This window comes from Salminus brasiliensis, chromosome 21 (genome assembly GCF_030463535.1).
Source record: "Salminus brasiliensis chromosome 21, fSalBra1.hap2, whole genome shotgun sequence".
NCBI classification, from domain to species: domain Eukaryota; kingdom Metazoa; phylum Chordata; class Actinopteri; order Characiformes; family Bryconidae; genus Salminus; species Salminus brasiliensis.
The window spans coordinates 30194325-30255272 of record NC_132898.1 but is presented as its reverse complement, the minus strand read 5'-3'; the positions used below and the strand labels follow the sequence as shown (position 1 = coordinate 30255272).

The 60948-nt window shown below is 40.9% G+C and overlaps 5 protein-coding genes across 6 annotated transcripts; 2 read left to right on the top strand and 3 right to left on the bottom strand.

Moving 5' to 3' along the window:
- The first annotated feature begins 219 nt into the window (after positions 1–219).
- Positions 220–22171, top strand: pusl1 (pseudouridine synthase like 1). Of its 2 annotated transcripts, XM_072665653.1 has the most exons (8): positions 220–397; positions 511–568; positions 2757–2944; positions 11152–11301; positions 13337–13507; positions 20379–20433; positions 21116–21278; positions 21970–22171. In XM_072665653.1, exons 1-8 carry the CDS (start codon positions 339–341, stop codon positions 22011–22013), a joined length of 888 nt encoding a protein of 295 aa, XP_072521754.1. In that variant the 5' UTR covers positions 220–338; the 3' UTR covers positions 22014–22171. The 2 variants fall into 2 exon arrangements, with proteins under 2 accessions (XP_072521754.1, XP_072521753.1); XM_072665652.1 differs by having other exon boundaries at positions 21116–22171.
- Positions 22172–22216: 45 nt separating this feature from the next.
- ddx19b (DEAD-box helicase 19b) lies at positions 22217–31659 on the bottom strand. Its single transcript, XM_072665651.1, has 12 exons — positions 31410–31659; positions 28701–28755; positions 28544–28585; positions 28268–28403; positions 28068–28160; positions 27284–27386; positions 27061–27175; positions 26679–26856; positions 26139–26376; positions 25849–26011; positions 25348–25539; positions 22217–24662 (listed from the first exon to the last, which is right to left on the bottom strand). Exons 1-12 carry the CDS (start codon positions 31464–31466, stop codon positions 24601–24603), a joined length of 1434 nt encoding a protein of 477 aa, XP_072521752.1. The 5' UTR covers positions 31467–31659; the 3' UTR covers positions 22217–24600.
- Positions 31660–40843: 9184 nt separating this feature from the next.
- camk2n1 (calcium/calmodulin dependent protein kinase II inhibitor 1) lies at positions 40844–43339 on the bottom strand. Its single transcript, XM_072666334.1, has 2 exons — positions 42586–43339; positions 40844–41974 (listed from the first exon to the last, which is right to left on the bottom strand). The coding sequence occupies exons 1-2, from the start codon at positions 42755–42757 to the stop codon at positions 41910–41912; spliced, it is 237 nt and encodes a 78-aa protein (XP_072522435.1). The 5' UTR covers positions 42758–43339; the 3' UTR covers positions 40844–41909.
- A 3615-nt stretch (positions 43340–46954) lies between these two features.
- Positions 46955–53252, bottom strand: LOC140543191 (trypsin-3). Its single transcript, XM_072666222.1, has 5 exons — positions 53177–53252; positions 50831–50990; positions 50152–50293; positions 48934–49200; positions 46955–47125 (listed from the first exon to the last, which is right to left on the bottom strand). The coding sequence occupies exons 1-5, from the start codon at positions 53250–53252 to the stop codon at positions 46955–46957; spliced, it is 816 nt and encodes a 271-aa protein (XP_072522323.1).
- Positions 53253–56376: 3124 nt separating this feature from the next.
- Positions 56377–59992, top strand: LOC140542675 (trypsin-3). The gene is made up of 5 exons (XM_072665514.1): positions 56377–56428; positions 57249–57399; positions 58238–58379; positions 59146–59403; positions 59834–59992. The coding sequence occupies exons 1-5, from the start codon at positions 56377–56379 to the stop codon at positions 59990–59992; spliced, it is 762 nt and encodes a 253-aa protein (XP_072521615.1).
- The last annotated feature ends 956 nt before the right edge of the window (positions 59993–60948 follow it).

The window sequence follows — 60948 nt, the reverse complement described above, 5'->3', positions numbered from 1 at the left end:
TGTACTGGAAAATGCCTGTAGTTTTCAACTGTATTTTCTAATGCATTTTTAAAATTAGACTGAAAGCAGTGATAAAAACATCGCAGTGTCTTTAACGCTGTGTTGACGAAATCCTATATTTACATTTAATACAGCGCCCTTTTTTCACTGTCTCTATTCTGTACAGGCAGTTGAGTGGCGGCAGTATCTCTCCACATGCGTCCTGCAGACTACATAACATTCACGCTGTCATTAAATACAGTCCTGATGAAGCTGTTTTAGTGCTTTTTTAGACAGTCATGTACTACACTAGACCTTTGCATGTGCTGTGTATTTTATCGGACTAGAATCAAGCCATCATGCAACCCAGCACTACCCGCTATCTCATCTTTTTTCAGTACCTCGGGTCCAAATACAGGTCTATCAGCATATTTCTCACCTTTAATACGAACAGCATAAATGCAGTTTCTTGTCAAGCTTATTTAACATCACATACACTGTAATCAATGCCCTGCTCCATTCTGTCTACAGTGGTGTCATGAAGACTCCAGCCCATCAGTCAGTGGAGGGTGTCCAGAATTACTTAGAGGTCAGTCTCAGTTTTCAGTGGTGTCATGAAGACTCATTCAGCTTAGCCTGCTCTTAGTGTTCCACTCGACAAGGCACAATCTGCTCTTCACATGTGTGTCATTCTGCATTGGAACATTGAACAACTGAACATTTGGGATGTGGTTGTTTTACAGCTCTTCGTTCCCTTGTTCTGCATCCAGAATGACCAAACGATTGAATGGCTTACAACATCTGCACTGTTCTCCAGCCGCTGCCATAATGCATAAATGCACAATTCCTTTGGAATGAGAAAACCTCTGATGGTTACATGCATATGCAGTGCTTTTCCTGTTGGCAGGGCACTAGACTTCTTTCATGTGGTTTCTTGGCTGGTCTTCAAGTGTGTGTGTGAGGCACAGAGATGGTGCCTAGCCAAACATGTTAAGCTGTGGGACAGAAATGTCAGAAATGTGCAGACCACCTCAAAGAGGAGACCCAAATGCATCTTCGTATGTAGAAGGGAAGGGGTTGTATTATGCCAGCACCACATTTGGTCTGCGGTGCACAACCATATGGGTGTAGAATGCTGGCATACTGAATGTAGAGGATGATTACACAAGTCTTGTTTCCCAACAATGTCTAGAGAAAGACCTAGAATTCAATCTCAGTCAAATCTATGCTCAGTTTAGGGACAGTCTCTTATAAGGAAACTATGTTCTCTTTGTGTCGGATGATCAAGCCAAGCTTCTGCTCATCTGAGAGAGATTGAATATGCAGAATTGTATCTCAATAAAACTTTAGTTCAAATGTTAGAACTTAGAATTGCAGGGCAGGTTATTTACAACAGATGGAGGGGTTAATTGTAACAGCCAGCAGAAAGTCTAACCACCTACCTAATCATGGGAATAACCACCCTTGGCTCGGATGACACTAGTGAGACGTCATGGCATGGACTGAATTAGGCTGTTGGGAGTGCCAGTCCATTCTCAGTACACCCTCGCTTCAGCAGCTCTAGAGCATCCCACAGTTGGGAAGTTGGCGGTTTCCAAGTCCTTTTGGACATCAGTCACATGGAAATCACATGCGTATGACTGTCGTTTTGCACTCTGCGACAACTGACTGGTGTGCTCGCTTATTGATACGTACAGGAAACCCTGTCATGTGGGATCTGTGACGTCCTGAGCAGAGTTACTTCCAAACGGGGTGGTCATAATGTTCTGATATGGCTGTGACAGTGGGCAAAGAGCGGTAGCATCTTGCAAACCGCTAACTTCATAGGATGTTCTATAGCAGCCGTAGTAAAGGTGTACAGAGAACGGACAGCATAACAGTGGTGCCCCATGGGCCATTGATGCCAGAGGGGAATCGACGACCCCAGCAAGTGGTACTGAGCAATCGGCACGCCACCGTAGAGCAGCTAACCCCTACAACGAACACTTTCCGTCACAGTATGTTAACATTTTGTCTACTAACCTGCCAAACTCGCACTATTGGGTTAGTATTAGTGTGTGGTACACATTTGAGACACATCCTCAGGCCTTATTTAGCTTGGCAGGGCTGAATAAGACTCATCTGTATCTACTGCCTTCTTTCTGAAGACCTCAGAGAGCTCTTTGGATCTGGCCTTGATGGTGATCTTCACCACTCTCTTCAACCATCAATATCAGACCAGACTAAACGTCTGAGGTTTACTATGTTCTCCAACCATGTTCTGATGTTCTGCACCTGATTCTGATTTGAGACCTTCGAAGTAGTTGTAAATGTGGGGATGCTCGCACTTTTTTCATGGGGTGGCCTAACTTTTCACATCACTGTATTCACAGTAACAGATATTTTGACCGTGAGTGTCCAAACCTAGGCATTCCACTGTAGGTCAGTTGGCCTACACTGGCATTTAGTATGTTCTTATTGAACAATACGCATACATGATCTAAAGGACATTAAGATGTAGTATTGCTCTGAATTACTGCTGCTAACGTGCTAATCGTCGGGTTTAGTATTCTCTTGAGCTTCCCCATTTGCATACTGTTATGTTCTACAGGCTTTCAAATGGGCTTTCAAAATCTGTTGTGTCTTTAGGGGCCACTTAAGGGACATTACACATAGATTTGTGTTAAAGTCACAGGGCCCAAGGGACCCATTAAAGATTCCATGCGTTAGTGCATTTAATAGTTTATGCTTAAGCCTGTGTCAAATTCTTCATCACTTCTGCTCTCTCTACCCTGTAGAACGCAGTGAGAAGACTGAAGCCACTAAATGAAGTATCAGTGTTCATTTCCAGTCGAACAGACACTGGTGTTCACGCTCTCTGCAACTCTGCACACCTGGACATCCAAAGGAAGGCCGACAAACCTCCTCTTACGGAAAAAATCATGGCCGATGCCTTAAACTACTTCTTAAAACCAGAGGAAATCAGGTAAGAGGGTGAGAGATGGAGCTACTGTTGATTCTGTGTGTGGCTGATCATAGAGTGATAGATAGATTGACTTCAGAAGGCCAGTCACAGTTTGATCCCTTCCCGCCTCCAGTACATCTGTCCCTACGCATGAAATACAGTACCAGTCAAAAGTTTGGACACACCTGGTTGAATGTGTGCTGATCATCATCTCAAAATCATTTGCTCCAAATGCTATGGTGACCCTATTTGGTCTGGGGACACACAGCTATCATCTGTAGTTAGGATGTCAGGGCTGGGGGCTTTGAAGGAGGCCTTGTATGTTGTAGGTTGAACTGAAAGGAGATGATTTTATCATATAAAAATAAGTAAAAAAAATAAGTATTTTTCATAAACCACAGACAACATTTCCCTTAAATTGCGAATGAAAATATTACTATTTAGAGCATTTATTTATTTGCAGAAATGACAACTGCTCAAAAACAACTGCTCAGATAATGCAAATAAATTATTATTTGCACACAGTACTAATATTTGAGCTTTGAGAGCATTCAGAAATCACTATGGTGAAATAACCTCGGCTGCCGATCACAGCTTTCATGTCTCGGCAGGCTCTCCACTAGTCTTCCACATTGCTGTTGGGACTTTTATGCCATTCATAGTCTGTAAATTCAGCTAACTCAGCTTTGTTTGATGAAATGCCTGGATCTAAAGAGCTGCCGTACACGTAGAGATGCAAATTTAAGAAAAAAAATTAAGTCGTCTCTTTTCCATTGTTTTTCCAGAGCTGTAGGCTATTGATTGGTCTTGGGCTAAATGAGTAAATGTGTGTGTATTAATGTACATTAACATGCTGTAGCTGCATAATTTGAGCAGTATATCCACCCGCACATATACACACACACATACACACACTGCCATGGTTCTACAGCCTAGGCCAATAAATTAAATTGAGCAAATTATTGTAATAATGCAACTGTGTAGACGTATGTTCACTAAACATGTTGTTTAACCAGTGAGATTAGTTTAATCAGAGTGGTCTGATATAAAACTGCAGCGACTGCTGCAGTGCCAATTACATCACTTTTTGTGATCATAATGTGATCCGTTCTGTCATCACACAGAAAATATTCTGCTCATCTGTTAATTATCAAGATGGGATTATCATACGTGCAGCACTAAACCACAGTAATGTGTCTCTCCAGAACTTGGAATGCAGGTCAGCAGACAAAAGAAGCAGAATATGTGACTAATTTGCATTATCTGCAGAGGGGTGTAAATATCCAACACAGATAACGGTGTAAGCTTGAGATTTGACCCCAGTGAATGACTTCCTTCTTGGCTTGGCAGATCTTTACAGCTGTGTAAGAAATTTCCCCAAATAATCCCTTCAGGTCGTAAGCATGCAGGGCTTCTGAATGACCTTTTCACCCATGCAGTTTATCCTGAGCATCTCCAGAACATCTGCAATAATCCTGTGACATGGTAATACATCATTGTTTGTGACCTATTTAAGCGTGGCGTTTCTTTTTAAAGGTACGCCTCAAATCAAAAAGGCCTGTTCTCCAAGGCAGTGATGTTCAAAAGATCTTCAACATTTTTAATGCTGCAAATGTGATTCCGCAGTCCTCATATGTGTCACTGATTGTTTGTTTTCCGAACAGTCCTCGCCAAAACTACAAAGTAAATAAGCTAAATTTAGACCCTTTCGTGTCAGGTTTTCTCTTTCCTGTGTTCTCTGCACTCCCTCGCTTCGTCTTTCCTCTTGGATCTGGATTTTATTGTCTTCCCATCTTCTTAAAATACGCCTCTTGTGCCGTGTTCGGGTTTTGAGAAGTTGGAGTGTGTCAACCAGCCTGATAGTTCATCTAATGAAAAGGGAATTTACATGTCAGAACAGGGTTTCGAGCTGATATTTGATGATGTATTTATAGAACTTCACAAAAAAAGCGCAATGTTGAGGTGATGCTGAAATACCTGCTTTATATTTTTATATTTACCGCATTTGTAGCGCTTCCATTTCTGCTGTAGTGGTATGGTCAAAAGCCGATCTGCACCAAAAGCCCTTTGAGCTTCAAGTACGGCTCGGCTCGACCCACCATCCCTCAAAATCCATGGAAGACGAGCGTCCAGGCTTTTTTCTGTCCTGGCACCATAGTGGTGGATTGAGCTTCCCCCCACCACATCTTCCGAGAATACTTGGGCGAATAGTAGAGTGGCCTTGTGTGTAGTAGAGTCTAAATAACTGAGGTTTTTCTTGGGTAAATAGCAAAGCACTTTTGTAGGTCGCTCTGGATAAATACCGTAGATGAAAATGTAAATGTAGTCCCAATATCTACACTGTTTTGGCGCAAGTAGATGAAAAAATCAAATATATATATATATATATATATATATATATATATATATATATATATATATATATATATATATATAAATATATAAATTAATACTTTAGTATCAAACATTAATTAATAATGTAAATAGTTCAGCAAAATATTTAGATCAGAAATCATTCACCTCAGATGCAGCCAATCAACCAGGACATATTTGAGTTTAAGGCTGAAGTTTAGAATGGGAGATGCTAGGCTAATATTACTAACAAACACTAGACTTTAACTGTCTCCAAGGTTCTTTAGGTAGGTAAATACAAAAATGCATAATATTATACAGATTAAAATCTGTAAATGTATTTAAACAAGTTTCTAACTTTCTAACTAGAGAAATCAGATGTTCTGATGGGTGAGGTGGTTCTTCTTCTCTGTGCTGGTCAGATTATGACTACACTACCAAATCCCCACTGTTGAAATAACACCTACAATGTTTATTCATGACCAGCTGGACACACAAGAATGAACGCAATTAGAATTCACCCTACACTGGGGATTGGGTTTGGTTGTGTTCAGTGATGCTCATCCCAGAGGACTATAACCCAGTTATTTCTAACCAGCACAATTCTGGCTCATACACTAAAACCCTGGTGTGTATAGCGTTCATTATACAATCTAAAGTATGTCATTCAAGTCTCAGACTCTTCTCAGACTAGTATGCTCCATTCAGATATACAGATCTATATATTTCAGAGCTCTTGGGCTCTTTGTTTTGCAGTTCAGTGAATGCGTCACAATCTTATCATAACTTCTGGTGGTGCTGCTGTGTTCTGGCTGAAGTCGCTCCTGCTGCCATGAGCACTGGGCACACATGCCAGCCCTGCTAATGTTTTATTCAGTGTTCCTGTTAGCAGCAATTACCAAGGGCTAGTGAATGATTAATACAGACTGAGGGATTCCTCCCTACCACACTCAAGCTCTGCGGCTCGCACTGCCCAGAGTGTGGTCGAGGAGTGTTGTAGGGAGTTACTGGTTGCTGGCGTTATCCTGACCTGGCCCAACAGCCTTAAAGTGGTGATGTTTGAGCCTTTAAGGAGGATTCTTTGTAAATCCCATCATGAAATATCACTCCTTATTGGGAATTCAGTTCGAAGGGCGATTAACAAGCGTTCTCCAGACATTGTGTAACTCTACAGGAGCTAAATATGGCCTATGAGTGTGACTTTCAATGACTTCATTGAAGGGCAGTGGCAAAAGTTGAAAAACCTTTATATTTAAAAAATGTTTAATATTGTTTAATATTAACATATTATTTAATTAAATTTTTAAAAGCTTCTGGTGCTTCATAATAGCGGTGCTCTGCAGCAATAATACTATGTGCCCTTGTATGCTGACCTATAGCTCTAGGAGGAAAATTTTCCCACATTTCTTAACTTAATGGTCAATATGTTAACAAATTCATCCAGAGTGGTCTGATATAAAAAAATCTGTTCTAGAGAAACCCGTCTGCTCAGAATTGTTCAGTCGACATTATAGAAACCAGACATCTAAAGAGTTTATCTCTAACAACTACACTACAGAAAGTTACTGCATAAGCTATCACAATCATACTTCCACTGTACATACAGAAGTGTCCAGTCACCATGCCGAAATTCCTCCGGCAGGTAAAAGGGTACAAAGGGGTACTGACTTCTCTGGAGTTCTGCTGAAGCTCCAGCCAATACTTCTTGGTAGGGCTTGGCAATTCATTGAAATTCAGAATCCCTAATCAACAAATCTTGCCCATGTTGGTTGTTTCATTTTTATTTTTGTTCATTCTCTTAAATCGTGTAGTCAGAGTGGTCCAACGGACTACAGCACTGCCCCATGACCCGAGGATCGCTGGTTTGAATCCGGGGTCATGCTGCCTGCCATCAGCAGCTGGAGTCTGAAAGAGCACAATTGTCCTTGCTCTCTTCAAGTAGGTAGATGTCTCTCTCCCTCCCTACATGTGATGCTGGCCAGCACAGGCGTCTGCTAGCCAATGCATTAGAGCTGGGTACCCACCGCTTTTCTCCAAGAGCATTGGTTTCCCGATGACGACGCATTGGCAGCAGTTGCTTATGTGTTGGAGGAGGCATGTGCCATGTGTCACCTTTCTAGTGTTGGGAGCACTACATGTGATTGGGAGAGTACTAACAAGTGGGTTGGGCAGTTGGCAGAGACTAAAATTGGGAAGTAAACATTGGTGTTAATACTTTCCCCACTGTTTGTGTTCATGTACTGTCCCCTTAAAAACATACTACACGTGTAAAGTCATGTGACCCCGTCCCATCCAGTCTACTACATGGAAGCAACATAGAAGACGCAACATTAACTCAAACACAAGCCAATTCATGCAGCTTATATAATCGTCCATCAATCAATTTATCGTGATATGATCTATAACTAATCATCCATTATCAGCACCTGACCTTACTAATGCTGTTATGGCTGCATGCCATCTTATTCGCACAGCAGTGATCCAACATCTAGTGTAAGGCCTTTGAAGAAGAGTCTGTTAGAGGCTGTTACTGCAGCAGTAAAAAAACAAATTCCCTATTATTACCATTGATTTGTAAAAGCAACTCTGGAGGAGTAGGTGTCCACAAACTTTTGTACGTGTAGTGTATTTGTTCAGATTTCTCACTCTCTTACCATCATTGGAATTTGCTGTATGGACAAAAGAACTGGGAAACCTGCTCGTTCATTGTTTCTTCAGAAATCAGGGGTTTTAAAATGAGTTCTGGTTCCCGTCACCACCACTGTAAAGGAATCCATGTCGGTAAGTTTCTCTACGTGAGCCATTTGACCTCAAACCATTCTGAATCACTTTGTTTACATCTCAACCACTGAATTACACTTAGACCTGCTTAGAAGTAGTGCTGGAATGAGCGTTTTTCAGGAGGACAATACCCAGACCTGGTAGATGAACTCCTTTAAATTGTTCTTCATGGTTAGGAACCACATACAATTATGGGTTTTGTGGGAATTGTTACTTCTTAACCGATGCTGATGCTGATGCATGTGCAGCTCATTTTCCGAGCTGTAAGTCCCTTCAGATTTGTTTGGAAGTTCTCCTGTGCCATCTGGGCTGGAGGGCATTTGGGCCAGTGGGCCGTCAGCCTTTCAGTTGACCCTTAAATCCAAAGTGCTCACTGGGTCTAAAGGAGCTTTAAAGTTTAATGATGCTTGTTTGTATCCAGGCCAAGGTTTGCTTTACGTTACGTTTTTTAGGCCACAAGGCTTGGCGGCACTATGCTTAGAGTAGGCTAGGGATAGATAGTCAGGTGGGGTTTGGAATAAGACCATGGTTTTCATGAGTTCGGTTAAGCTCAAAAATAGCAAAATGATTAGCGAGGCGATTGTTAAACCAGATTTATTGTCTCTCCAGCTTAGGTATACATGGCATTAGCAGGGCCAGGGAGCTTTTTAGATGATGCTTTAGATGATGCTTTATAAAAGCACTCAATTCCAGTCAAGTAGGTGAGTGCAATGTCAACAAGCTTTGCAGCGTTTGAACATGCTCTGAATTAACGTCTCTGCATTCAAACTCTTATTGCCTCCGATAGACTGTGCTCAATAGAAACCCCATAGAGGGTAATAATGTCAGGCGTTGTGTGATTTGACCCCCTTTACTCCTCTGTCATAAAGGGGATTGTGTGGGGGGTCTGGTGCCATGGTGACAGACAGGTCCTTTCTTAAGGCCTCATGGGATTGTGTTGTATAAATGTTTAATGTAGAGTGAAAGCTATTGTGGGGGTCCGTATAAGGCCCTTGGGGCCTTAGGACTGGAAGCTCAACAGCTTTTAATGCATGGAGTAATAATTATGATGAAGACCACCAATGGTGTAGTTGACAGTGTTTGTAGTAAACACTTCATATATTATCCAAATACATTAGGATATAGGATATGGGATATGTCCTCAACACTCATATGGCATTCATTTAAGTGTGTTGAGTTACTGATCTTGTGCCAGCGGTTCTGTACATATTAGTACATAAGATTTTAGCCAGATTATGTTATCATAAAATTGTTGTTGCGAAAGGTCAAGAATGGTGAAAAGAGCTAGCTTTAAAGCTACACTCTTAAAAATAAAAGGGCCTCAGATGGTTCTTTGAGGGATGCTATAGAAGATCCACTTATGGAACCATGTTGGAATAGAGATGTGTGAGTGTGAAGGACCTTTAAATTTAAATGACATCAAGGGAAGGTTCTTGATACTCAAAGATCTCTTTTACAGGCATGGTTCCTTATGTAACATGTTTTTTTGGCATCACTCAAAAACATATAACAGTGTAAGTGTGGGCAATATGACAATATGTCATCATTAACATACAAAACTATGTCATGATGTACTTTTGAGAATCTCATGAGTATCATTAGAAATTCTGGAACACTGAACAGCTGGACGTATCATTAAAATGCCAATTGAACCAGTAATCACCAACCAGTTCATTGTAACTACATAGCCGATTGACCATCAACTTATTATATTAATATTGTTTTATATTTAGGGATGTCCCAATTTAATCCAGTGGATAGGGATCAGGCAGATTTAGGCATCTTTTAATGGATCGGGTATGGGATAATTGAATTCAATCCGGTTCCGAGTCTTTGTTTTAACCACAGAGTCCAGAGCGCCGTCTGGTGGCCTCAAGGTGCCATTAACGGACATTGCGCAGTCTGCGGTGTGGAACTATTTTGCAGTGGAAAACAGACCATAATATTTGAAACGTTCTAAAACTATCACTGAAATGCTCTGTTTTACATAATATCTGCAAAATATCCTGAAGGGGGCTTCCCTAATTTTATTTATTTATTTTCATTAGTAGTTGTTATTTTCTATACTGCTTTTTTCAGTAGTTTCCTTTTGCAAAAACTGTATAAAACCATTATACTTACCCTTTTTTAATCTTAAATTTTTTTTTCATTAATTTGTTCATAAAAAAACTAAATATTGTGAAATATGTCGTGTAAATGTTTTCATTCTAATTCTGATTGCTGCCAGTAGGACTGATTAGCTGGATTATAGGCGTTAGCAAAGTCTTGCGTTGGTAGATCATTCAAAATGCAGCTGGCACTAGTGTTTAATGTTCAATTGAAGAGACACCCTATAAATAAATGACTTTTTATTTTAATTATTATTATATCCATTATTTTTTCACATATTGCAGATTTCCAAGCAAGCTTCGCTCACATGGAGAACTGGAGCATACTTTAAGAAAGCCATTAGCACCATGCTGAAACCACACCCTTTCATCTAAACGCTTGTAGTTGGGCTGCATGCATGGTTTGTTTATGTTAATGATATTAACTTGTGCAGTTCTGATAGCACAGAGGACGACGATATGCAGATGTGGCCTTTAGCAAATTGCATGTTTCCCCAGTGTGTGCTATGAGCCTACTCACCGGCATCAGATGTTTCTGATGAGTTTCTGTGGGTGTTTTTGATGAATCATGGTGTTCACATAATCCAAAAGGTGTTATGGAGTTATGTAGGCCAGTTTTTAGTCACGACATCAGAGGTTTATATATTGCGAGGCATACTGCAATTTTAATATGCATCAATATGATCACCAGTTTGATATTTTGTGCGGCTCTAGTGAGTGTTAATGGAATGTAACTGTCCTTAATATTCCTTTCAAATCCATCTTTTTATTGCTAGAATGATAATTAGCTTCATTTATAAATTGTTATTTTTCAATATTTTATTTTCTATTTGTCTATTTTTTATATTACGATTTTTATCCCAGTGTACACTTTTGCAATATGCCATTTCTGCAATATCGTTCAGCTCTAGTTTGGAGTATTTCTCAAAGAAGCATTTTACACCATCTATGAGTGATATTATGTTATTTTTACTTTCTTTGAAACAGAATCACAAGAGTCTGTCGCGTGCCGAGCGATTTCCACGCACGCTATTACGCAATGTCAAGAACCTACGTGTACCGTCTGGCCACGGGGGTCTCCCATCACTCGGAAATGCCTGTAACAGAGAAGGATCTGTGCTGGGCATTACGGGACACGTGAGTATTCCCCCATCCCCCTTCACACTGCACGTGCTCTGTAGGCTCCCGAGCCTAAAGCTGAATTAGTAGGATCAGCTCCTACACTGAAGAAAGTCATGCGTTACATTTAAAATGTGTTGAAATCTCAATAATTGTGTTGTATATTTTTAGGCTGAATTTTCTCTAAATCTACTGGATACATCAGGATTTGATTAGGTGTGATAGCGTTCTGCACTGTAGCTTTTAGAGCCGTAAAGCTCTAGTTTCTAGTTTCTCTAGAACAGTACATGAGCACATCTGACCACTCAGAATGACCTTGTTTACATCCTAATGATGAAATGATGTGTTATGAGGTAAGGTCAGGTAGTGATTATGGATGATTAGTTATAGATCAGAAATGCCACTCAAGCTTATCCCAGAGGTATTGTCCGGAGCTCCAGCACTCCACAGCCCAGAGCTCCAGGGCTTTATACCCCTATACCCCTATATCTACCGGACGGCACTGGGCATGGTGATTTAACACTCATGCATGGCTGCTCCAGAGTGACCTGTTATATTGGCAGTGCTTATCAGTGGCATATGCAGCTAAATGCCGGTGTCAGTACTTGCTGAATTCGCTCATTAAAAGAGTGCCTGGATACTTTTGTACTTGTAGTGTACTTAGTTTGTGTGTGTGGGGGCTAAAACACATTCAGATGGCACAATGTTTTGATTCACTTGTTCGTTGCATGTACTGGTATCTCTGTCCAAACATTAAATAGAGGAGGGATCCTTCATCCATGTTGTCTGGAATGAGCTAAAGAGTTTACATACTTATTTGTTTATGTATGTATGTATGTATTTATTTATTTACTCACATTTTCCCTCTTACATGAGAGCAGCACCATGGATAGTGCCTATCCATGAGCATTTTGAGGGTTAACACGCATTCAGAAATGCATGCTTTGTTACTGTAGTGTATTTTATTCACATGGAAAGGATCAAAAGTACACTTTTGATTGAGATCCTTTTGATCCAGTATTGTTCCAGGCTCCGGGCTCCAGGCCTACGCATTTGAGCCCCAGGTCCCAACACATGACTTTGAACCGCAAGAGCATCAGCAGACGCTTTGGCATCAAATAGGAATGGCACATGAATTATAAACACATACAAGCAATAGGGAATTCGGGGCAAACAAAAAGATGTGGGTTATTGAGGCCAGTTCTGACGAGCTGAATAAGGAAGAAGGTGGAGACGGAGGCAGTAGACTAAAGAGACAAAAAAAAGTGATGCACTGAATTTACTTGATTGAATCATTTCCACTCTAATAAAATACACCAACACAGCTATTGCCATTGCCTGACCAGCAAGAGTTGTGTTGATGGAATGTGTTTTATTCATGTGGAAATGATGGTACCCATTTGAATCAAGTCAATTCAGTGCATTTTCCTCCAGTGAGGGATGATGCATCTTTAGAGTAGGATTGGGGAAAGCCTTTGCGATGTGCCTTGTCTCAGAGGGTGACGCGTGATCGCTGATGCCATTTTTTTTCCACCCTCTTTCACTTTTTGGGAGAAAGTGGGGCAAGATAAGCTGCAGGCTTATCGTGACTCATAACAACACCCACACATGTCTCACCCTCTCTCTCTTTCTCTGCGTCTCTGTCACATTTTCTTTACACACATACAAATACTCCCTTCCCTTTACTCATTCATAATCATCCATGTTCTAGATATACTCCTTAGCAGCTCTTTCAATTTACTCCTTTATGTTGCTGACACAGATGTGCAAATGAGGTGGCCAACACTTTTGTCGCCAAATGCAATCAAATCCTCACAGCAATGCTCCTCCAAAATCTAGTAGAAAGCCTTCTTCCCTGGACGGTAGAGACAGTGACCCCAACAAAAGCAGGATCTGCTCTTTGAATACCCTTGATTTTAGAAGACACAATGGATGATCAGGTGTCCCAATACGTTTGTCCATATGGTATATGTTGTTTTAGGAATGTCCCCATATATTTAACTGGTACCCTGTTTTGCTTTGACTGGGACTCTCTTTCGTATCCCTCTAACAGGAAGCTGGACATCAGTGCCATGCAGGAGGCCAGCGCTGTGCTGACTGGCATGCATGATTTCAGCACCTTCCGGGCCATGAGCTCAGACGCCTTGTTCAAAAGCCCTGTGAAAACCATGGAGCTGGTGCAGGTGCAGCCGGGCCTGTCCTTCAGCCAGCGGCACTTCCACAGGTACACAGGTGTTCATAAGCCTAATTGTAGGTGTTTGTAATCATGTGCTGTATTATGCATTTTTAAATGTAATAAATTAGACAGCAAGAAGTATTTTAAGATGCAGAAGAAGAGTCATTCACATTCATATGAAGCTCTAAAAGCCGTTATTGTGTCTTCATACAGTTTTCTACTCATTATTTGAAACCTGCTTTATTTGATATATAAATCTGCAGTCGAATCCCGAGTGATGCTGTGTTTCTGTCAGCGGCCGGGGTCAGAGAGCGCACATTTGGCCGTGCCCTCTCTGGGTGGTTCTGGGTGGCGCTCTCTCCTCTCATCACTCAAATTATGTATCAGCCTGGTGTGGCTGAGCTGGGGACCCAACAATTTCCTCAAAGCATGTGGGCTGCCCAGTAATGACACTTTGGAAGCAGTTTAAAAAACAGGCGGTGGCTGGCTTTACATGTTTCGGAGGAGAGATGTGTAAAGTCCTTAGCCTCTAGGGGGAGCTACAAAACGGATGGGAGTACCAAATTTGGAGAAGAGGGGGGAAAAATGTGTATATATATAAAGGTATTGTGGGATAATGACATTATTCTTTTTTTGGTTATAGTATTATTGTTGTTGTTATTATTATAATTATTAACACAATAATAATAACATTTTGCTAAATATTGTGCATTCACATTCCAAACGCAGCACTTTTTTGATGGAACGAAAGCTAAATGGGAGTTGGACTGATTTGTACTTATGATTTTAAGCCCTTGCAAACCAAGAGAAATAATAAAAAATGGCAGATTTTACATAAAAAACCCATTATAGTGCAAATCAGGTGCGAATTAAATACACGTCTGAATGCCATGGAAAAACATCATGCTTAACACTGGTGCAAAATAAAACCTATCACTAGACTGTATAGTCTAACGTCATGCACCGTTGCTAGAATTACTCCTCCGCGATTTGAGCTATTGAGGGGACAGTGTTTGGCCATCAGTCAGTACTGGAGGTTTACTCCAAGATTTTATTGCCAGATCCCCTCTCAGCCCATTAAGACCAGAAATATGTTCTGCAATATGTGCTGTGGAGGAAACCGGAGAGGAAGAGGGGTAGGGGGGCAGCAGTGAGCAGTATGTTTATGATGTCTATACAACAGGCTTTTCAAATCTGATATGATGTCATTTAATATAGAGGCGTGACTAGGTGTAATTACCAGGGCTCTGAACATCCTTAACCTCTGGAACAGACATGTTCATTTGAAATAATAACCATACTATTCTAATATGTGTAGTATAGAATAGTATAGACTTACAGTATACTATTCCCATAGTATAATATATAGTGCCATGTACTGTTGCTATGGTATTCTGTTTTCTCAGCAAAATCATCATGTTAAGGATATGCATTAGGTAACCCAGTACAGATAACCCAGCCTATTTGTTGTTATGCTGTGACCCTAAAAAGGCTGAGGGGTCTTCCTCTGTCAGAAAGCTGTTCCTGATTGGTCCAAGACCTGTTAAGATCCCAGAAATTCCAAATTGACCCTTTCCTTATAAGTTAGGTATGCAGCATAAGTTACTATGGTGAGATATCCCTGTAAACGCACCATTTGAGACATAGAATCCAGGATAAGATCCAAATAAGCTTAGCTTAAGTCAGCTGGTTAAGTAAGTAATCCTGCTGTATGGGACTGGACACCGTTGTGAAAATTTGGCATCCTTAGTTGAGTTTCTGTTGAAAATGCAAATTTCAATCTCAAATGAATATTTCTAAATAGAAAATAAGATCAGTTATTATACACACAGTCAGGCTTTGTCATGCATGAGTTAATGAGCCACGATGTAGTTAGTCCAGCACCTTAATTGCAGCTAATGAAATGCGTGCAGCAGTGAACCGTACACAGCGAACACACCACAGTGTTCACGGGTTTGAGTTGGACAGGACGAGCCGTGTTTTGTCGGTGACATTTTGGGAGACGGCTTTTGCGAGAGACACGAGGGTGTATTTGAAGAGCGTTGCTAGGCAACAAGTCTTGGGCAGAAGCACGATGCTGAGGCTTTTGGCGGATGGAGGGACGGTGGGGGCGCATGCCGCAGTCTGTCTGAACTAGTGGAGGCTGGCTAGCATCAGCATGGCCTTTATCCTCAGGGGCTGAGGGGGAATCCCTCTTCAAAGCAGCCTGGTGTTTTCGAGCTGAGCAGCAGGCTGTTCTTTTTGAAGCCGGGCACATGATTCAGTTCTGATGAATAAATAGCAGAGCAGAGCTCTTTTAGGAGAAGACTTCGTTCAGATCATCCGGATGCATAGATTCATTTTGTGTGTTTTTGCAGCAAGGAATGTTTGCTGTAAGGCTGCAGTAGGAATATGTGTGTTAGGTCTAATAAGAGTTAATAAGAGTTTCCCTTTTTTATGTTCTTGGATCAATGTAACATTTAGAATTTGCAGTTAGTGCTGGCAGTAACAAAATCATGGTCAATCCTATAACATTTTTTGCACTTACCTGTAGTTCTTTTGAATTAATCAGATGTTCTGTTCATATTACAGATTTTAAACTTTCAATCAATACCATATTTGTGTTTGTAAGTAGAAAAAATATATTTCATAAGTATTTCAATTACAATTAATTTTGTTAATTTTAATAAATTACTGTTTAAATGGTTTAAAATGCCGCTTTGCCATCAGCAGCCGGAGTCTGAGAGAGCACAATTGGCTGCTCTCTCTCCGCATAGGTAGATGGCGTCTCTTCCCTCATAAGTCTTAAAGCGACATTGGCCGGCACAGGCGTCTGTTGTCTGGTGCAGTGGAGCTGGGTACCTGGCGCTTTCCTCAAGGCGTGTCAGCTGCCAGACGATACCACATTGGTGGCAGTTCGAAAAGAAGCGGGGGCTGCTCTGGCATGTATCGGATTAGATGAGTTATGTCCTTATCTATCGGGAGCATTGCTAGTGCTAGGGAGAAATATAAATTCATCAATTTATCATGAAAAAATGCCTAAATTAATTGAATTACTCACCATGTCACTAAGTGTATAATTACATTGCATTTGAATGGCAGAGCAAAACAGTCTCTGAACTGTCTCTGAGCTGAACTCATATTTAAGGTAGTGCAGCTTATGAGACATTGAAACTAACTAACGCTCAAACAAAATAATTTAAATGTCTTCCCAGACGTCTTAAGGAAGTCACTGAGGCGTGTGTTTCACACAGAGCCGCATGGGGAAACCTTTGGCAGGTCATTTCGGGGCTTTCTCACGTGAAGCACTCCACAGGGAGAGAGCAGGAGCAGGATGCGCAGACCATCTGCTTTATTTAACGCTAATGTCAAACACGGCATGGAACCACACACACACACACACAGATACGGTATGTCATTAAAGCTCATATTTACCACAAACAGTGAGTACAGTTTAGCTGGTGGTTGATAAATGATGTTGCTGCCAGTTATGTTAGTAATCAAGTCAGAGAGCACCAGACATTTATTTCATTTCCATTCAGTACAGGTTTTCTAACAAACTCTGAAGCCTTTAAAAAGACTTAAAGACTTAAAAATAATATAAACTTTACTATATTAGAATATATCACTAACTTGAATGTCTATTAAATGCAGCTGAACTATGAGTTGAATGTAAATGATGTCTGTTGAATGTAACCCTACAACTAACCCTAAGCCTTAATCCTAACCTTAACCTAAACCTCAACATTGAATCAACCCTTAAACCCAACTCTAACCTCACCCTTACAATTTAATTAGTCCTAAAACCTAACCTTAGCCTTGGTCTTGAATCTACCCTAAACCCCAACCAGACCTTCTCCTAACCCTTTAATCAGTCCTAAAACCTAACCCCACCCTTAGCCTTGAATCAACTCTAAACCCTAACCAGACCTTAAACGTAGCCTTGATTCAACCCTAAACCCTAACCAGACCTTCTCCTAACCCTTTAATCAGTCCTAAAACCTAACCCCACCCTTAGCCTTGAATCAACCCTAAACCCTAACCAGAGCTTAAACTTAGCCTTGATTCAACCCTAAACCCTAACCAGAGCTTCACTTTATCATTTAACCAGTCCTAAAACCTAACCTTAACCTTAGGCTTGAATCAACCCCAAAGCCTAACCTTCATCTTAACCCAAAGCTTACCCTTTAGGCAGCCCTAAAACCTAACCCTAATCTTACTTTCGCCCTTTTAACAGCCCCAAAACCTAACCCTAACCTAACCTTAACATTAGCCTTAGGATTGAATTCTAACCCTAAACAGACCTTCACCTCACCCTTTAATCAGTCCTAAAACTTAACCCTAACCCTAACCTTAGCCTTGAATCAACCCTAAATCCTAACCCTAATCTTAACCTAAACCTTACCCTTTAATCAGCCCTAAAACCTAACCTTAACCTAAACCTTAATTCTAACTCTAATCCTAACCCTAAACGGGCAAGGTTAGGATTAAGGTTAGGATTAAGGTTAGGATTAGGGTTACATTCAATAGACAATCATTTACACTCTTACACAAACTTAGAGTTCAGTTGCATTTAATAAGCATTCAGTTGAATGTTAGCTGAATGTCAGGTGAGCGTTTACAAGGCTTCTACAATGGACCATCCAAGTGAAGTGATCCCTCAGACTCCCTCAAAACTCACATATTAAAGCTTTAAAATGAGACTTTTCTATAGACATGTATAGTTGTGATTAATATTTGAAGAATGCTGCTATAAGGAACGCAGGCAGTTCTCCTGATGAATAATTGAAAGCTTACAGGTTGGTGGGGCTTCCTTAAATCCTTTCAGAATTACACAGAGCGCAGTGCGTAGCTGCGGCTGCATAAGTGTTTCTACAGGGCCGTCTGCTACGCCAGCAGACACACATGAAAATGAATAGCATCCCAGCTACTGGGCTAGAGCAGCCAGAGTGTTAACATGAAGGCACCTAATGGCATATTTATTATCTGTGTTTTCAGAGCTCTTGAGGCTCTTCCACAGTCAAATATTAAATGGAACTTCATAAACACGGGTATCTGGCCGTTCCTTTGAAGTAGAGCAATTTCATCAAACTAAAATACACTATTAATAATTTGGGGGTGGGGATGGTTCTGAAATCAACGCAGGGTCACAATGATACAGACAGGGTCTACAATTCTACATACAGCCACTTATATTAATCATACAGTGCTGCTGAAAGTTCCCAAATGTCTGTTAAGTTGACTTTATGACTCCTGGACTTCCTGTTAGTGGTCATGATTGGCTACAGCTGGTAGTTTAACCCATCAGTGCTGTGTAACACGCACAGTGACAGTGAACACACGTGCCCGGAGCAGTGGGCAGGCATTGCTGCGATGACAGTACAAGGGGAAAGTCCAAGGAGCTCAGCGCAGATCTGAAAAAGATGATCATAGATTTACACAAGTCAGCAATGTCTCCTGGAGCCATTTCTAAACAACAGCAGATTCCTCTTTGATGAATGAGGGCTTAACCACTGGCTATATGCTTCTATTCTGGATGCTAGCCTCTCAGTCCATGGCGGTGTAAAACCCGCTTGACTGCAGACAGTGCCACTGGCTTTCCAGGAGCTTCCAGTTAAGGGCAGGCCTGTGCCTTGGTTGTTCTTCGGTTGTTCTTGACCATCGGAACCAGTTTCTTCGGAGCTGAGGGAGACAGTTTGGGTCCTCTTCCAGATTTTGATGAAGTGCTTGCACCTTTTTTAATAACATTTGCAGGAACTGATGATCTTGGAATCTGCAATTGTTTAGAAATGGCTCCAAGAGACACTCCTGACTTCTACAGTCTTCCTTTGTCAGATCTGCACTGAGCTCCTTAGACCTCCCATTGTACCATGTGTTGGTCAGTGTAATGAGCGCTCTTAAACAAACCCATTTTTATGTGGCACAGAGAATCTACCAGCTGTAGTCCATCATGATCACTAACTGGAAGTTCAAACATCTTTTTGGAATTTTCTGAATCACTGAATAATCATTTGCGTTGGTGTATGTATATTATTGACACTGTATAATTCTGAACTCTCTATTAATGATGGGTTGTAACTCATTCTGCCCAAAATTGCCATGCCATTTATGTCCATAAAGGATGTACGTCAACTCCTGCTCACAGCTGTACATTGCTGCCATGACGAAACCTGCAGCCTGCCATTCTTAATGTAAGTTAATGTATGAAGGTGGTACTCCAGGACTATTCATCAGGACCTTTTCAAATGGTGTAAAGATGGCGATTCTTCCTCAGATGGGCAGAGGCTGCTCATTTGTGCCATCATTCGAGCACATGCTGACATTAGTAGGTATTAGACAGACGGATTGGTTTCTTTTGTACGGCTGAAGTGCAGTGAAGTAATCTCAGACTCCGCTGTTTATTTGCATTTGCATTTGACCCAGTTCTCACTGCCTAGGAGCTGCGAGCGCTGGAACATCATCCTGTGCAACAAGCGCAGATTTTAGAAAATGAGCTCAGAGCAGAGTTTTACACACACACACACACACAGCAGAGATGTATGCTCTGCACATTTGCCTTTAGTTAATTGCATTTTTAGGCAGTAGATTCATTATAGACTTTATTAGTTCAGATCTTTAGTTATTGTGTAAATGAAGTTCAGGATTGGATCATAAACAGTTAATGATCGAACAGCAGCCGACTGCAGGTGAAAAGCTACTTCTGGATTCAGCCCTAAACCACTTGAAATGGGGTTTCTGTGTATAAAAGAGCTTTAATTTCATATGGATGTAAATATCCTCACATTTCATTTTAAATCCAGTGTGCTAGAGTACGAATATTTTGTAAAGGCTGCTTTACAATGTGCACACACATTCCTGTTCTTCGAATCAAGAATGGGGGGAAATGGTGACTTTTTATCCTATTGTCTCATCATTGGCTCTTTGTGCTCTTGTTTTCCAGAGACATTCAGTTTTGGGAGCTCTCTTTCAAAAGTAGGTCCTTTTTATACAAGCAAGTAAGTCCTGCCTTGTTCCCTTTGTGAGCTGAGCTGAGTTCATTTTGCAGTGTATGTTGTGCACCCCCTAGTGGTTAACAGGAAACATTGCAACAGTTTGATTATTAGACTCAGGATCAAGCTCTGTTTGTTGTACATCTGCTACGCACACTGTGTCCAAATGTTTGTGGACACCCCTTCTTATTAATGCATTCTGCTACTTTAACCTGCACCCATTGCTGTTAAAGATGTGCAAATGCTTACATACACAGCTTGTCTAGTCTCTGTAGAGAAGTACTGCCAATACAATAGGACTCTCTAGAGCACATAAACATGTACCTATTGGTATTGTGCCTAAAACCCCCCAGCATTGAGCTGTGGAGCAGTGGAACTGTGTTTTCTGGAATGATGGATGATTGGTGCACCATCCAGTACTTTCGGGGTGAGTTAGGGATGAGGTAGGATGGTGATCATTCAACATCCTGACCTCACTAACCTTCTTGTTGCTGAATGCAATCAATCAACTCCACACAGCAATGCTACATAACATAGTAGGGTAATAGAAACAGTTTTTTGTTGTTGTTTTTTTATTTATTAAGGAGCAGGTGTCCCAATACTTGTGTCCAAATGGTGTGTGTGTGTGTTTACTGTACTATCTTTTGTAAATACTATCCCAGAAACTGAGACATTTTTATTGGCTTAGGTGCGGAGGATGACCGGGGCGTTGGTTGCGGTTGGGCAGGGTAAACTGTCAGCCAGGCAGATTCAGGAGCTGCTCGATGCTCGTGACTCTGTTGCCTATCCACATAACATGGCAGCTCCGCCCTGTGGCCTCTTTCTGACCAATGTGGAGTATAAAGAGTCAGGTAAAAGCCTCTCTGACCTTCGTTCATTTTGTTTAGTTGTCATGGCCGATTATTTACTGTTTCTTGGGGTTTATCTGTTTTAATTTAAGGTATTAAACTTTAGGATAAGCTGGCCATCTAAAATCAGCAGGATCAGGTCTGCTCATTTTTAGGAAATTTGTACAGTATCTGTCCTGTATGTAGCCTCAACAGCTATGTATGCTATCAGATATTTCAGTGTTTAGTGTTTAGTCCACCCTTTACCTTTGGTACAGCCTTAGAAGTTGGAGCATTTTCTGCTTCTTACAATCCAAGCAATTCCAGACACATTCAATGATGCAGAGGTCTGGACTCAGCATCACTAATGTGCATTGTTCTGAGATGAATAATGTATATTGGAAGGATGGGCAGAAACCTTTGGATTTTTCCCCCCAGATTTTCTCCTCTTTCTGAAAGACGAAAGGTTTAAGCTGCTGTTCATCTGATGGGGACAGTTTTTTCTTTTGTCCACCAGATATTGCATGGTTGCTATGAGTCCCACTTTTCTCTGCATCTTCTAATCACCTGCTTTTTAAAAACATTTTATCCTAATCTCCTCGAAATTCAAACTTGATGGTGGTTTTGACTGGAAAGGAACTAAATAAAGGTTGGTAACAGCTAAATACTGGATTGGTGCCATATCTAATTAGTGTTTCCACTTTTCTCTGCACAGATCTTTTGTTTTGCACACCAGACGGCACAGACGTCAGCAGCTGACTGTGATTACAGAGTGCAAAGCGAGACGAGTGGGTATATGCAAATGAGTCTGAATACAGCAAATAAATTAGGATTTGTATTGTTTTTTTTTTTTACCTGTTTTGGGACAAATGCATCTTTTAATGACTATCAATATCAATAAATTATCAGATACCTGATCAGGGACTCTTGTGTTAACCTCCACATAAATCACGACTCTGGAATAAGAGTGTTTTTGAGTTTTATTCTAACATGACAATATCATTGACATATCGCCACAAAATCCTGTGTGTGTGTGTGTTTCTGTATATCTATGTACTGGTTGCGGTGAAACTGCGCTAACAAGAGGCATACAACATACTGCAGTGCAACCAGATCACCCTTACATTAAATCTATAATACATTCAAATACAACAACCAATCAGCCACAGTCCCACTCAGAACACACAGGTCGCTTGTCATACCAGATCATTTGGAGTGATATATACTGGTTTTGTGATTAGACATTCAGCTGAGCTCTCAGCACATCGTACTGAGAAACACTAATTGTTCTATTTGCCAAGTGAAAGTGCTTGGGAGTCCTGCTGTGCCACTGTACATAACAAGAGTGAAATCCATCATAGCAGAAGAAGCGAGGTTAGTGACTACAAAAAGCGTGTTCACGTAGAAAAGCAACATCTATGGCTATCAATATGACAGGCAGCCAGATCTGACGCTGTGTCACAGCCGTAAGCATCCAATCTCACCATTTTTTCCAGTTTAGAGCACTTTGTTTGGATTTTAGGCAAACTGTAGGCCAGCAGTTTGTGTAAACATGAATCTGATCAAAATCAGACGCAAAATGAATAGATCAGATTTTAGCAACGTTTCCACAGGAATGTTTATTCTAATTCCCGAGAGTTTAATATGCTGACTAAGCAACATTGAACTAAGGGTTGATCCAGTAGCTGGTTGTGTTTGCCTCCAATTTTTTTGCAGATAATGTAAAAACAATTAAATAAAATTAAAAAAAGTAAAACAATCCAGCCAACATGCTCATGTGTGGCTCACATGAGTGGAACGTGGACTAGGTGGTCTCCAGGTGGGTTTGTACATACTTTGTTGAAGGGCCCCATTGTTACAGCCCACCGTAATCTCACAGGGGTACCATCTAGGCCCTGTATGCAACGTACAATCCAGACGGGGCCTATGCCCAACCCCTCTTCGTCCCATCACTGACCCATGTGGGCATTAATATGTGAAGCCAACCTGAAACCAGAGGACAAAACTTCCTAGTTTCTAGATGAGCTCTCATACAGGCCACCACATACATGGACATGTCAGCTGGGAAGGTGTTTCACATTTCCATATTGAAGTCTGTATAATGCTTAAAGCACCTCTTCTAAAGTATAATTTAAATGCTGTCTTGAGTCTTAAGTGATAAAAAGTAACATCTCAAAATATACTCATTTGCTATGACTATTACCCTGAAGTATGATTGTAGCACAGAGGATGCATTCACAGGCCAAAAGCACATTTTCCAATCTCAATTTATGCTAGCAAGACAGCTGTCGTAAACTAAGCCAGCCGTTTTAGTCCATGGTGCGAGAAATGTCTCGTTTGTCCGCACCGCTGCTGTGGAACACAGTGAGCCGCGCCACAGATATTTTTACCCTTTAAATTTTCACTTTAAAAGCACCTGCCAATTCTAACTGCGTTCACTCTTTGTACTTCTCAGCTCAAATCCGATGCCACTTTTAATGCATGATCCCTTAAAAACACATAATTGCATGATTCAGCTTCAAATTGAATTGGGTGTACTGGTACACACAGTACAGGCACAAGTCTTTGGCTCCTTGAAAGCATTTAATACACCTTTAACATTGGCAGCTTTGTTCGTTAGGATTCAGCACTGATGTTTGAGGTATTAACTGAGCAACATAATCGCATTAAAAACTTCCATTTTAAGCTTTAACTACAACAGTAGCGTCCTCCAATGACTGAAGATCATCAGTACCTCATCGCCCCCAATTGGAGGGGGGGGGGGTTAAATGTAGTTGCATCCACAGCTCAAAAAAAGTAAAAATAATACACACGTACATATAGGCAAAATAGAAAATGCACTTGTGTCTATAGAAGAAGCTCTAGCACTGCATATGATGAAGATGGCCAAAGCCACCAATAATGAAAATCAAGCACTCTAAACTTTCTCCAAGGTCCATGATCCAGAGACCAGGAATAAATCAGGAGGGAAACAAAAACATCCAGATTATGTTTTCACGTCAACGACGAAGGTTTTCTCCATTAATTCAACCAGATGGTGCAACTACAGCATGATGTGGAGGTCAACGGCGCGCCCTCAACGTGAGCAGGCATCTAATCTGCTAGCCATCTACACATAGCATTCACTCACGCGCAACAGAGAGACTACACATTCGGATTTTATTCAGAAGTACAAAGAGTGAAACAGGGTTAAAATGCTAAAACCTATAGGACACCAGCTGAAAATACATTTCCTCGTTCCCTATAAAAACGTCCTCCGTGGCATAGTTCTGCTCTCAGCCTACGAATTAAAACCACTGTGGAAACGCACAGTGCTGCTGCAAGAGAAGAAGCAGCCTCCCTCTCTTCAGTTGGCGATTTTCTCGATTTCGTCCAAATCGTCTGTGTCCAGCTTCTCAATTTTCTTATCTGGGGAGACAAAGAATCATTTATTTTTATACAGATTTAGGTGGGGTTGTTTTGGGGTGTTTTTTTTATTTATATATTGCATGTCTGATGCTTCCCATCTGAGGACTGCTTCAACTAATCCAAGACTGGACATTTGAGATGTTGTGACAGCATGTGTTTACTAGGGATTGATCGGCTATGCACCTCCATCAGACATTTCTCTGACCAAACAAGTTGCTGGCAGATAACTGAACAAATCATCCATATGTTCAGGTCACAGCAGCTCAATGTTTTGATCGTACAGCAGCTTGATTGATATCGGCGGTCAGGTAATCATACTAGAAGACCACTGGCGATCAACTTCACACCCAAAACCACTGATCAGTCCTTCTACAGTGGTCAGTGTTATTGGCCTATTTATTTCAGGAAGACCCCAATTAATTAAAAGCCCAGGTCTCTCAAATTAGTCCAGTTTACCCCATTTATTAAACTGGCATATTTCATTTTAATGTCTGTTTTTTTTCACTTTTTAAAACAACTGAATCATGATGAATGGACCACTAGAAATGCTCCAAATTAAATGCTTCCATTGAAAGTTCAGGGTTCTGCTTCTATAAAGTTGCTGTATTTCAGATACAATGTTTTTTGCATGTTGGTCATCTGTTGGGCCCTATAGCACTCGTCCCTAAGGTCGGGTTTAACTTACTGAAGTGCTCCTGGATGCGGTTAAGAACGTTCATGCTGAATTTGCTGTCCACCATGTTGATAGCTAGCCCTCTCTTGCCAAATCGCCCTGTGCGGCCAATTCGGTGCAAATACGTCTCGTTGTCGGGGTTCCCATCCTTGTCCACTGGCAAATCAAAATTAATGACCACAGAAACTTGCTCCACATCAATACCTGTAAGCCACAAAGAAAAACTAGCGTTAATAGGGAGGTCATTAAAATTAAATAAATTCAATTTAACCACACAAACACTGAATCAACTGAGTAATAGTATGTTCTGTTCAATGTATGAAAAACTTATTACCCTCAACTGACAGAGCTGAAATTAGCTCAGTGTAATAAGGACACACCAAAAGAGTACTAGCACCCCCTTGTGGAGAAACTTAAGCCTACTAAAAGTGAGTGCACTACAAGTCAAGCCTACGACAGGTTTTGCAGTAAACAACTTGTTCAACATCAAACATGCATCAGATGATTTTTCACCTCTGGCACAGACGTTTGTGGTAACCAGCACCTTCTCCTTGCCATCGCGGAAACGCTCAATTACAGCAGCCCTCTGCTCTACCTGCATCTCTCCGCTGAGTAACGCCACCTGGTGGCCCTCCTTAGACAGCTCCCCTGCCAGCCACCCTGCTGTTCTCCTGGTCTATGACCAATAAAGGAATCATCAAATACAAATGCAGCAAAGGAATACAGCAGGATCTGCTTTCAGTTCAACCAACCCAAACTAATACCAGCTGAAGCTCTGACAGGACAGTAAGTTAAGAGCTTACATGGCAGAAGATCATGGCCTGTGCGATGGTGATTGCCCCATAGATGTTGCAGAGAGCCTGGAACTTCTCCTCCTTGCTGTTACAGACCACATAGTACTGCTTGATGGTGTCCAGGGTCTCCTCCTCACGTTTCAGCTTGATGATGTTGGGATCAGGAACGATACGCTTAGCAAAGTTCCACACAGACTCCTCAAACGTGGCTGAAAACAGGAGCATCTGGCAGGTTTTGGGCAACATCCTGGGAAAATATATATTATGAAGTGAGGTTTTATTTGGGGTCATAATTCCAATCAAATTATTAAATATAGTTTTTAGTTTTGAAATTTTTTTAAAAGTTTTGATAGGATACCAATGATGTAAAGAAGCTGAACAAGCAGTGGTTGGTCATCAATGCAGGTCTTGAAGAACCCAGTCTTACACATTTAAGTATTTTCCCTTACTCAAAAACACCTGATCCAGGATCGGGACAGAGTATTACACTAAAATGTTCAGGACAGAGCAGGGTTGGGAAACAGTGGGATTAAGCAAAGGCATGCAGACCTCTGGATGCGGATGCTCTGGTCTAGGTGACCCTGTGTGGCAATCATCACGTCGGCCTCGTCCAACACAAACACTTTGATTTTCTTGGGGTCGATGAACTTGAGCTTCTGGCACCAGTCCAAGACTGTGCCGGGGGTGCCAATCACAATCTGCTCCTGAAGCTTCATCCCCCTCTCCACTGGACAGCAGACAGGACACCAAGCTCATTAACATTTAGCAACATCAGGTTTCACATTTAATCAAGATCTTTGAAATATAGCAAAATCAATTCCTCATATTACTCCTTTATGTATTCGCTGTGTGTTTTAGTAACTGAATATTAAGAAAATTGTGGGTAAGGTGAAAGTGCACCACCAATGTAGCCCAATAAATAAATACTTACATTTGTTTCCTCTGATTGCATAAACTAATTTGACTTCAGGGTAAAATTTGCCCATCTGCTCGATGACCTTGCCAGTCTGGAGGGCAAGTTCGTATGTGGGAGAGACACACAGACACTGAGGGAGAAAGAAAGTGCGTGTTATGGCTTATAGAGAAGAGAAAAACATTAGGCAACCCGATGTCATTTTCCTACTCGCTGATGTAAAGGAAGATGTCGGTCATACCTGAGGCCATTTGTTGTTGGGATCCACGTGACTGAGCATTGCCAGGACAAAGGCTGCAGTTTTACCCGTGCCTGACTGAGACTGAGCGATAAGGTTCTGTGGGCTGCAGAAGAGAGACAGCAATAGTGAAGTGTGCTTTCTTGGTGTTTGATATAAAAAATGCCTTGTAATGGTTTAATGATCACACTACATCTTCAAAATGCCATGATTAATAACATTAAATTTATGGTCTATATAGATTTATACTGTATACAAATGTGAAAAAAAAATCAGGACATATTAAACTGTTAAATTATAAAACGAAATTATAGAAAACACAGGCATTATATTGCATGAATGCATAATATCTATCTATCTATCTATATATATATATATATATATACACACAAATCTAAAAAACACTTTCACTACAAGTGCACAAATACTTTGTAGTGTAGAGTAAAAACATTTGTAGGCTTAAAAACACATTTTCTCAAGTGGTTCTGGCTACTACCTTTGACAAGGGGTCTTTCCCTCCCACCCACCCATCCATCCAACCATATATGCCTTTACAAAAAGGCTTTTTCCTACTGAAAAAGTTGGACCCATAACACAGCTACTATTCTACACATTACACGCTATTACAGTCATACTACAACCAGCAAACTGCAGCATTCTCCTCCTGGAGTGTCTCTGAATAGACATACTTGTAGGCATTTCCAGCATTGACACTGATAAATAATCAGACTAATAATGAGTCACTCAACAGATCACAATCAGTTAACTGATCAAAGCCACAACATACGGTTCTGCAAGCATCATGGGCAAAGCATTCTCCTGAATTTTGGATGGTCTGTTGAAGCCCATGGCATAAACACCCTGAAGAAGTGGCGGTTTCCTGCAGAGACAATCATATCAAATATAAACCAGTTAATGAGAATTCTTTAATATTTAAGGAGGTAACGCGACATTTAATCAATAGTGCAACCATTAGTGTTGACTCACAATCTCAGCTCCTCAAATGACTTGACTGAGTACAGTGGAGAGTTGGGATCCCTCTGAAGGACTTCCACTTGATTGGTTGTGTTCACTAGATTGCTTCGTATCAACTTATTCAACAGCGACTGAGCTGCTTTGTCCTCTGCAAACGCAAACACCAACACCTCAAATCTCCCATTAAGTACAAGCATGTGCTCACAATACCCATTCCATTTAAATCAGACAGGTTAGCATAAAAGCGGCTGATCAATTCATATTTAATGAATAAAAATAATAACTTGCCGTTGTCTTCTTCCTCAGTCTTCTCTGTCGTAGTCTTAGCTCCTAATTCGAGAAGAGAAAGACAAACAATTTAAATCTCAACATTGGTCAGAACCCATTTACTAAAATAAAAATAAATAATTACTTAAATTAAAAAAAGCCAAATCCTATTCCTTACCATTTTCTTCTGCTTTTGGTTTGGCTTCTTTCTCATTTAACTGAAGGTTGCCTATCTGTCAGCAGATAAAAAAAATAAATAAAAATAATTTAAAAAAAAAATGTGTTGCATAACACAAACAAGCATGAATTAATATTTACATTTACCCAGATGGAGACAGCACTCATGCTGTGTGAACAGATCACCACTAAATAAAATTGTGAATGACTCACATCAGTTTTAATATGCTGTGTGTCATTCTCATAAATAGGCTTCCAATAAATACATTCAGCTAAAATAATGTTAAATTGTAGTGTGGCTCACCCCTTCGTTTTCCACTACGAACTATTGGTCCGTTTCAAAAAGGGGACCGTTTTATTCACAAGGACTTGTTAGAGGTGGGGGAAATGGATTCTTGGAGAAGTCTCAATGTAAACATGGACAACTCTGAATTTTATCATAAATGTTGAGACAAAAATCGATTTTCTAAAATGTTAATTGATAAGGTAATTTTGACCGAACACAAAAGGCAAAACTCGGAAGTGCAGAGCCTGGGCGTGCAGAGTCTATGGCGTGCACATAACAGACAAGATGTATGAGCGAGAAATAACGTTTATCACAATGCGATGAAATATCGTCATACTGACCAGCTCTGGTGGAAACTTCGACATTGCTTGGTTGCTTGATTGTACTCTGGTTTGCAGCAACTACATCAAAAGAAGGTTTTTTTTTTTTTTTTTACATTGCTGCCAAGCAGAGGACCATCGAGACATCAAGGAATGTCAAAGCCCTACCTACCCCCTACCTCAGAGGGCCAAGCGAATTACAAACCCCATCATGTTTTATTGCCAAGGATTTTCATCAGTGTTTACTTGTTGAGCACCAAGGCTTTCTCACTATGGCGTGCAAGTTGGAGCGGAGATACAGCAGCATCCTGTCTTGAAAATATTTTACTGATACAGCGATCACCATATTTAGCAACCAGACCAAAACCAGTAGAAAACAGATAACTGGTAGGGTAGCATGCAATGTCTGTCATGTCACCGTTACTGCACATTTCATAACAGCTGAATGACAGATACCCTCTAATGTGCAAGATAGGGTTGCACAAATCCAATACTAGGATCGGATATTGGTCTCTATACTGACAAACTTAGCTCCCGAGAAGGGTTTCCTATGAGAAGGGTTTATCCTGCTGCCTTAAGTCTCTCCCACATGGTGAGGTATCAGGTTTATTAATAAAAACAGTGGTTTGATAACATTTCGGATCTTGTATGATACACAAAGTTTGTATCGTATTGGCATCCCTAGTGCAAGACTATTGTTAATCAATCAATCTAATCGGAAGTTGCCTGGAGAGTCCCACCATAGGAGATATAGTGGACTAGTACTCACACTTTTAAGGGGCAAGGCTGGGACACACATTCACAAACTAAAATAGAAGGTCCTCTACTAGGGCTGGTCAAAAAATCGTCTATGGCAATATACAGTGATGCACACCTCACAATATTTAAAATAACAGTTTTATTCAGTGATAGTTGTTTAATATGAGCATTTCATTGATTATCCATTGCAGTTTTCCCTCCTGCTAAGCAGGTTTCAGTTTTGTAAATCCAATCGTGTCTAGTCATGATATCCTGGAGCTGGCAGGCAACTTCAGTGCATCTCAGAGGTTCTGACTGTTTAGATTTATTTTTTTTATTTATAAAACTGTCATAATGAACTATTTTATACCTAATACACAAATTATTAAAATGACCATCAATATTGAATGCTGAAGTCCTTCTGTTTGCACACTGTACGTTGTGACTGTAGCACTTACAAACCTCTCAAGAGACAGTATGCTGAACGATGGCGGTGAGAGGACTGTAGGTAAATCCACAACGAGAAAACTAAAACCCCAGTGCCCCTCGAGAGCCCCTACTACACACCTACACACAAATGTTTGTGAGCCTCATTTCTGAATGAATGTATTCAGGTCAGCTCCTTTAAAAGTTGCACCCATTGCTGACACAGTTGTGCAAATGCACGATCACAGCTTGTCTAGTCCCAGTAGAGCTGCACTGCCAATGGAGCAGATAAACATGAGCCTATTGGCACCATGCTGCCTAATGCCAGGCGTGGGCTAGAGGGGTATAAAGCCCCCCAGCATTGAGCTGTGGAGCAGTGCAACGGTGTTCTCCATCCAATACTTTTGGGAGGAGTTGTGGAGGAGGTGGGATGAGGTGGGATGGTGATCATCTAATATCCTGACTAGTCTCTGAATTCCTAAACCACACCGAACCAGTCAGTTCAGTGCAGTTCGGCTCCGGTTCCACCGAGTCGTTCAAAAGAACCGATTCAATGAGTGAATCACATCTCCAATTGCCGAGAGCAGCCCTGCTTCATTAGCTTGCGACGCTAAGCTAACATAAGCAGTCAGCAATTAAACTACTCCCTCTAAATATACACCGATAATGCAGGGCGTCCTGTTTCTGTCCTCCTGAGAGTTAGGAAATGGAGAACACGCGTATCTCCTCATCTAAACTGAAATCTGGCTTGAATAGCGTTAGCTATGCTAGCTAAGTTAAGCTAACTGAATCAACCTGGACAAACAGGTGCCCGCAGCCCCACCAAAAAATTAAATAATACAGCTACTCGGCCTAATATAGCACCTCGTCTCACTGCAGTTATTAAATTAGACATAAATAAGTGATTTATTGGGTAAATCCTCTTGTTTAGGTTACTCACCGACTCCGCCGCCGCTTCTTGCTCGTCCACTGCCAGCGCCCACGAGTCCGTCGCCATTTCTCTAACTTCAGTAAACCCCTTCCGCTTTCTAAAACGAGTCCTGGCGAGTTTACCAGCTGGGTGCTGAACTCAGACAGACAAGTAAAAAGACTGAGACTTTTTTAAAGTGAGGAAATTCAACAAATTTATACAACGCCGTGCGGATGCCGGACTTCTCACAAAGTGTGCTGCCCTCACACCACCGGGCGGAAACACATCTGAATACACCGGTGGTTCCTATTAGGAGGTACTAGACCTTTTCTGCACTGCAGAGAATTGGTTTCTACAAAGCCTCTAAAGTTTTACAGTACATTATATTAAAAGACTTGTAAATGAAATTTAATAAATGTAATAATCATTAATAATCATTCCCTTGGGTTTTTAAATCAAAGAAACCATTTAAGTCTCTAAATATAATTTTTCTACCTTGATACTTTAGGGCTCTGTAGGTTTCAGTTCACGACTGGAAGTCTTTGTTTTACATTGGCAGTCAAAAATGAATACATTAAAAAAATCTAAAAAATATTTTGACGACTGTGCCCCATTTTCACGCCTTCTTACAGGTGCCACAGAATGCTTTAATTAAGTATTTAAGTTGTTTAATAAATAAACAGTAGCTAAGTGTTGGTATATAAGTAAGACTTGGGTTGTGGTGAAAAATGCTCAGACACAATGTTAGAAGCCTGCATACCACCCTGCTTAGAATAGAACTAAAATTTTTGTTATTATTTTTAAGTCTTACCTGATAGTGTTGCTGTCCTCTCTGAGTCCTCTCAGTGCTCTCTTTGCATGGTCTGTGTTTTTAGCTTACTGAAGAGATTGTAGCTGTGCTACTGGGCTAGCTTTTAGCCAAGCACCTGCTGGCTTCACTGGTTTCCACAGCTTTCCCGGCTTCCACTGACACAGCATCTCCACTGCTCGCCCCACATGGGTACCAGCAGCAACTCTTCCTCCTGTCAGCCCTTAACTGTTAGCCGTTGCATTTGTAGAGGGTGAGTGTTTGTAAATTTTGGTGGCATTAATATGAGTGTCAAGCTCTGGTTTGGTCTGGTACAGTTTCCTCATTTAGGGCACCTTTAGAGCCCATATCATGCTAATTTACTCACAATGCAGTATGTTCATTTATCACAACATAGGCTTTATTGTCCATACCTAATCTATATAAGTTAACAAAGCTGTTTCAACGTTTGTAGTGTAAAATAATGTCACTTTTAAACATTGTAAAGCAGAATTGCTATTATTATTATTATTATTATTATTTATTGTATTTATTGTTCAAATGTATTGACTTATGCTTATAAAATAATCAGAAATAGTGTCAATGCATAAGACCTAAAGACTGACATCCAGTCAGTTACTTGGTACTAAGGAAACTAAGGCTTGTGTGCTGTAATAAGCTAAAACAACAACCTTAGATCAGCAAAGTTCTCTCAAATATTACAGGTCATAAATACGGTCTACTGACAAAACAATAAACCAGTAATTTAATAATAAAGAACAAAGCGTATTTCAGTGCATTTAAACTAATTATAATTAAACTCCCTAATGAGGCTTAATGTACTGATGCACCCTAGGAACACCTTGCCTCTCCTAAAACTGCTAGTCTGAGAAGTACAGTATGAGAAAAGCTCTGTTTTAGGTAGTTTTATTCACATTAAGCATTTTTAGAATGTCCTGTTTTTGCTGTTGTTTTACAGAAACGCTTTCCGAACTTTGCTTTAGTGGACTGTTAGCGGACGCTTTTCTGTGCCCCTGTAATAAAAATGACACCAACCAAAGCTCGTTTTGTATGTTTTGGAGTTTTCACCACTGTCCACCCACACAGCTGAAATACAGTTTTGCCTCCCTTGGCCTTGTCTCCAAAAAGAATGTGAAACCTTTTACAGCAAGGGATGGAAAACGTCTTGTAGCTTTCTGTGGTTTATACGTGATGAAAGCTCTAATCTGTCCACTCTGAAATCACTGCTGTCAATACAACACACAGAATTTAAGCGAAGGCCTATGATGTGCCTGTCTTGTGCATTTGGCTGTGAGCTGTCCATCTGTTTTATCAGCTGTATTACTCTGACACAAGCAATCATTCTCCAGTAACACACAGCTAGTCCTGCTGTATTACTTAATAATGCATTAACTAAAAATATTAACTAGTCTTAATAATGCATCGTTTCCTTTATAATGCTGATACTCAATACTCATTAATACAGACTTGTTTCAAGTGGTTCTGTTTATTAACAGTCTTTTTAATGGCTGTAGTGGCTGTAGATTTAGAGTTTTGTTGTATTGATGAATATCATTCTGCAAGAAGTCACATTTTTTTGCAAACGATGTAAGATGAGAGTTGATTTAGGTTGATTTGGTCAGTGTGGTTATAATTTAGGTGTTATGTGATCATTAATAAATTAAATCTCAAATCATTAAATGCATTTAATCTATCATTTCATTTGTCAAAGCTGAATTAATTTTGTATTTATTCTGTTTTTACCTGTGCTAGAACTTCGGATGGAAATTAGCATTGTGACAAATTATTATTATTATTATATTATTATTATTTTATTTGAATTTAAAATGAGCTAACTTTGGATCAGACTGAACATTAGCAATTGCATAACTCTGGAATATACGAAAATTGGGTAGTCGTTCCATTGGCTAGGAGTAGCAGTTCCAGTTCAAGGTAAATGAGCTAGTAGCTAATTTAAGGTGCACGTATTATCCTTTCTGAATTGAGATTAATGTTTTTTTTATTTTATTTTACATTTCCAGACAAAATAATGCGATTAACTAAGCATAAAACTACAAAGGTGCCCAAAAAGGCTTTTGAGTTCAGCCATTGATATTCAGTCTGAAGCAATTAGCTTCAACATGATTCCCTTTGTTTTGAGCAACCGCTGAATGATTACATGTCCCCATAGTTTGCCTGGATTGTTGCCAAAGTCGGCATGCAGGACTAATGCAGAGACCCACGGTGGACATCCATCTGGGCCAGCATCTTTTATTCAGGAGCCTCACTTAGACACTTAGCAGCCATGTGGCCCAAGGCCTGACGGAGTCGGCATGTGCCATGAAGACAAAGAGACCATTCTGTGCCGTGCTGAAAATGATATCCGTGCAGGAGGAAGTGATGAGTTCTCTCTGCAGTGGCCTGTTAGCGTATGGTGAGCACACAGGAGTATGCAAATACAGTTAATATGATTGTATTCCTGGATACAAACTGTAAAATATCTTGCATTGGTAATAGAGCCAATATATCTATATATGTCATATTTTTCTTATTGTATCATGGGAATATGATTGATTGCATTTAGCCAAAAGCACATTAGCGAGGTCAGGTACTGACATTGGATGGGTAGATATGGATCACGTACGCTGTTCGAATTCATCTCAGAGGTAAACAATAGAGCTTCACTGTTCCAGTGAATGCAGTTCAGCTTCTCCACAGCTCAATGCTGGGGGTTTTAATCCTTGTCAGGTCAAGCTTGGGATATGAGCGACTCAACCAAATCATGCCTTCTACTGTAATTTACATATATATTGTATATATAGACTTTTCTGGAAAACATCTCAAATAATTATAAAATTCTTTGGACGGAAGATGAAAACAAGATTAACTTGTATCAGAATTATGGGAACAGAAAAGTATATAGAAGTAAAGGTATGGCTTATGATCCAAAGCATATCACACCATCTGTCAAACATGGTGGAGGCAGTGTTGTGGCCTGGACATAAATGGCTGCAGATGGAACTGGACCGCTAGTGTTTATTGATATTGTGACTGCTGAGAGAAGTAGCAGGATGAATTCTGAAGTGTATACAGATATACATTTTGCTCAGATTCAGTAAAATGCTGCAAAACCGATAGGATGGTGCTACACAATACAGATGGGTACGGAGTTTTTTTTTAAGGCAAATAAATTGAATGTTCTTACATGGACGAGTCAATCACTTGACCTTAACCCGACACACACACACAGAGAGCAGTGAGCAGCCGACTCCAGCACCCAGAGACGGTGAAGGCCCAACAGTGGCAGCTTGCCGAGCACTGTTTTCGAATCCACACCCCTGTCATCAATAGCCCAGAGTTCTAACTGCTGAGCCACCACTGCCCTTGCCCCAGTGATTAACTGCAAAGGATTTGCATCCAAGAATTACATTAGTTTGTCAAATTACTTGTACCTTTCTGAAATGGGAGGGGATGTTTAGAAATGGCTGCAAATCCTAAATGGGTCTGAATTGCTTAATTTCCAATACATTAAGGTGGTGTAAAAACCTTTACATGACAAAAACTATGTTGCTGTCCAAATACTTCTGGATCCGAATGAATAAACAAATTAAATTTCCACAAATTTTAAGGAATAATGCTTAAATGTCAGTATAATGAGGTCATTAAGCATTTCACTGTACATATACTATGTAAATTGTCTTGTAAAATAATCATAATAATCATATAATATTAATACAACAGTCTCTTAATGACGGCCTACATTTGAGATGCTCTGACATGCCAAGATAGCATTTTTTACATTGTATAAACTGCTGTGATGCCACCTTCCCTTTCGCCATACAGACGAGAACTACATCTTGTCTTGTTATGTAATACTGAGGCCTATTGGAGCGTGTAAACCTATATGTGGGGATGCTGTTATGATTTCATTTCCAGAGAAAGATCAGGCCTGTGGCAGAATTAAGCAGAATTCAGATATCATTGGACAGTCCTAAATTATGCACATCCACACACACATACATACATACACACACTATATGTGGAACTGAATATACACTTGATTCAGTGCAACCCCAGTTGCATACCCTATCTACTGTTCTTAAACCACTGCTTACCAAAGTTAACTCAACCCTCAGCCTCGGATATACAGCCAAATCATTAAAACTAGCACCATTATGTCAAACCTCCCCTTCATCACCAAGATCCTAGAGAAAGTAGTGTCACACTAGCTGAGCACCTTCACTATATAGACAAAAGTATTTGGACACCTGTTTATCCATTGTTTCTTCTGAAATCAGGGGTGTTAAAATGAGGTTGCCCTGCTTTTGTTGGAGTAACTGTCTCTGCTATCCAGGGAAGAAGGCGTTCTACTAGATTGATAGAGTGTTAATGAGGCCAGGATGATGGATAAGCACCAACCACCCCACCACTGAACTGCCACTAAACTACTGAAACAGCATAACCAATTACCAGAAATCTCGTTTTGGGGTTGTATGTGTTCTTCTATTCTACTCTTCTGTTCCTGCAGTGTGCGTCAGGGCTGCCCCAACCCAGTTATCCACTTTGATGCTGTCCTGCTCTGGATGTTTGCATCTATCAGTTCACAGTAAAATGGTGCTGCATAATTGTGCATGCGACTGTTTAGCCAGCATGGACCCAAAACCAGCTTCATCCCCTCTTCTTCAACACTAATTGGGGGGGGGGCCCACATAAGCCATGGCTTGCTCTCACACTAGCCATTAGTTCTTCATTATTTCACTTACTTAGTCATTATCCTGTTTTTACATAATTTAAATTGTTTAACTTTTGCTTTTCTGTGCTATCTGGTGTCAACCAGAGAAGGAGGAGTTACCCCTCAGAGTCTTGGTTCTTCCCTAGGTTTCTCTGCTCTGTGGGAGGTTCTCCTTGCCACAGTTACAATTAGTTTGCTGAAAAGAGGCTTGAATCTGGTTTGCTGTAAAGCTTTTTGCCAACGCCCATCCTGAAAAACACTAGACAAATACATTTGAATAGAATTAAACACACACACACACACACACACAAACACAGCAAGATGCAGTTAATACATTATCAAGACGCCCTTTTTGTGTAAGCCTCTGCGCCAAAAAACAAAAACGCCTCTCTCTCCCCCTCTCTCTCTCTCTCTCTGAAAACTTCTCTCGTCCGTTTCCCCCCTGACGACTTTGCAGCAGTGAACGGAGCTAAAACCTGTAATGGTTACCATGGAAACAGTCCAGTCAGCCAGCAGCGTGTCTCTATCTGGTGTGCGCTGTGTGTACATGCGGAGTGTGTGTGTGTGTGTGTAGTGTCTCTTGGCTTCAGACTTACCAAACAACAACCAGCCTTCCATACAAATCTACACAGCACATACTAGACCCCTGACGAATGTTCCGCAGAACTGAAATAGCCTGTCACTGCGTTATGACTCGTGTCGTTATGAAATGTCTCCAAAAATATGTTCTGTCATGTCCTGTTTTGGAAACAATAACAATGAAATTTAAGTGTATGTAAAAATAGCCCATGTCAGTTCTATCCTATGGCCATCCTGCTATAAACGTCCATGAAGAAAGAGAGTGAGGGAATGTTATATTAGAATATGTAAGAATTATATAGGAATCATATATAGCAAAATGATTATACTTAAGATTATTCTGCGTTGTTCTAGCCACCTTTTAAAACTAAATTGTGTCAGTACAGTAAGGAAACAATAACTGCAGGATTTAAGTGTGTGCTGGATATTTTAATCCTTGGCCCATCCTCTTCTCCACAGGCTATCCATCCATATCCTAACGTGAAATGATCAACACAGCTTATTGTACTTAAGCTTAAGTCTTTTTACTACATTAAGTACCGAATTATGTGTTCCTTAGTTGTTGTTTTACATTGACATTTTTACGGCATTTAGCGGACGCTCTTATCCATAGCGACTTACAAGGTGACTTACAAGGTATTACACAGGTGGGCCAATGTAGTGTTAGGAGTCTTGCCCAGGGACTCTTATTGGTGTAGCGCAACACAGTCACCCAGACAGGGAATTGAACCCTGGTCTCCCACATGGTGTAATAGCTAGTGATTTTATCGGTTGCGTCACACCAACCACATACTACACACAAGTGCATTTACTTCTCGTTGCGTTGCTATGCCATTGTTCCAGTCCATCAGTTGTCAATTTATGGTCAGTATCTTTCTTATACTTTACTATATTTACTTTATAATTACATTAGAAGTACATTTTTCCTCATATGGTGTTCCTAGGTCATTAATTTAGTGCTTCAAATACCAAATTGTCTTAATTCTGTGTTGCAAATATATTATTTGAATGCATGAAATACCTTTTTTTCATTTGTTGTGTGTAAATTATTATTTTAATACACTGTGTTAAATATTTTCTCTTCCCTCACTCTGTGTTTCAGGATCATTAAAGTAAATCAAGGTCCAAATTCTCAAATTGTGTTCCTTATTTTGTGTGTCTCTAGATCAAGGGTTTAGTAGATTAAGAGCCATTTCTGCCTGGTTTTGTGTTCCTAGGTCATCATTTTAGTTCATTTAGAGCAATTCCCCTCCTATTTTGTGTTCTTATGTAAAAGTTTTAGTAAATTAGCAGACATTTCTGTTACGTTGTGTTCCTATCTTAATGTTTTAGTAGATTAGGAGCCATTTCTTTCTTGTTGTGTGTTCTTATATCGTTATTTCACTAAATTAAGTGTTGATTTTTCTCATTTTATATTCTATATCTCATTTTTGGTACAGTGTTTTTCACTTGGGGTTAGGTTCCCTGCTTATTGTATACATTAAGCCATGTTAAGATTCTAATATTCCTTCTAATAGGTTTAAATAGACAGAAAATCAGCTTCATGTAAAGCTTTTTGTAGGTCTTTGTATTACACTTTTATGACAGTGTGTTATGATCAGTTGGAGTGAAAGAACTGTGTAGTACATCAGGTCTAAATCTAAGCTTTTCTCACATGAATCATTTCCTAAATGTCACATCCACGGAGAAGTGAACGAAGTTCAGTGGCTGAAATGCTTCAGCAGACTGAGCTCTGTGAGCATAAACAGTTCAGGAGGAAAAAACGTGTTCAAACATCACGTCATGCCGTGCGGTCAGTCCCCTTAACAAAATGAAACCTTGGAATTCCAGAAACTTTCCACAGATCATTTCCGAAAGCACCACAAAGTTTCTTCCTTTGTAAGTATCGCAGCAACCCGCTTTGCCCAGCAACCCGCTCTGATAAAGTGTGAGTCACTCTCTTGGTGGAGGGGGGCACTCCCATGCATCCCAACGAGGGACCCCATGCACCAAGCGAAAAAGGCTAAGAACAAAAAAACGCTTGTAGCCAAATGCAAAGTGTTCTCTGCATTGCAATATTCGCATGCCTGTATCAAACACTGCTTTCCTGTATATGCCATTGGTGGTGGTGTTGGTAGTGTGTGTGTATAGGGGGGGGGGGGGTGTGACTTCCCCAGAGCATTACATAATGGCTTTCTGATGAGAGCTGACGCTATTCTTATCGTGATCTTCATACCTCAGTATTCCCTAATTATGACTTTTCTAGAAATGCACAGGCTTCATGCAAATGCTCCTCACACCATGATGACCCCTGGCCCCACCCATCTGTGCCTTCAAGGGAGAAAGTAAGTAAGCAGTCGTCTATTTGTAGTGCAGTGTTTTCCTTTGACTGCCATTCAAATGGCAGTTTCAGTTCATCCTTTCAGTAGAAGCAATGGGCTTTGTGCACAAGCTGGTTAACAGAGAATCCCGTTCCCGAGCCAAATCCTGTTCGAGCCCCACTAAAGGCTTGCAAAACCCAACTGGCCGAGAGCTTAGTCGTGTATTTTTGGTGCAAAAAAAAAGAAAAAACAAACAAAAAACAATCCTACTGCAGGCAAAAGCCACAGCATTGCAACACTGGAGTCAGGGATGGGCGATATGATATTGCATATTGTGGATATCATCAAACTTGTATGAACTCCATGTAACACTACACACAAAACAGTTAGTCTTAATTGCATTTAGTGCAGCACACGAGTTTTTAAAATGTGGCACTAGTGGTGCATTTTCCATCTGTATGCACCTCAGTATGATGATATCATGCCATATTTTGCCACATTGCCCAGCCCTTACAGAGTATTGCAGCTATTGTGAAATGCATCGAGAGAGGACACGAAGCAGCTCTGCTCCTGAACAGCAAGGGCTGTTCAGTGTGAGCCTCAGCGCTGCTGCACGCGAAAAAGGAAAAGGTGCATCTGTTGCCATGGCAGCCCATCTCCATCCAGTCTGTGCGCTTTGAATGAGCGTTAAGACCAGACTGGTAGGAGTGGCAGCTCCCAGCGAGAAAGCTCCTCATGCCAAGCGCGCTCCTATGGCTCTTGCGGATGATATTTTTCCCTGACGTGCCATGCGTTTCTTTTTTTCCCCACTATTTTTTTTTTTCTTCTTTTTTTTGCAATCTCAGTAGACGGGCTTTAGAAAAAACGCCTCGCTCTGACAAAGGCTCTTCCCATACCATGAATCATTCAACGCACGCGCCATCTACGGAAATGTCACGTCCCCTGGATTTATACACACACAGATTTAACCGGGCCAAACAGGGCATTAGAGAGAGAGAGAGAGCGAGAGATGGATAGAGAGAGATAGAGTAACATGTGTGGCAAAAACATCTGCTTTCGTGCTTCCTTTCATTTCCATTTCTCAAAATCTTTAATATTACAGGTATTCCCGTAGAAATGTTCTGTGAAATAAACACAACATTATCCATTATAATAATCAAGATTCTCTTGAGGTCTCGAGGTTTCGTCATGCATGACTAAAGTACATCACTAGTATGAAAAAAGCCCTGTAAACATGAACACCAAATATTAATAAACCTGTGCACGTGAAGAGAGCACAGAAATACATATTTCTGTCATGGTTATTTGGCACACCTACAATAAATATGTAGTACGATAATAATGCAACAGTAAGGTTTTCTTATTTCCATTCTTTTTTTTGTGTGTGTGTTTTCTTTTTAACTTGACATACCTGATCTAACCCTTGTCAGCTCAGAAACATCAAATGCATGTATGAAATTACCATAAAGGAGGGAGGAAGGAAGGGGGAGTAGACCATGGTAATCCCTTAGTCAAGCTACATCCAAAAAACATAAATCGGAGGGAAAAATCACTCGTTTTTTCCCCGTCATTCTCTATAAAATATTTGCTCGGACCTCCAACACTGCAAAAAAATGTATCCAAAGATTTTAATAAATAGCCTTTTTTCCCCTTTAAATACGTAGTGAATCTCTTTAGAGGTTCACTGTGGAAGAGACGTCGACTTTGCTATTTTACCATTAACATCATCAGCGACAACTCAGCGAACTGTGCGTCAAATCACAGCAGTTGGGGGAAGACGCTGGCTTGATGTTAATGGTATAATTCGCTCAGTCTCTCTAATTGCTTCATCATATCCCGGTAGGAGAGGCCAGCCTCGTTTGACGAGACTGGCCTCTGTCATTGCACATAGCTCGTGTGAAGTTTGAAAAACACAGTATTCCTCCGCGACCCCCGGGCCCTTTCGTCCAGATCCCCCCCAAGCACGGGCGCCCGCCGCAACGTCCATCAGCAATTCCCGTTCAATGGACATAGGGAGGTTGGAGAGCAAGTGTGAAGTGCTTTTGTCGCCAGATGGGAGAGAAAGAGAGAGAGTGCTTCTTTACAATGTCTTTGGGTACACACATCAAAAGGTTAAGTGTCTTTGGATCTGCTCACGCCGACGAGGACGACTTGTCTGTGGTCTTCTCCATCGCTTCGGCGTCGTTGTCTTCCTCCACTGTTGGTTAAAGGCGGTGGAGAGAAAAAGAGGTTCATGAGCGTTGGTTGGATGTGACATGTTGCATGTTCATATGTTCAGCTGCTTTCTCTCCATCACCCACCTCAACGGTAGACGATAGAAAACGATTAAAATGGCAAATTTTTGCAGCTCTCAAACTCAAACACATTTGGGGATTAATGCTGTTGTTGTTGTTTTTGTTAAATCACCTTCAGATATGAGAAAAGCAGCATACAGTTCTCGTTACACGTTAAAAACATACCATGGAGCACAGCAGACCAGCCACGATAAGCTAAGCAGCGTTCGCGGAAAAACGCAGTTTGAATTTAAACTGACAGAATTCAAATAATGCGTCGGTTAAAACCGTTATATTCTCAGTCCGTTAAAGCCGACATCTTTCTCTCAGGTAAACCCGCTGTTTTCCAGTCAGGTAAAAAATATTCATACATTTTAGTAATAAAAATCAAGTAATTTCTTAAAAAATGAACCAAATATGCATAATTTTCACTCAGCATAAATCCACAAAACTCGTCGTAGCCGTTAGCATTAAAAAAACACACGACGACAACGACATGCAGTAAACAAAGGGACTTATGTGCTTATCAACTCGCCTCTTTTGCTTCTCCCGATCTGGCCGAGCTTGGGCGGTCGCTTGTTCTGGTTGCCGCTGAAGAAGTTGTTGGTGTCCTGGAGGCGGCAGGTGAAGGAAAGGTGCTGATCCTCGTCGCCGTCGTCGCCATAACGACTCATTTTCTCCTCGTTGTACGGCAGCACCTCCGACATGCTGAAGTTGTGGCTTAAAAACACAACGCCGAGCGGCTGGCGCGTTAGCCCCCCTCTCACTGAGAGAAAAGACGACGACTGAAACGAAAAAAAAAATAAAAATAAAAAATGAAAAATGAAAAATGGAGAAACTGACGACAGAAACGGCGTCCTGGCAAAGCGCGAGCGGAGCTTCCCCCTCGGAACGCACGTGTGTCTCCGCGAGCGAGCCGGGGCTGGATGCTTGGTGGTGGTGGGAGGGTTGGTTTGGAGAGGGGGGCAACAAAAAAAAAAACCTCCGTGAAAATGGAAAAAATTGCCCCTTTTCTACTCGACAGCAGAACAAGCAGCAGCAGCCCCCCTGTCAGATTAGCTATTCAGATTCTCCTTTGTTTGTTTTCAGGTTTTCCAAATGCGAAGTCTGGAAAGAGGGAGCGTGGCGCGGAAAAAAATAAGCTGAGAAACGAATGCAAATGAGGGGGAAGCGATGCAAACACACACAGACGCTCTCTCTCTCTGTCTCTCTCTCTCTGTCTCTCTCTCTCTCGCGCGCGCGCGCTCGCTGTCTCTCTCTCACATACACACACTATCTCTCACACGCAGGTCCGCGCGAGCCTCGCTGAGGGGCAGCTGGGGCATTGCTGTCCTCCTACAGGGCAGAAAACACCGTGATGATCATGGGGATTTTTTTGCAGCATCATTTTTTTTGTCCATCCCCCACCCCCACACATGCTAAATACAGTAGATTAATCTTTGCATGAAAATAAGGAAGTATGAGGGGCTTATATGACTTGGTGGCTATTCCAATAAACTCTCCAGTGGATGCTTACTCAAACCCCTACATTATGTAATCTTCACCTTGTCCTCCAGTTAAGTCGGCATCAGCATGTGCTACCAAAAAAAGGTGGATTTGTGTATTTACAGATTTGAGAAATCACCCAAAGCTTATTTGAGTAGCCACAAACCCCAGAGCTTTTGACTGAACTAATCCACATAAGACACGATCCAAGGCCTAATCTTTTCAATATTGGGTATAGGCATGTGTTATTGGCCATACTGTGCGTTGCAGTGCCGGAGACATAGATTGAGCCACGTACACGGTCATATCAGAATATTATCACCACTTACCTAATAGTGGGAATACCCACCCTTGGCTTAGGCGACACTAGCAAGACGTCATGGCATGGCCTGGCTGTATTAGGTGATGGAAGGTGCTCATTATAGAGGTTAACTGGTCCACTGCGGCACGTTGATTGCTCTATGCCACTCAATGAAGTCGTCATTCCTCTCTGGAATAAATGACCCGTGGGGAAGTCCGTTCTCGGTACACAGCAAACCCTGTCATGCAGCATCTCTAACGTCCTAGTCCTAGGCCAGGTTCATTCCAAACCAGGAGTGGTCTTAATATTCTGATATGACTGTGTATATAAGCCATTCCCTGGCCACTTTATTAGAAACACCTGTCTTCTGGGCCCACCTGGCTGGTGAACAGGAAAAGACTACCCCACCCTACCTTGTAGGCACATCCTGCTGGCATACAGTTAGTCTTAGTTAGGCTTTCAGCTTTGTAGGTGCACTCTGCATGTGTACAGTTACAGACTGTAGCCCACCTTGCTAGTAAACAGGTCAAGACTATACCCCACCTGCTACAGGTCCACTTTACCTTGTAGGTCAACATTGCTGATGTACAGTTAGAGGCTGTAGCCCACCATTATGTAGCCTACCTTACAGGCCTGAAGCATAGGTTTAAAGTTACATAACTGTAGGGATGTCAACCACCCTCTATGCCCATCATTGGTCAGTTTCAAGCCACAGGACCATCATCTGGGTGGTGGATCATTCACAGCTTACATAGTTAGTGTAGTGTTGATCTTAAATGATAAACATGACTCATTCTGGCATAGAGGGCTCTGACACAGGGCTGTGCCCAAAAGGCAGGGAGATCTTTGCATTTCGGTGTTGTTCACCATTCTTGCGTTTCTGCACTGGAGCAGAGAGCCATCTGATGCAAGTGCAAGACCAAATCAGCAGCATGCTGCTTGCGTGTTATTTACCGCTTTCTTTTTTTCTGCATCAACAGGAATTCATTTATGCTGTGTCCAAAGCACCCGGCGTGTCTCTGTGTGTCTAACATGGAGGAGGTGAAAGCCTGCCGTCGACTTCAGTGGCCCTGACTCGTTTTTGGGGTAAAATCACAGTGAAATCGCAGAGTGCGAGTCAGTTGTAATACATGAGAATGCATAGGAGGAGATAAAAAGGATGATACGATGGCAAGAGAGAAAGAGAGAGAAGAAAGGCGTCTTTTTTGTAAGCTGTTCACAGAGAAGCAGGCTAGAGCACACTTGCACTGAGCAATACTGCAGTGGCTGCCTGACAACTGAGCCATTCTTTCACTCACCAATAACACAGCGTCTGTGCTGATGTGTAGATATGTGAGTATATTCCATTGTCTTCCATCCTTACACCTGCCTTACTTACCCAGAAGGTGATTATCCATATCTATCTTGAGAAGTTGTGTGAAGAAATGGCTGCATGTGCACTGTCCACTTTATCAAAAACACCTGTCTTCCAATTCCATTTATTCCATTAGGCAGACACGGTAGGCCAGTTTTATCATGTTAAGATACAAGCGAATGCAGTGTTAGGATTATTGCCCAATGACTCTTTATTGGTATGTAGGTGGGGGAATTAAGCATAGTCAGATGTGAGTAGGGCGGAGATGTTAACCACTATGCTATGTCTACTGGCCAATTTGGGAGCTCCGTCCAACTTCTACTGTAGAACTACTGTACTGTATACTATAGCTGTGAAGTTACAGACCGTAGCCCATCTGTTGTCAATCTGTCAGCCAATCTATACCCCATTCATTATTGGTCAGTTTTTGGCCACATGGTCTCTGTGATCCCAGTATTGTTTGGGTGTTGAAACATTCACAACATAGCAGTGACAAGGTATGTAGGTGGCATCTCCAAAATATCCAGACAAGAGTGGTTGTGTGGTCAGAGAGTGATCAAGGTAGGCCTGCAAAGTAGGTGCTTCTTCTAAAGTGGCAGATGTGGGTGGCAGAGGGTGACTAATACACTGTGTATCAACAGTCAGTTAATCAAGGACATTTGGAGGCACTAATTAAATGGTTTAGGTTGTGGTCAATTAGGGGTGGAGGTAAGGTCTGGACGGAAGGTGAGGAAGATAGATCTCCAGGAGCACAGTTGAAAAGATGGGCCCATGAGGGGTTTCTAATAAAGTGTGCTTTATTTCACAAGCTTAACAAATGATTATTATATGATAGCATTATATATGGCAAATGATCCTAGAAGTGTCAATTTTTGTTTTTTCTTTTAGAATATTATTATATAATAAATCTTTTACTTTATAACAATGCATTGAATGGCTTTGGTGCAAAAAGATGATAAGACCAAGAACAGCTTTGTCATGTGTAAGAATTAAATTGGTGTGGATTGTCGTACAGAGTTCACACAGAGTCAGTCGTGCACCTATCACTTTACGGTGTGGTATCAAGTACCGGCAGTGAAACTAGAAACTCTTTAATGCTGCCACCTAATTGAAAAGGCTGAGCTGACACACCCAGTCCTATTGGATTTACAGACATCCAAAGGGATTATCAGGGGTATAAATGTTATTCTCAGCTATTTCATTCTGGTTTTCTTGTTATTGTTCCCAAATGTCCTCTGATATTTGCTGGTATTAACTTTATTGAAAGGCAGTCAAAAAAACTCTGTAGATGGCCTTGATATTTACTTTGATACAAAACACACAAAAAAGTACCTCACAAAACCAAATTTTAGTGAACTCAAGAATCATCTGCTGTAAATTGATAGTTTTAGTGGCACAAAAATGGGACAACATTAGATTAAGAGGGTAAAATTGACTATTTTGTATCACTAAAGTTGACACTCTTTTCGGTATTACTGATGTAAAATATGTTGCATGTTGGCCCTGTATTAACCTGCTGGGAAGTAGTAGCAGTAGGCTGTATACCTGCACTGTGTTCCACTTTTTTAAAAAGGTACACCATTAAAAAGGGTGTATCATAAACCCTTCCCATTCTTAACTGTAAATCATTCTATCAACCCTTTTGTTTACAGCAATGCCACAGTGGAACAAATGGACCCATAATTGGAAGACGCTTAACATCAATATAAGATCATTAATATGTAAGTTACACACAACATGAAGCTCATTATAACCCCCAGGACTTTAGTGTTTGTAGCATCGTGCGAAGGAACTGTAGATGGTCCGGTCTATCCACCTGCGGAACCTGGACACAGCCGTGTACACTCCAGGAAACCTGGCGTCCCCGCAGCCATTTCCCCAGGAAACCAGGCCGTAGACCCGCCCGTCACACACCAGCGGCCCCCCAGAATCGCCCTGGAACAGTGAAACACCACACCCTGCTGAAGATCACACCAACACAACACCATCTTCTGCTGAAGGATCAACGTCAGCTTTCAAAGAAGGCAGCAGTAAGCCTTGTCTTGGTCTGAATGAGGGGTCATAAATCATTGGAATCAATCAGACAATTTGAAAAAGTACAGTTTAGTGATACACACTAATTTACACAAATTTCCCTCTTAGTCAGGACATGTTTGGCATCTAAAGTTTTAAAGTTTTAAACTGGAGCTCAGGGCTAATGCAGCTAGCAAGTAATAGATGCTTATTCCAGCCAATTAGCTTCAAGCAAACTGTAAACATAGACTTGTGTGTGTGATTTCTGACACTGGCAGACTGTTATCTTTAAACATGGACGAAAGTACACAGTGTAAACAAAAAGAGCAATAGCAGAAACTTGAGGCTTGAATGTTTCATGCATTTTGGACACTGTACATGTACACTTGAGGTCTAAAGTGCACTTAAGGACACAGCGTTTGGTGCCTTATAACAGCTGTTCCTTGCGTAAATGAACTATTCCTTTAAATCCTAAATGCAGAAAGGCTTATTACACACTGTGTGTTATTCAGTACCTACACTGACTTCTGTACAAACGGATGGGGCTGTTCTTTGGTAATAGAAGCTTGTAATAACACTTGGCCCACCGGGGGTCCACTGCTTTTTAAAAACTTTTGTACATAATTTAAAGACTAAGATAATAATTTGTAAGATAAATAATTTGGATAATAATAAGAATAAATAAGATAAATAATTTGGATTGGTTTGATATGGAATGTGTTGTTTTAGAGGTATGTTAGGTAACAAACAAAGCATTTAATACCTCCTGAGGAGGTTATAACAGAAAATGAATAAGGATGTGGCCTAAAACATCGTTTTTCAAGACAAAAGACAAAATCGTTCCAATAGAAAGGGATTTTTTTTCCAGATTTTCATTTCTTTTTTGCAGGGTAATTAGACTGCTTTGTGCTGCAGATATTGTGACCCCTGGTTCCCAGTAGTCAGTAAGTCTCTCATTGAACCAATTCACACCAAATTATTCTGAATGACCAAATTTAAATCTTTAATGGCTGGATTCTGGTTTGGGGTGTAAATGCCTGGTCTGAAATAGTCTGGAAAGGGGACTAATGCACTTATTCCCCTTTATGTAAAATATAGTTGAATATATTAATATTCAAAGTATGTACTTTTTGGCTAAATGTAATAATTGCTGTCTATATTTCGATTCTGTGTAAACTGCAAATTTAGGATGATCTGAGTGGCTTAGCGGTCTAATGAGCTGCCACTATGGCCTGGGGGTCGCAGGTGTGGATCCTGAGCCATGATGCTTTGCCATCAGTGGCCGGTGTCTGAGAGAGTCCATTGGGTAGAGTCCAGGTGGGCAAATTGCCCTGCCTCATTCACCCTTAAGCGATGTTGACCAGCACAGGCGGCTGTTGGCTGGTGCAGTAGAGGACCCAACGCTTTCCTCTGTTGGCTACCCAGCGGTAGTACGAGCATGTTGGCTGCATCAGCGGAAGTTTAAAAAGAGGCTGTGGTCTCTATCTCCTTGTGTCTTGGGCATAACTATGAACGGGTGGGTTAATTGGCAGTACGGAATTGGGAGAAAAAATGAAAAATTCAACATCAATTAAAACATTTTTTAAAATGTTAATTTAGGCATATTCGTGTATTTTGCATATGAATCTGATCTGTAATTCTGAGTCTTATATATCAAAATACGGTGAGCTTTGAGTCTTTCCATATGGAACTGCATTAATTATTATGAGACCAGAAATGGACAGCCCTACCTTGCATGCGTCCTTGCCTCCGGTGCTGTAGCCTGCACAGATCATGTTGGAGGTGATGTTTCCATTGAAGGACTCACTGCTGTTACACTTGGCTGTGGAGACAATGGGCAGTTTGACCGCGTGGAGTGTAGGGGGTATCTCCCCACCACTGTGGCTGGTGGAGCCCCAGCCTGACACCTGGCACAACCGGCCGGGCAGCACACCAGTGTTCTGTCTGGGTAGAGGAGCCAGGGAGACATACCTGTTCAGATCTATTGGAGCCCGAAGCTAAAGCAAACACACAGACACAGACACAGACACAGACACACACACACACACACACACACACACACACACAGTGTAGAGATTAGAGCTAGACAGCTTGTTTATTCGTGGGCCCTTAATCACTGCATCCTTCTGGTTATGATTCAGGGTAATATTTACTTTGGCAGGAGTATTGCTTCAAGTAATACATTGACAGTTGGTCATACAGCTTAAGGTCCTCCTTCATTTTTACATGATGGCAATAAGCAACCAGCATTGAACAATATTTCAGTAAAAATCTAATTTACAACCATTTTTCACTTCATGCCAAAAGGCATAGCTAAAAACAGTAGCAGCCATCTTAAAGCCTCTTTGTCTGTAGTCTTGTTTTTTTTGTTGTTTTTTTTGCTGTAGCTCTCAGCCAAACAGTGTCAGAAACTACAGAAATAGGTCTATATGAGATTATAATTAATAACTACATTTAGAGGAAAATATTAGATTTAGGTATATAGTTTGTAAGATGTGCAAATGCATACACACAGCTTCCAGAGTCCCTGTAGAGACGTTTTGCCGATAGGATAGAACCTATTGGCATGAACCTACTGTCACCATGCTTAATGCCAGGCCTTGACTAGAGAGGTATAATACCCCAGCATTGAGCTGTGGAGCAGTGGAACTGTGTCCTCTGGAAGGATGGATGGCGAGATGAATTGGGGAGTTGGGGACGTGGTGGGGTGGAGATCATCCGACATCCTGACCTCACAAACACCCTTGACACTGAATGCAGTCAAATCCCCACAGTAATAATCTAAAATAAATCTAGTGGAAAAAAAACCTTCCCTGGGACAGTTACTCAAAGAACAGCAGGAAAAACACTTTTTTAAAACCCTAAATTTTAAAGGAAACGAGCAGGTGTCCCAATACTTTTGTACATCAATGCCTTCCCAAAAAACGGTATATGCAAAAAGCCTTTACCTTAATGAGCATGATGTCTGCATTATTGGTGCTCTTGTTGTACAGCGGGTGAGGTCTGAGGGAGTGCGGTTTGAAATACTGCTCCGTCCCTTCGTACAAACCGAGAGCGTAGTCTCCAGCCACTATCATCATCTGATCCACCCTGAGAGGAAGACAACTGCATGTCATACATGAATAATAGGCATTGGGTCACCCATAAAACACACCACAGACCAGGATGTTAGAGATTTCTTCTGTTAACTACACCTGTAGTGTGTCTGACCAGCTTTGGATTCAGCAAACTATACTGGACTCTGACCCCCGTTGCCCACCCCTGTTCTAAAGGCTACTTCCAGCATGATGATGCACCATGACATCTGCTGTGTTTCCTAGCACCTTCTGTATTTGTGGGTTTTGCTGACATATCAGGGGTACTTGGGACACAAAGACCCTGTGTTTGAGGCGCAGAACAGTATTCATAACAGTACATGAGCATTACTGTGAAACACAGTAATGACAAGTCAAGGTTACCCTCCTTATGGTGTGTTTGTGTCCCCTGTTTTCTGGCTTCCGCCTCGCCCACAGCTTGGCTGAGCGGCCAGAAGCTCAGTTTCTCTGCAGTGCGTGCTGTTATTCATACGGACAACTCAAATGGATGGGAATAATGCGCTCAGTAAAGAAGCGTGGCAAGAGAACTCACCCCATATTACAGTGTGCAGCGGTGAGCACCCAGTACTTATGCACCAGAGACCCACCGCAGAAATGCTGGCCCTTGGAAGTTTGCAGAGATACGATGTATTTAACTGAGTTTGGTGAAGGAGCGTAGCCTCCAACTATACGGGTTTGAACAAAATCCTGACCTGGCAAGAGAAATGGAAAGATGGTTTAAGATTTCAAAATGGTTCAAAATAATAACAAAAAGGAGAAGAAGAAATTATTTTCAGTATTTTTAGTATTTATTTTTAGTATTCGCTGTGATTAGACATTAATTTGCTTAATTACTGATATATTGATATGTTAAATTAAAGAAACCATGTTCTAAATTTATTTTGACATTATTATAACTTGGGTTATATTATTTTATTTTTTGGGTTTATGCACCAAAACAATCTATTTTTGAACACTTACCAACCTCTTATTATTCCTTAGGGTTAAACCAATTACCAAACAATTTACACCATCTACCTTCATACTAAACTGTCCAACCCCTGAACCAACCACCGGCAACCCTTATACCCCACTGTTCAAACCCCCAAAGCCTTCTGGGTAAGCCTCCCGTTACAGTCATTAATGGCGTGGGACAAACTGGCAAATGGGTGGAGATACGTATGTAAATGTGTTGGTTTTCATGACATCACAAAACCAATGAATTATAAAAAGGGAGTTGAGTCAACCACACTAAAAGGGAAATAATGGTATCACAGATGCTGCATGTAGGGCAAAAAGACAAATAACAACCGTTCTGTTGAGAAACTTCATGAAAACAGGCTGAATACAAAACATGAAAACATGTCTATGGGAACTGAAAGCTTTTTAGCGTCCCTTGGCCCATGCAGGTCAACCTGGGTAATCCTATACAGGTTCCTAAACACATGTAGGTAAACCTTACAGAGAAGCTGGAAACAAATAACGTCTCGGCTCACAATGTTGCTTAACAATAAGCTACACTCTCCAGCTGATCACTATAGTGTCAGATTGTGCACTCAGATTCGTGTCAATGGAAAGGTGAAACACTCGACACGCAGGAGAAAAAACTTCAAATAAAACGTGAGATGGATTAAAGTCACGCACCTCACACTTTCGTAATACAATCAGGAAATAGACGTACACTTTTTAAGAATACATGTGCTACAGCCAACTATTTTTTAAGGATAGCACATCCATAGGATAACACTTATTGTGCTACTATAAACACAACCAGTGCTTCAGCAAACTTAGAGCAACACTAAGGAAAATTTCTTGCTCCTGGGCTTTACCTATAATCGTGAAGTGTGATTTGAGCCATCACTGAAGGACACGCTTTTCTGGATAAGCTGAGAGCTACACAATTATCACTGAATGTAAAAGAAGCATGTATACTGACATGTTGCAGTAACATTACTGGATTTTACACAAATATTACCCAACTTAGACAGCGTTATGCTTTTCTTGTATGCGTTGTCCTGAGTTTGGCAATGTGCAGATGGCCAGAGTAGCAACGACAGACATGCTAATCTACCTATTACAAGTCAGTGATGCTGTTATTTTTAAGGTAAAGATGCTACTTTAACCATGTGATCATGGTCAGCGCTCAGATGTTGTGTAACAAAAGCATATTAAAAATGTATTAACTATTTCTACCTTTTAGCTCTGAAACAAGCAGAGAAATTCTGAAAATTGAATGTACAGGCTGTAACAGCTAGCTAACAGGCTAACCGACCCTGCTTTATTCATAGTTAGATGTTATATTGAACTTCATTAAGAAGCTACAGTTAACAAGGTAAGTATATTTTACATACATGCCTCACAAACTTCATATGTCTGTATTTGAGTTAGTTAGCTCTGCAGTAAGCAGCATCAAACGCTAACGATGTTCATCCAATAGCGAAGCTACGTTAGCGTAGCAGTGGTAACTAGCTAGATAACAGTTACTTTTCAAGGACAGGAATAATTGTGAATATACATACAGATTCTACTGTAAATACTGCAATATATGGACATATATGACAAAGAAATGAAAAAGTTAATGAAATAATTTGAATTAAAATATTTATCAGCTGGTTTTGTAGCACAGGGTGTGTTTTCACGTAGATCACCAGCTTTCCTACGACAGCAAACACAAGCTTAGACCATCTGAAACTAGCTGTCAGCTGGATTTTTAATGGGTAATATAATTTAACCTGTCCTGAAACGTTTTTTTGGCCTAAGAAAACCTGGTTAAAATACTGATTAAAGACAATGTTTTTAAAATGTTTTTAAAAAGACAGAAAACTGAAGACAGACGCTTCCATTTTAGTCCTATGACCACAGAGCGAGCATGTTCAACCTGTTTGGAAATTGTACTTACAGTCAGCTGCGAAAATCTTCAGAAGCACCAAGGTCCAAAGCAGTAAGCAGGCCATGCCGGAGATGGAGGCTAACATATGGGACAGTAAAAGTTTTCCTGGCTAAAACTTTGCTGAGTCCCTCCTCGTCTCTCCGAGGAAACTACATCAGCAACTGTCCTCAAGTGTCTGATTCCAGTTTCAGCTGGCAGAATTTCAGACCGGCAACAATTCATCATTCAGAAAGGTAAAACAGTGCATTCAGCTCTCCTCACCTCTTTGACCCTGTGACAAGATATAATGCTTTCTTTGTTAGTCGCTTCTAGTAGGCTTAATCAATCCAAAGAGCCAGACTGAGACACCTCTCCAGTACACACTGACACAGTAACACTTGGCCTGATACGTCGTAAAACTGCCGGTACTAATTGGCCTTTTATCAGCAAAAACCTAACTTACATAGTTATGCCACTAATGTGGGTTGCACCGATTTAACTAAACTACAGAACTCCAGCATGGTGAGAACATTAACATGTATATAAATGATGTCCAAAGCCACTGGACCACTAGCAGCCATCTCTATAAGACCACTGCTGACCATGATCTTCTCTTTGCCCTTGGGATCCCTGAAGATATAATGCTGGCCTTGTTAGCCTGGTAGAGAATAATATTCATGACCTTATGAAGCAACCAAATATTGGCAGTGCACACTAACACAGAGACAGCTGGTCTGATATGTTTAATAATAACTGTAAATTGATATTAATGCTTTCTGCATTTCACTGATGTAGTTACATGAATTAATGTTTCCATCATCAGAGGTTCCATCAAAAATCCCAGATCATAGGATTATGGGTTCACTAAGATGCCACCTTTAGGCCCTCAAGTTTCCTTTCTTTCCAAATTTGATTCTGCCAATTACCCTACCCGTTCATAACTCCGCCTAGGAGGGTAAGGATTTAACATGTCTCCTCCGAGACATGCGAAGCCAGCCGGTGCCTCTTTTCAACCTGCTGCTGATGCAGAATTGCCGGGCAGCTGGAGGAAAGCACCAGGTTCCCCGCTTCACCACACCAGCTAACAGATGCTTATGTCGGCCAACATCACTTCAAGAGCATTAAGCGCCAATTGTGCTCTCTCAGACGCCGGCTGCTGATGGTAAAGCAGCATGGCTCAGGATTCAAACTTGCGACCCCTGGTCAATAGTGGTATAGCATTAGAACGCTGAGCCACTCTGAGCCCAACCCCTCCTTTCTACACAGGGATGTTCGAAGGATCAGAATAGCACTGTACTGTAGAAGTATATAAGTACAATGACAATAAAGAGACATATTATACTAACAATGATCAACATTAACACACCCATAAACTTCACACGCATCAACAACATAAGGCTTCTAATGCACTTTTGTTTTAAGAGAATAAGTAATCTAATAGATGCCAGTGTTGGCTAGCATCGCATGATTGGTGGGTAGAAATCAATCATATTTATTGTAAAGCAATTTGTCGCAAAGCAGCTTTACAAGAGTCCAGGAATAACACAAGAGATTAACACAAGAGATTAACACCCCCCCCCCCCCCCCCCCCCCGAATTAGTTCTGTTTGGATTTATGAAGAACGGAGAATGTGAACATTATCAGAGTGTTGCTGGCAACTCCAGCAGATCTGACTCGAACAGCCTAGCTAAAAAAGAAGAGAGCCAGAAGGCAACACAGACATGGGAGCCCCCTGAATCACTGACATCTGTCTGCTCCACCATCCACAAGCTGTAGTATGGGAGGGCTCCTAGCTGCAGATGGCTGGGATGTGAACAGGGATCGAACCCTTGATCTATTGTAGGGTTCAAAACACAATCACACTTCCTTCTCTTTCTCTGGCTGACAGTCACATTATATTGTATGTTTATATATATAGAAACACAACCCGTAGAGCAATTTCGTTCAAATTGTCACTCCACGTGCATCCAGTCAGATGTGCTCCTGGCCTCTTTGTGTCGCCGTAGGTTCTGTTGTTGGCTGCCTGGTTCACAGCACTGCTCAGAAAGACACATCCTGTACCAGTGTAGCTGTCTGCCCTCGGGAGAAGGCAGAACAATGGCGTATAATGTGCACTTAGTCTAAAGCGCTCCTTAGAGAGGTCAGCAGAGATGGGATAACCACAGCGATCTGGGCGCAGAGAGATTATGAGCCGCTAATGCTGGGGGAACCTGTCTAACCTCTGCAATAGTATCTAGTTTGACGTACTTTTGTGGTTCAGTCAGAAGGAGTTGGTCCACTTTATTCAGATTGCTATCTCTGAAACTACGTCAAACAGGATCACAGATTAGAGCGGCATCGCCTTTGATGGAATGTATGGAAAAACAGCCCAAGCGTCGAACCACGTCCAATAAATACACATAATTCCACTAACTATCCTTTTCCAAACAAATGAGCTTAATGTATTGGGTTTGTATGGTCTGTGAGTATCTAATCAAACCAATGAGCGCAGGGTGTTCCCAAAGAACATCTCATCATACTAACGAGCCTGATGTATTTAATTTATAGGCCTGCTGCCTATGAGTATCACATCAGTGTCCTCCACAAATTAAAGGGAGACCTTTGTGGCTATTGAGAAAAAAAAAAAAAAAAAAAAGAGTCCAGCTATTGAAACGTGCTGGGCAGGGCCGTGTAGTTTCTCGCCATTGTCCCGGTCCATGTCGGAGAAACAATACACACAAACAAGGCATCACACCTGAGGGACAGATGTAGTTACACTATAAAGGCCAAAGAGAAGATTTCTCAGGGTCACCAATGCTGGAGAACACCTGTTATTGCCGACCTGCTCTGCGCTTCCAAGGTGAGTACAGTTAAAGTGATTATTATTATTATTATTATTATCATTATTATTATTATTATTATTAGAAAATGGAGAGATTGTATAATATAGAGGCACCAAAAGTTGGTTCTTGGGAGTGATGCTGTAGAGGAACTTCTTTTATTTTCCTGGAGAACAACCTTTCAAATAGATGGGAACCTCCATAGAATATTAACAGTGAATACTAATTGAAGATTGTTCCTAGAACCGTCCAGCAATTAGAAAGCTTTTTTAATGGACCTAAGTGAGTGAGTGCTACACCTTGATCTTTCCAAAAATACTTTGGAGCATTTCCGTAGATTTGTGGTAGATTTGAGTTCTGATTGATTTTTTCATAAAACTCTGAACGTCTTTCTTTTTCAGTTTTTTAAACATGAAGAAATGTGTGGAATATGCACTGCTTCTGGTCTTCTCCACCATTCATGGTAAAGTTCCACCACTTTGGTTTCACTTTATAACACAAACAGAACCTCTATGTAGAACCAAAACAACTTATGATCATTTGCAGGATTCATTTAATTAATTTGCGTATTTAAGTAGTTCCTCCTTACAATGGAAAACCTGTCCTAGAACGACAGAAATGAATAAAATGGTTATGCATAACACCAAACATGGGTTCCACTATTGCTACATCGCAAAGAACCCTTTTTGGTGGCATTTAGACTCCTTTTTAAGTGTACTGTGTACTTCTTCTTGCAGGAAAGCAAACCAAAAAAGTGCTCTGGAGCAATTCCATAGAAGAAATTTTGTTTTCCCAAAAATCTCAATTCTAATATTGCAATTAAGAGGGACAAATCCAATTAAAAATACATTTGTACCAAACGTTTATATTATTTGAATCTTTACGTCTTCAGGAAGCTAAAAAGTGGAAGTAGAAGTAAACAGGCCTAATAAAAAAAACTAGTGTAGTAAACCTACAGCTCAAAACCTGAAGAAATCCTTACTGAACATCAGTGGAACTTCTTGCTACATGCAGCATCTATCAGCAAAGGAACTGAATCATGTCTGCCACTATAAATAAAAGCCTGAAGCTCAAAAGTAAGAGGTGTGAGCAACAGCAAAGCTGTTCTGTAGCTTAATCCTTAGAAGAATAGGAAATGAAAGGAACTGGGGACTAAATGTGAAAGGGATATATATATATATATATATATATATATATATATATATATATATATATAACAGTTCCCTTCACATCAGTGGAGCACCAGAAATGAGATGTTTTTTGAAGAGTTTCTTTCCCCTCAGGTTCGCTGCAGCAGAGAATCATCGGAGGGCAGGAGGTTGAGCCCTATTCTATAAAGTACCAGGCCTCCTTACAGTACAACAACAACCACTACTGTGGAGGAACGCTCATAAATGCACAGTGGGTGGTGTCTGCTGCCCACTGTTGGAAGCCGTGAGTACCGCAGTCGTGTCACATCTGTTTTATCACAGCTGAGTTGCTCTGTTTGTGTTCAATCTGTCCTCTGCATGAATCTTAACATTAACCTTTATAAACAAAGCCTCCAAAACTGGTCTCAGATCAGGAGAGTGTTATTAGTGAAGCTAGGAGTATCACAAAACCACATTTTCTCACGTCAAGCTCTTTACAGTGGTTTACAGTGGTTCCAGGATGTTTTGCACATTGTTTGGGTTACAGGACCTTTGATGACTTTTGATGGGCTGTATTTTGTTATTTTGTTTAATTAATATTTGACCAAGTTATGCATTATGGAGGTGTGTTTTACTGTGGGTATAGAGATTGGTACTGTTTTGTATATGTACACAGTGGAGTCCAAAAGTCTGTGACCACATTGGGGGGTTGTCTTTTAAACCAATAATGTTTGACCTTCTATATCTATATCATATAGTATATCTTAACAATATAAATATTAACAGTTTCTAGATAAATATTCAAATTTAAGCAAAAATGTGACACTGACCTCTGTCCAAAAGACCCTTTTACAAAATAATTCCAGTGTAGCTTCCATTGTAGCTCATGTTTGGCCAACTCTCAGGTGGATTTCATCAAGTCATCAGAGGTTTTTGCTTATGTAGAGTCTCTGTCTATATAATTGAAAATTTAAAACCTTCATTAAATTAGAAAGAAAAGCAAAGTAGAAACAACTTCTTCTTCTGCGCCCTTTTAGATCCACAGTCACTCAACTATTAAAACTTAACACACCAAACTAAGGTCAAATAAATAAACTATTAACTAAAGTATCCACCTGAAAATCAACCTGTTTGTCTACCAGGAACTATTTGATCAAAGTCGTGCTGGCTGAGCACGACCTGTCCAAGAAAGAGGGCGTCGAGCAGGTGTTCAACGTCTCCAGAGCCCTGGTCTACTATCTTTACAACTACAGGACGTTTGATAACGACATCATGCTCCTAAAAGTAAGTTAAATCAAAAGTGGCTATGTAAATCATAGGTTATCTTTAGCTAACCTAGACTTTGGGTCAGATTATGCTGGATTATGCCTGGATTATAAATATATTTCTTTAATGGGGAGAATAGAGAAGTTCTGTCTTACAATAGCTATAACACACTGTAGCTTGGCCTTCATAGAATCACTAACACAATGGGCCAGATCTCTAAGACCCTGACTTAACTTGATCTTAAACCAAAAAGTGCTTTTTAATGGTAAAGCACCACTGGCATTACCATTCAGTCCTAAACTAGGCCTAATCCATGGTCCATGAATCTGGGCCTTGGCTCCTCCTCCAACCTAAAGCCCTATAAGTTCCATTTCTACTATGTCCTTGCATCCCACCACCACCCCGTCACATCCCTTTAACTCATGTCTCCATTTCTCTCATTGCTAGCTCCACTTATCAGAGGGGGGTCTGGGGTTCTACCACAACACAGAAGCCACCTGCACTCCAGCCTCAGTTCTCTAGTTCTCAGAATCTCCTCACATAATATCACATGCTAATGGAATGGCCCACATTTGCATATTAGTAATATCCAGGAAATCCTGAAGTAGATAATGGTTAAAAAAAGGACTGTAAATAGATAATTTACAGTCTGTATATATATACTCAATTAATGCCTAAATTGTTTATTCAATATTATTATACATAACAAACTGATTACTATAGCAAGGGATACCAAAGCATTTCCAGCTTTCCCATGTTGAGCACTTTGCTTTCTCATGGTCAGCTCGAACGGCCAGCCGACCTGAACGCCTACGTCCAGCCTGCCGTGCTGCCCAGCTCGGACACCCCACCACTGCGTGGGGGCATGGCGTGCACAGTGAGCGGCTGGGGAGTCACGCAGGTGTACAGCTATTACCTGTCCCCCGTGCTTCGCGCTGTGGACGTACAGATCATCCCCAACTGCCAGTACTATTACTACTTCAGAATCACGGACAACATGGTGTGTGCCGGATCTCTGCTGGGAGGAAAAGACTCCTGCCAGGTGAGTCTTGACTAGTCTACTACAACAAGCATTAAAGGACCCCATATCGTCATCACATTAAAGTAAAAAACTGCAAAAACAGCTTATTCTGAAATCACGGTTTAGTGATGTCACAAAGACCAAAGCATTCACAAGTAGGCAGCCTTTTAGCCCCACACACCGATGCTGAAGTTATAAGAAGTGTTTTGGCCTGGGTGTCTTTTTGAGGCATAATACAGGGCAGCCAATCAGAACAGAGGTCAGTTACATTTATAAATAGAAGATTATTCACTATCTATAAAGTTACATGGTTAAAAGCTCACCCTTAATTAAATAAATAAATAATGGCTTCCCAATTGGGCACATGGGCTCATCCTTAATTGGCCATGACACTGAGCACAGTTCCTTTGAGGTTGCAGCCAATGTGACACTTCCCTCTCTTTGACGGCAGGGTGACTCCGGGGGTCCCCTTGTGTGCGACGGCAATTTTGAAGGTATTGTCTCATGGGGTATCGGCTGTGCCAACCCCTACTTCCCTGGTGTCTACACCAAGGTCCGCAACTACATCCGCTGGATCAACTGGATCATCAGCGACAACACCACCGACTAAACTGACTTCACTCTTATTTAAGAAGAACAGCTCGGGTGGATTCAATCACAGTTCCTTTGAAAATGAATCAGTGCCTCAAGATCCCATATGGAAATCTGATATATGGCCATATTTGCATATATATCAATATGTGTGGTAAAGCAGGGGTGCACAGCTCCAGTCCTAGAGCGCCAGTCTCCAGCAAAGTTTGGTGCTGCACACCTGATTCAACTCAAACTTTGCTGGAGAGTGGCTGTCTAGGACTGGAGATGTGCACCCCTGCCATAAAGGACTATATATATATATATATATATATATATATATATATATATATATATATATATATATATATATATATATAATGTGTTATATATTGTTACAGCTATCCTCATTTAAGCTGTTTTCACATTTTGAAAATACTTTGAATCTGGTAGTTCACCTGGTAGACATTAATGTCAAAATTTCAGAATGAATGGACCAATACAAATGCTCCAAAATGGCATGTATGTTTGTGTATGTTAATATATGCCTAAAATTAATGTCCCAAATTTGAAGAAGGTACATTTCTAATTGGTTTCATTACATAACAAATATATGTTATAAATAAATTTCCTAAATATTAGTTATATTATAGTATCTGCCATATATTTGAAATCTATATGGATATTGATTGATACAGTGAGAATTATTGGTACAAAAAAGACAAAAAACCAAACATGTCCAGATGAACTATTTACACAGTAGTTGAATATAGAAATAAAACTACATCATGCAAAAAAAAAACCCTGTATCTCCATTTTTGATGTTTTTTACTTTTTGATATAATGTGAATCTGGCTTTTGTTTTTTTTTTTTTACATTGTATCAAAAAAAATATGATGGACACACCAATAGAAATGCCTTGGAAATGAATTTTTAAAAATAAATTTACATTGACTTCCATTGAAACGTTTTGAAAAACACTGAAGTTTGTTTCCC

Bases quoted from the DNA above. Each gene is read 5' to 3' on its own strand.
- LOC140542675 (XM_072665514.1), top strand. From the start codon at position 56,377: ATGAAGAAATGTGTGGAATATGCACTGCTTCTGGTCTTCTCCACCATT. The intron at 57,400-58,237 runs GTGAGTACCGCA...TTTGTCTACCAG, and splicing joins GCTGCCCACTGTTGGAAGCC to GAACTATTTGATCAAAGTCG. The intron at 58,380-59,145 runs GTAAGTTAAATC...TCTCATGGTCAG, and splicing joins ACGACATCATGCTCCTAAAA to CTCGAACGGCCAGCCGACCT.
- ddx19b (XM_072665651.1), bottom strand. From the start codon at position 31,466: ATGGCGACGGACTCGTGGGCGCTGGCAGTGGACGAGCAAGAAGCGGCG. The intron at 28,161-28,267 runs GTGAGTCAACAC...TTGTCTCTGCAG, and splicing joins TCATTTGAGGAGCTGAGATT to GAAACCGCCACTTCTTCAGG. The intron at 26,377-26,678 runs GTCTGCATGCCT...ATATTTTCCCAG, and splicing joins CAGAGCATCCGCATCCAGAG to GATGTTGCCCAAAACCTGCC.
- camk2n1 (XM_072666334.1), bottom strand. From the start codon at position 42,757: ATGTCGGAGGTGCTGCCGTACAACGAGGAGAAAATGAGTCGTTATGGC. The intron at 41,975-42,585 runs GCGAGTTGATAA...TTTAACCAACAG, and splicing joins GATCGGGAGAAGCAAAAGAG to TGGAGGAAGACAACGACGCC.
- pusl1 (XM_072665652.1), top strand. From the start codon at position 339: ATGCAACCCAGCACTACCCGCTATCTCATCTTTTTTCAGTACCTCGGG. The intron at 13,508-20,378 runs GTACACAGGTGT...CTTGTTTTCCAG, and splicing joins AGCCAGCGGCACTTCCACAG to AGACATTCAGTTTTGGGAGC. The intron at 20,434-21,115 runs GTAAGTCCTGCC...TTATTGGCTTAG, and splicing joins GGTCCTTTTTATACAAGCAA to GTGCGGAGGATGACCGGGGC.
- LOC140543191 (XM_072666222.1), bottom strand. From the start codon at position 53,252: ATGTTAGCCTCCATCTCCGGCATGGCCTGCTTACTGCTTTGGACCTTG. The intron at 50,991-53,176 runs GTAAGTACAATT...TTCTCTTGCCAG, and splicing joins GAAGATTTTCGCAGCTGACT to GTCAGGATTTTGTTCAAACC. The intron at 49,201-50,151 runs GTAAAGGCTTTT...TGTTTGCTTTAG, and splicing joins CAGACATCATGCTCATTAAG to CTTCGGGCTCCAATAGATCT.